Source organism: Anomaloglossus baeobatrachus, chromosome 7, assembly GCF_048569485.1.
Source record: "Anomaloglossus baeobatrachus isolate aAnoBae1 chromosome 7, aAnoBae1.hap1, whole genome shotgun sequence".
NCBI classification, from domain to species: Eukaryota; Metazoa; Chordata; class Amphibia; order Anura; family Aromobatidae; genus Anomaloglossus; species Anomaloglossus baeobatrachus.
Window position 1 is genome coordinate 289,192,549 of NC_134359.1, and position 71,696 is coordinate 289,264,244.

At 47.7% G+C, this 71,696-nt stretch overlaps 4 protein-coding genes across 4 annotated transcripts in view; 1 reads left to right on the forward strand and 3 right to left on the reverse strand.

Moving 5' to 3' along the window:
• MYO15A (myosin XVA) overlaps window positions 1–437 on the reverse strand; it is a 123,215-nt gene extending 122,778 nt beyond the window's left edge. Inside the window, exon 1 of the mRNA XM_075319461.1 lies at window positions 400–437. Coding sequence (XP_075175576.1) covers window positions 400–411 — 12 coding nt within the window. The 5' untranslated portion in view covers window positions 412–437. The remainder of the gene's footprint in view (window positions 1–399) is intronic.
• A 22,211-nt stretch (window positions 438–22,648) lies between these two features.
• Window positions 22,649–49,617, reverse strand: DRG2 (developmentally regulated GTP binding protein 2). Its single transcript, XM_075318369.1, has 13 exons — window positions 49,503–49,617; window positions 46,654–46,814; window positions 46,023–46,112; window positions 45,653–45,713; window positions 45,444–45,534; window positions 45,271–45,343; window positions 32,029–32,119; window positions 31,608–31,705; window positions 31,014–31,090; window positions 29,789–29,877; window positions 29,498–29,556; window positions 27,544–27,597; window positions 22,649–22,955 (listed from the first exon to the last, which is right to left on the reverse strand). The coding sequence occupies exons 1-13, from the start codon at window positions 49,564–49,566 to the stop codon at window positions 22,869–22,871; spliced, it is 1,095 nt and encodes a 364-aa protein (XP_075174484.1). The 5' UTR covers window positions 49,567–49,617; the 3' UTR covers window positions 22,649–22,868.
• A 10,885-nt stretch (window positions 49,618–60,502) lies between these two features.
• Window positions 60,503–67,926, reverse strand: GID4 (GID complex subunit 4 homolog). Its single transcript, XM_075319462.1, has 6 exons — window positions 67,636–67,926; window positions 65,060–65,119; window positions 64,577–64,684; window positions 64,392–64,493; window positions 64,175–64,305; window positions 60,503–61,930 (listed from the first exon to the last, which is right to left on the reverse strand). Exons 1-6 carry the CDS (start codon window positions 67,810–67,812, stop codon window positions 61,867–61,869), a joined length of 642 nt encoding a protein of 213 aa, XP_075175577.1. The 5' UTR covers window positions 67,813–67,926; the 3' UTR covers window positions 60,503–61,866.
• Window positions 67,927–68,036: 110 nt separating this feature from the next.
• The window catches only part of ATPAF2 (ATP synthase mitochondrial F1 complex assembly factor 2), an 8,034-nt gene continuing 4,374 nt past the window's right edge, over window positions 68,037–71,696 (forward strand). The window contains exons 1-4 of the mRNA XM_075319463.1: window positions 68,037–68,157; window positions 68,612–68,772; window positions 69,036–69,080; window positions 69,579–69,724. Of these exons, the coding sequence (XP_075175578.1) occupies window positions 68,646–68,772; window positions 69,036–69,080; window positions 69,579–69,724 (318 nt within the window). The 5' untranslated portion in view covers window positions 68,037–68,157; window positions 68,612–68,645. The remainder of the gene's footprint in view (window positions 68,158–68,611; window positions 68,773–69,035; window positions 69,081–69,578; window positions 69,725–71,696) is intronic.

Here is a 71,696-nt window from a genome sequence, read left to right on the forward strand (position 1 = left end):
CTATCCTTCTATCTATCTATCCCTCTATCTATCTATCCCTCTATCTATCCCTCTATCTATTCATCTATCTATCCATCCATCCATCTATCCATCTATCTAGCTATCTATCTATCCCTCTATTCCTCTATCCCTCTATTCCTCTATCCCTCTATTCCTCTATCCCTCTATCCCTCTATTTCTCTATCCATCTATCCCTCTATTCCTCTATCCCTCTATTCCTCTATCCCTCTATTCCTCTATTCCTCTATCCGTCTATCCCTCTATTCCTCTATCTATCCCTCTATCCCTCTATCTATCTATCTATCTATCTATCTATCCCTCTATCTATCTATCCCTCTATCCATCTATCTCTATATGCCTCTATAAAATAACATAAAATAAGATGAATAATTACCGCACCTTGCTATTCATCTGAGATCTTCCTCTTGTGCCGACCATTTGTTGCCAGTTTTTGGGAGATCGGGTGCTGCCATGTGTCAGATAATTGGCAACTTTTTCTCTGGCCCTTTGTGAACCTCTTTTAAGGGTTTCAGTCCAAGGTCTACGCATGGATTTTTCAGATTCCCACATTCCTGGCATCTCGCGAAAGTTCCTACCATGGTGCCTGGGCCAAGGCCGATTTCGTAGACTACCACGACCCCTAAAGTTTTCCATCTGATGAACCTGGGGCATTACCACAGCATATCTTCCATTGCCATCTTCAAAGTCACCATCATAGTACTCTGCTGGATGTTTTGGAGGGCCTTGCCACATATATGGATCCCTTGGTGCCGGGTGACGTGGGAATGAGTGGTTGGCACCAGCCAAAGTTGGAGATCCCCGAAATTTTAAATGAATACTAGATCTTCCATTCAGGGATCCTTGGCTTGCTTGGTTCAAGGACTCAGACATAAACCCACCTAACGACTTCAACCCGGGTTGAGGAGATGGAGGTATTGATTGGCTCATGCTTCCTGAATAGGACATAGGATTACGATTTGGAGGCTGGTTTGGTATGCTTCTCATGTCCTCATAAGGATGTCTAACATTTTGAGGGGAGGGAGGAATAAAACTTCCTGCTCCATAATTTTCCTTCATAGAAAAAGTTGGAGACTTTGGCCTTTGAATTGGGTTACCTGCCATCTGGCCAAATTTTTTTCCAAATGTGTTTGAATGTTTTTCTGGAAGACGTTTGGTTACTGGGGGTTCTTCTCTCCGTAACATCTGTTGTGATGGAGGGGGACCCTGAGACATTCCCACAAGTGGCTGCCCAAATCGTTTCCAGAATGGACTTTTAGAATTCGAAGTTGAGTCAGACGGTGGCATCATTGAACCCTCACTCATGTCTCTATTCATCACTGGGCTGCTTCCTTGCCTATTTGCTAGGTGAGAAACTGGACTTTGGGGTGAGCGATTTAATGTTCCTCTCATGCTACCAGGTCTTCCGATCATTGGTGACCTTGTGGGATCAGAAAATGGGCCAAAATGTGCGGAAGGTTCAGAGGATCCTCTTGGTGAGTAAAAGCCATCTTCTTGTCCCTGTGCTGGGCTAGGTAGTATTGGCCTGGTAATTCCTCTCATACTATTATGTCTTCCCATCGGTTGGGGAACTTGGTTTTGGGATGAGCGACTTAAAGTTCCTCTCATACTACTAGGTCTTCCCTGCATCGGTGACCGTGTGGGATCAGAAAATGCGACAGAATGGGGGGAAGGCTCAGCAGATTCCCTTGGTGTGTAGAAACCAGGTTCTGGTGGTGCTTGGCTAGGTGGCATTGAATTTGTAACTCCTCTCATACTATTTTGTCTTCCCAGAAATGGGGACCTTGGAGGATCAAAGAAAGGAGGAGATTGTGAAGAACTTTCTTGAAAGTTTTGAGCCATGGGATGGTCACTTCCTTGCCTTGAAGGATTTGATAAAGTGCTAGGTGGACACAGACTGGAAGAACTTCTAATACTATCATATCTGTTCAATACCGGTGACTTTCTTAGGTCAGATGGTGAACTAGGCAATCCATACATGTTTTGCGGCCGTAAAGTCTTTGGATGAGATGGGCTTAGGTTATCTTCTCTATAGGGTGACATCTGTGACACTGATTGTCGTGCTGGGGATGGACTTCTTGGTTTCATATCAGCAGTGCGTCGTAGATGTTTCATAAATGGATTCATCGTTAGTGGTTTGATTTCTTCCCTTGATTCAGTTTCCATCCTTCGTCTTTGCATAGAACCTCCTTGATAATCATTTCCATCTATTCTTCTTGTTATTTGTGCAGATTTCTGATGATCAGGATAAAAATTGGGATTTTCAAAAGCTTTTCTGGATAAGGGTGGTGATGATGACATTTGGATGTCCTTTTTTGCAAAACTACCAATTCTTTGGGGCATTGGGCTTGCTGAGGGTGATGGAGAGACACTTCTTGAATTCATTGATGGTTGAAGAGGATTATTTCTAAAGCTGTTTCCTCTCTTCATGGTAGGTAGTGGTGATGAGGGTACAGCACCCATAGTACTGGGAACTCCAACAGATGGAGTATTTATATTGCTAGAGTTGGATGACCAATGTGTCAATCTTGTAGGTGAAGGTGACCTCGGAAAATTTGGTTTATACAAATGGGCTGAGGGAAGATTGCTAGAGTTGGAATTCCAGTGAGTTACCCTTGTAGGTGACGGTGACCTTGGATAATTTTGTTTACCTAACGGAGGTGAGGATGACATTCCTCTCTGTCTTAAAGAGGAATGAAACTCTGCTTGATTTTGAGAGACAGAAGTAGATCTGTTTAAGCCAAATGCATTCATAGTAGGCTTTGGGGAAAGTGGTCTCTGCCTTGTGGAAAGGTTAGGAGATGGGGGCATAGATATTTCTTTTCCTTGGTTACTAAATCTTGGAACAGTAGTAGGAGATGGAGGAAATCTTTGCTTCGACTGCTGTAAAGTAGGGTTTATTTCAGTATTCGTGTTGGGAGATGAAATATTGGTTCTTCTTAAAACATTTGATGACTCCATACCAGCCAGTTTATGGCCAAATCGTTTGTGGTAAGGTAAAGTAGAATTTTGCTCTTCTGCCAGATCTTTCTGTAAGGCCTCCAATCGTTGTGCTGAAGGGCTTTTTCCAGACTGATAGTCAGTAGAAGGCTGTGGTATTTGAACACGTTTCAGGGAAGGAAGTGGAGAACGTGGTCTTTCAAATGTTGGCTCGGCAAAAGGATTCCTTGGTGGTGGAGATAGAGGTCTCCTTTGGAACTGATGCTCATTACGTTTTAAGATTGGCTTAGGGGAAAGTGACTTCTTCATAAATTGTCCCAAAGGACTACCGAATGCTCTTGGGGAGAAGTCTTGCAAATCCGGCTCTTGATAATTGTCTTGATAATGGGGTGTATTGAATTTTTTTCCTATTGGTTTTGTAGATAGTAACTTTTGCACTCCTCTTGTATGTGGCTGGCTAAAATTTCTGTGAACTGATTTTGCGAAAAGGGATTTAGCGCCAATATTTCTTAGATTTATAGGCTGCTTCGAATGAAGCAATGGTTCATCTTCACCATCTTCTTCTTCTTCATCATCATCAAAATCTGTAAATGATATATGTGGAGATGGGGGTAGTGGAACATCTAACCTCTCTCGGCCAAATAATTTTACTTGTGGTCTTGGAAAAAGCTTATATTTCCTATTTCGGGATAATGAGGAAGATTCTTCTTCTAATTGGTCTTCAGATTTGTAATATTGATGATTATTTTCTTCCATTGTTTCTGGATCATCATAATCTGTGATATCATCTGAAGGTTGGGCGTATGGATTTAATGGTTCTGCATATGGGGATACCATGTAACCGTCATTGTTCATTCCATGGGGGTAGTTGTTATAGTCATCTGTTTCATCCATATCAGAATAAGGAGATTGGCCATCAAAATAACCAAATGACTCGTTCTCATTTTCCCGTGGATCATATGGATTCATTGGATCTTGAGAATAATCCATTTGATTCCCGTCATAACCGTATGATGAATACGCATTGTGTGGATTGTGAACATCTACCTCATATTGAAAATAAGAGTTTTGACTTTTAAGGAGATGGTTGCCTTCATCATAATACTCCATGTTATCTTGATATGAAGTGTAGCCATCTTCCATGGGGTACCCAGGATAATTATCATACTCTTCCTCGGCTTCATCATACGCTGAAAATTGACCGTTATGTGCAAATGGAAATTCTTCATCCTCATTGTAAAATCCATTCTGATCAAAATTGTATTCTTCTTGGTCGTAGTTGTAATACTGTGTTGATGCATCATCGTGTCTTCCTGGCCCATGTTGCAAGTATCTTTGTGTTGGGAATCTTTGGTGTCGATAGGCTTCAAAGTTCTTCGGATGTCCGTAGACATCTTCATATTGGCCGTAGAATCTGTGAGCACCTGGAAACCTTTTCATATTAGATCTATATCTATCAAGTTCCTCATGTGAAGGGAATGGCAACTTTTGTGCTCCCATCCTAGTAAGCCAAGCATCCTGTATGGCTCTTTCATTCTGAATGTATTTACTTTTCTTTGACAAAAATCTTCTGGTCAACCAGTTGGCAGCAGCTGATACTTTGGAAAGCATTTTAGCTTTTGGTTTAAACTTATCTTTTGCCTTTTTTCGGCCAAATAACCCCCCAAACAGTTTCCCTGGTCCTTTTTTTTCTTGAGGATCTTGTTTTGGAGCATTACCGCCTAATCTTATCAGTAAAAATGAAGGCTTTGGTTTTGACCCATCACTCGCTGCACTAGCTTTTGGCAATTGTTTCTCTGAGCTTTTCCGTAAGCCCACCATAAGCTTGGATGTTTTTTTCAACATGGCAGCTGACTTCTTTTTCTTATCAAGTAGTGATGAAGCTGCAAACTTTCTTCTTAAGCCCATAAACAGTTTGGATGCTGTCTTGAAGTGACCTTTTTTCGATCTCCTTGGTCTTAGCTGCCCGAATTTCATGAAAAGTTTAGATGTTGCCTTCAAACTTCTTTTTTTCTTAGGAGGAGCTGCTGCTTTTTTGGCTAGTCCAGCCATCGCCTTTGTTGCCCCTTTTAGTTGGGCTCTTGCTAAATCCTTTTTTTGATCCTTTGCTTTGGAAACTTCTGGTTCCTCTACTGGATCTTTTCTTCCTTTACCTTTATTCATTCCGGCCACTGCTTTAGATGCGCCTTTCAGGGCTGCCACACCTTTTTCTCTTCCTCTCCTTCCTCTAGCCGCTGGGACTTCATCTTCATCGTCTTCACTTTTACCACGTTCTATCTCCGACACTTCCTCCTCCTCTTCTTCCTCGCTTACTATTTCCTTTTTTGTTTTCTTGGCATCCTTTCCTTTCTTTTTATCATCTTTTTCTTTACCTTTACCGCCTTTCTTTTCATCTTTGCCCTTGGGTTCAGGCTTGGAGGGTGATTCCTTTCCACCACCTCGCTTGGCTGGTTTCGCATCACCTTTTTTGCCGCCCATAATGGTAACTTTCCAAGTTCATTCTAGTGTTCCTCTCTGGATACTAAACGGTGCAACGTCTCTGTCGTCTCTGAGATGATATAGGGCAGCAACGTTCTGTAAGCGCTCAGGTTGAGAACACAAAAAGCAAATTGCAGATCTAAAACTCTACGAAATGGAACGCTCATGCTGTTAGGTGATATGGAGAATGGAATTAAATAGTAACGCAAGTGCAACCAAAGTCTTTGCATTAATTAAGAAAAAATACTCTGTGCTTCCAGGCGGCTCTGAGACAGATGCAAAATGCTCATGAATACCAAGCTCATTGCAATCAATATCTTCAGTTACCTTGCTCTGGTTGTGGCATGATGACCAAATCACCCATCCTTTGGCTCACAAGAAAAGTCACTTTGTAAACTGTCTCTTCTTTGCAGGAATCCACAAGGTTCATTTTCCAGGGAAACAGGTAGATCCATGTAAGTATATCGCTCTTAACGGAGACTTGAGAAATCTAGAGACTCCCAGTATAAGTCCGGAGGGATTCCTGTTACATCAAACCGTAGCGACGCTTCTGCAGAGCACCGAGAAGTAGGAAGCCAAGATATAGTGGCCGTCCTCTTGTGCTGTAACACTATATTCTTGGCTCAGTTTAATATGAATAATGCAAGTAGCCTGTACCATTCCTACTTTACCGCCCTGAGACTTTTCCAACAAAACAAAAAAGACTTAAGTGCCGAGATGCAAGAACCCGAATGTGGGTGAAAGAAGACTGAGAGTTGCAAATTAACTCTTTAATTGGCGCAAAATGCAGAATACACAGTTTTACACAACACAGAAATGGTAAACATGCATCAATGTGAACGCAGGTTGCAAGAATTGTGGACAGTTTAATAAAAAAAAATACAAGTATAATCCAAATGTACTGGATTAGTTTTACAGCAGGTTTTTACTTTTTTTTATAAGAGGACTGAAAAAAAAAGTTTTACTTTTTTTGTGTTTTTACAGTTGATCTATGGAAAATGCTTTGTTTAAAAAATTTAATTTTGTAAACACAAAGTACATGATAAGAGTAAGATTTAAACAGGGCTGTCCTGGACTTTAACATTGATCACCTATCCCAGGTTGTCCTTGACTTTAACATTGATGGCCTATCCTGGGTTGTCCTGGACTTTAACATTGTTCACCTATCCTGGGTTGTGCTAGACGTTAACATTGATGGCCTAACCTTGGTTGTCCTGGACTTTAACATTGATGACCTATCCTGGTTTGTCCTGGACTTTTACATTGATGGCCTATCCTGGGTTGTCCTGGACTTTAACATTGATGGCCTATCCTTGGTTGTCCTGGACTTTAACATTGATGACCTATCCTGGTTTGTCCTGGACTTTTACATTGATGGCCTAACCTGGGTTGTCCTGGACTTTAACATTGATGGTCTATCCTGGGTTGTCCTGGACTTTAACATTGATGGCCTATCCTGGTTTGTCCTGGAGTTTTACTTTGATGGCCTATCCTGGGTTGTCCTGGACTTTAACATTGATGGCGTATCCTTGGTTGTCCTGGACTTTAACATTGATGGCCTATCCTGGGTTGTCCTAGACTTTAACATTGATGATCTATCCTGGATTGTCCTGGACTTTAACATTGATGGCCTATCCTGGGTTGTCCTGGACTTTAACATTGATGATCTATCGTGGTTTGTCCTGGACTTTAACATTGTTCACCTATCCTGGGTTGTCCTAGACGTTAACATTGATGGCCTAACCTGGGTTGTCCTGGACTTTAACATAGGGGGCCTATCCTGGGTTGTCCTGGACTTTAACATTGATGGCCTGTCCTGGGTTGTCCTAGACGTTAACATTGATGGCCTATCCTTCCATATCATCAGGCTATAAATACTGGGGCCCCTAAGAGAGTGAGGGCCCTGTGAAATTGCACAGTTTCCAACTCCCTTCTCCCTAATACCAGTCCTGCATGCCAGTCCATCTTCTGTTGCTTTCTTTTAGACATCTGCCATTAAGAGACCTTTGGTCACATGCCTGTGAAGTCATCAAAGCTCTTTAAACAATCTTATCCTCAGAATACAAACATTGGAGTTCCTAAGAAAGTGGGTGTCCAGAGAAAATACGCAGCTTGACTCCCCCTAACACCAGCCCTGACTGTAAATAGGGCTTATTTTTTTAAATAGGGCTTACCGTATTTTTCGGATTATAAGATGCACTTTTCGGCCCAAAAATTTGGGAGGAAAATGAGGGGTGCGTCTTGTAATCCGAATGTAGCTTACCGGGGGATGTGGAGAGGGGTCACAGGGGATGCTATGGGCTGTGGGTGCTGTCCTGCGGCCTTACTGTGGGCGGTGCACTGTGGGCTGTGCTGAGGGGGCCCTCATTCTGAAAATGTCGGCTGTGCGGGCTTCAAATAATTGCACCCAGAGTCGGCGCTTGCACAGATGGAACTCTCAGCTCAAGATCTCATTTGCGCACACGCTGCCTCCGGCCCATTGATCTCCCTGCAGCGGACTTAAGGAAAATGGCACTTGGAGGTGGCGCATGCGCAGGTGAGATTTCGGCTTCTCATTGAGCAAAAGTTCCATCTATGCACGTGCTGACTCTGGGCGCCATTTCTTTGAAGCCTGGACGGTTTCTGGATGTTCCTGCCTCACAGCACCCGCAGTGAGCATCTAGGACACCCGCCGCACCACCCACAGCATTGACCTATTCCAGCACTGCCCCTGCCTCCTGTGACCCCGCTCCATCACTGCTTCCGCCCCCCTCTCCAGTAAGACACCGCCGAATTAAAAGACGGGCGTGATATTTTTTTTTCCTCTACATTTGTGGTGCGTCTTATAATCCGGTGTTTCAAATAACACGAAAAGTACGGTATATTTCATACATACTCCAAAATTCCTCTAAAATCATGCTAGGGCTTTTTTTCAGGGTAGGTCTTATTTTCAGGAAAACAGGGTACGGTATATGTCTTTGTGCTATCCATTAACAAAAATAGGCAGCACGTACGGGAACGTATATGTAAATGAACATGTTCTTATGCAATAAAGCTCCTGGCTCATATAATAAAAGTATCTATAGGCTCCTATTTACTCAAAGTAGGGCAAAAATATGTACTTTTGATCTCCTACGGGTGGTAAATGCCAGTATACTACCTTTCGTTTCATACTACAAAGTAAATAACAGTGGACCACCACAAAAATGTATAATGTGGTATGCTGGTTTCTACTACATTTTGGCTAATGGGCAACATCGGTCACTATATGGCCATCTTAGCTAATTGCTTAACATAGAGTTCTTAATTTGGGCGGTACTGTGGCTCAGTGGTTAGCACTGCAGCCTAGCAGCACTGGGGTCCTGGGTTCAAAACCCACCAAGGACACCATCTGCAAGGAGTTTGTATGTTCTCCCCGTGTTTGCGTGTGTTTCCTCCAGGTTCTCCGGTTTCCTCCCACACTCCAAAGACATACAGATAGGGACTCTAGATTGTGAGCCCCAATGGGGACAGTGTTGCCAATGTATGTAAAGCGCTGTGGAATTAATAGCGCTATATAAATGAATAAAATTAATTATTATTATTATTAATTTCATGAAAATTGGGCTAATTTGACTGCAGTCATGTACTAATAGATATTTCATCACAAAAGGTATCACTGCTACAAAATGATGTCAGCTATGTAAATTTGGCACAAAATAGGGCACTCGCTCCTGACAATGGTCGCATAGTTATGCATACCAAAGAAAATTGACAGCCAAGTATCTGCCATCGTGGTCCTAAAACACATAAAATCTCATTTTTCTAATACCGTCTTAATATTTTTCTGCCACCAGAGAGCTGTGAAAAATTCATGAAAGCTTTGGATTCAGGTCTCTTTCAATTCATACAACTTTAATCAGAGATGTTTCCAAATTTGTCTCTTGTTTTGTTTGAACAGATCAATTTCTCATCTCCGTGAAAGACGTCTGGAAGAGCGTCTTCAGCAACCGGTGCGCCTACTCAGCCGTGAAGGAAAGCTGCCACTCACCTCCGCATAGTAGACTGCACAAAACTCCCAAAAGGTCCCCTACACGTGGCCATAGACCGGGACAACCCAACTGGCCTTTGGTGGGTCCATCCAAACCTGGACAAACATAGTCCCCCCAAACATACCCAACAGGTAGCCCTACCATAGAGTCCAGATTATTTTAGAGGGATGTTTATGATCCAGTAATCCTGAATGGATCTGCCAAAAATGTGTGTATGGCCACCTAAAAATAGTTATTGAACACTTTTTGCTAGACAGATACCATGAAAATATACCGATCTCACAGCTGGTACTGCTGTAATCTGTGCGGGATCTTGGTACCAAGTGTTCAATCTCCCTATACTGCCTCCGCAGGAGAATTTATGCATTACAATGAAATAAATAGTTTACTATGGACATGCTGAGTCCTCCAGAGGGCAAGATAATCACTTTTTGGTCTGGGCAACCCTAAATTAGGGTAAACGAGACCATTATCTAAAGGCTCAAACCATATCACATTATGCCAAGTTTAAAATCATTAAATTAAAAGATATTTAGTTAAAGGGGAGATCCAACATTTTCTGATGTCTCACCATTGTTGACCACCTCCTAAGACATTGTACCACCTCTAGTAAAAGAATAGGAAGACCCCCGGACTCCTAATACGTTTTCTATGCTGCGGATTTGATATTTAGAAGTTCGGGAAATAGGGTTGAGAATATTGCTGCCATTACTGTCATGTATATTATAAGGAGACACAAATGGAGTCCTTTTAGAGTAAGACGCTAAAACCTGCTGTACCTGTTTAAAGTTCTCAGAATCACCAGGTCATTAAATAGTTAACACCAGTTCCTATCTCTCATGTTACTCAATAAATCTACATTTTGACCCGTACAATATTCTTTGTGCCTGCGCTGCCCTCACTTCCTCATCAAATATACAGAGGGGTGATGTCAGGGGCTCCTTAAGTTGCACAAGGAGCTGTGTGTCTCATCCTCATGTGAACAGACGGAGAAGATCCAGACCCGGTGACGTCAAATAACGGAGCAAGCATAGACTACCACTTTGAGGAATCCCCTCTTATTACGATGGTTTATGAATGATCAACTTGGGCAAGGATCGGGGCCTAGTATGGTACCAGAGCATGGATAAGTAAGGCCACATGCACACATTGAGTATTTGGGAAGTTTTAAGTCCATTAAAGTAGGGGTTAAGTCCTAAACATTTCATCTATGTGCATAAAACCCCCTAAAAGTTGTCCTGTCGTCTTGATTGCTGTCTATAAACCGTAAATGCCCAGTCACACACAACGACTTACCAGCGATCCCTAAACGATACAACCTGATAAGGATCGCTGGTAAGTCGCTGGTGAGATGTCACACAGTCAGACCTTACCAACGACGCCGTAATGATCAGCGATCTGTATAACGATCTCGGCGGGCGTTGGGACCGTGTTAGGAGGTCGTTGGTAGGTGATGCTGTCGCGGGCGGAGGAGGGGACGATGCGCTCTCCCACTGCTCGGGTCCAGCTGCCGCTGCTGCTGCAGCCTCTGCTGCTCGGTGGCTCGAGCGATGGGCCGGATCCCGGGGACTCGAGCGGCGCTCCTCGCCCGTGAGTGAAAAGGGGGATTGGTTTTGGGGATTTATTGTCCGTGACGCCACCCACGGTTGTGGTGATTGTGTGGACACCACCGCTGCTCTGTATGGGGATCCCGGGAGCGGTGACAGGGAGCAGCTTTGTTGTTATTTCTCCCCTCCGTGGGTAGGGGGTTGGTTGTCCCGGTGATGGGGTAGGGGTGGAGGGGCCTGGTGAGGTGCAGGGTCGCAGGGGCAGCACTGTGCCGCACAGCACGGTGGTACTCACTCAGCCTGAGACGTTGACACAGTTCTCGGTAAAACACACGGCTGGAAAGACGGTTCCCACGGACGGCTGCTGTTGCTTTTCCCCGGTAGTTAACGGTGACTGTTTCTTTCCCTGCACCTAGTACTTCTGTTGGTTGCGATGGGTTCCCACCGGTAACCCGCTCCCTGACTTGGATATGGGCCAGAGGAGCCCCTCTTTGCCCGCAGGCGCTGGCCCTGAGAAACTGGTGACTTGGCGGTGGCAGTGTCTCTCTCATACGGTTGGACTGTTGCCTTCAATCGGAACTTAGTTGTTTGGAGAGCCCGGGGTCCCTTTCACTGACGGATTTGGCAAATTCACGGCGACTCCAAGCCTTGCCGGGATCCGAAAGGCCCCTGCCAATGGTGCTGGCTTCTCCTTGTGTACCGGTCCGGTACCGCCGGGCCACCACCCATCCACGGTCCTTACGGCACCTCCGATAGGCCACTCCTGCAGACGGTCACCGCCGTCTGCTAACCTTGCTGTCTCTGTCCGGGGCACACACCCGGACGCTCTCAGGCTCTTTAGCTGTCTCTTTTTCTCCTCTCACTTGCTCCTCTACCACTCAACTCTCACTTCATCTGCCTGGTTTTCCCGCCTCCAGGACTGTGAACTCCTCGGTGGGCGGAGCCAACCGCCTGGCCCACCCCCTGGTGTGGACATCAGCCCCTGGAGGAAGGCAACAAGGGTTTCTGGTCTAGCTTAGGTGTACCTAACCAGGGTGTAGGGTGTGGTGATGTCATTACCTGTGACCCCTGGCTTGCCCAGGGCGTCACAATGCCCAGCAGGACATCACCTTTGAAGAAAATGGTCTGGACCATTCGGCAACGACTAGCGATCTCACAGCAGGGGTCTGATCGCTGGTAGGTGTCATACATAACGAGATCGCTGGCGAGATCGTTTCTGCGTCACAGAAACGGTGACTCAGCAGCGATCCCGTTAGTGATCTCGTTGTGTGTGACAGGACCTTAAGACCCTTTTTAAATGGATCTGTCACTTTCCCTAAATACATTTTTTTTTTTAACCTGATGTAAATGCCGCTGTTCTGAATCCGGCGCTGTTTTTCTTTTCTCCCTACACTTCTCCGTTCCGGAGATATGGCCTCCTCTTCCCTGTACATCCATCGTCATTTTACCAATTGGGCGTAATCCTGAACTCTTTTCTGTGGGTGTGTTCTTAAGGACCACACCCCAGTGGCCAACAAAACTAGATTTATATTCCAGGAAGTGGAAGCCATATCTCAGGAACGGAGAGGCGCGGAAAGACAAGAAAAACAGCGCCGGTTTCGGGAAAACAGCGGCATTTACATCAGATATAAAATGACATATTTTTGACAAGTATGGGGGCCTCCTAAATTATTACTGTGCAGTAAGGGGGGTGATCAGGGCTTATATATTACAGTACATGGGATATAAGGTTAAGCTCCTGACCGCTGGGTGATGTCCCGGTTAGGCCACGTGCTCACGTTGAGTATCTGGTTAGGTTTTATCTCAGTATTCATTAGCCAAATAAAAAATAAGGAAGTGGTGCACGCTTTTATTATACTTTTCCTCTGACTTTACCCCTCCTGGATCAATGTGTGCACGTGGCCTTATTTCACACTTACAGTCAGGGCCAGAAATATTTGGACAGTGACACAAGTTTTGTTATTTTAGCTGTTTACAAAAACATGTTCAGAAATACAATTATATATATATAATATGGTCTGAAAGTGCACACTCCCAGCTGCAATATGAGAGTTTTCACATCCAAATCGGAGAAAGGGATTAGGAATCATAGCTCTGCAATGCATAGCTTCCTCTTTTTCTAGGGACCAAAAGTAATTGGACAAGGGACTCTAAGGGCTGCAATTAACTCTGAAGGCGTCTCCCTCGTTAACCTGTAATCAATGAAGTAGTTAAAAGGTCTGGGGTTGATTACATGTGTGTGGTTTTGCATTTGGAAGCTGTTGCTGTGACCAGACAACATGCGGTCTAAGGAACACTCAATTGAGGTGAAGCAGAACATCCTGAGGCTGAAAAAAAAGAAAAAATCCATCAGAGAGATAGCAGACATGCTTGGAGTAGCAAAATCAACAGTCGGGTACATTATGAGAAAAAAGGAATTGACTGGTGAGCTTGGGAACTCAAAAAGGCCTGGGCGTCCACGGATGACAACAGTGGTGGATGATCGCCGCATACTTTCTTTGGTGAAGAAGAACCCGTTCACAACATCAACTGAAGTCCAGAACACTCTCAGTGAAGTAGGTGTATCTGTCTCTAAGTCAACAGTAAAGAGAAGACTCCATGAAAGTAAATACAAAGGGTTCACATCTAGATGCAAACCATTCATCAATTCCAAAAATAGACAGGCCAGAGTTACATTTGCTGAAAAACACCTCATGAAGCCAGCTCAGTTCTGGAAAAGTATTCTATGGACAGATGAGACGAAGATCAACCTGTACCAGAATGATGGGAAGAAAAAAGTTTGGAGAAGAAAGGGAACGGCACATGATCCAAGGCACACCACATCCTCTGTAAAACATGGTGGAGGCAACGTGATGGCATGGGCATGCATGGCTTTCAATGGCACTGGGTCACTTGTGTTTATTGATGACATAACAGCAGACAAGAGTAGCCGGATGAATTCTGAAGTGTACCGGGATATACTTTCAGCCCAGATTCAGCCAAATGCCGCAAAGTTGATCGGACGGCGCTTCATAGTACAGATGGACAATGACCCCAAGCATACAGCCAAAGCTACCCAGGAGTTCATGAGTGCAAAAAAGTGGAACATTCTGCAATGGCCAAGTCAATCACCAGATCTTAACCCAATTGAGCATGCATTTCACTTGCTCAAATCCAGACTTAAGACGGAAAGACCCACAAACAAGCAAGACCTGAAGGCTGCGGCTGTAAAGGCCTGGCAAAGCATTAAGAAGGAGGAAACCCAGCGTTTGGTGATGTCCATGGATTCCAGACTTAAGGCAGTGATTGCCTCCAAAGGATTCGCAACAAAATATTGAAAATAAAAATATTTTGTTTGGGTTTGGTTTATTTGTCCAATTACTTTTGACCTCCTAAAATGTGGAGTGTTTGTAAAGAAATGTGACAATTCCTACAATTTCTATCAGATATTTTTGTTCAAACCTTCAAATTAAACGTTACAATCTGCACTTGAATTCTGTTGTAGAGGTTTCATTTCAAATCCAATGTGGTGGCATGCAGAGCCCAACTCGCCAAAATTGTGTCACTGTCCAAAGATTTCTGGACCTAACTGTAACTACATAGACCACAATATATCCATCCCTACATGCTAACCTGCAGGTCATGTACCACAGACCCTAAACACCTATGACCTTCCTTTACCCCAATTATTGCCAAAAACAAACTTAATTCTGTAAATGAAGCTTAAGTACTAAATTAAGAAAGTTTTATCATTTAATATTTTATTTCAATTCCTCCCATTTTTCAAGATTTCTACTTGCTGTCTGCATAATGGAATATTTTTCCATTTTTTTTCCGCACATTTAGCACGTACACTGAGAAAGGCCCTTGTGTGACTAATCAATGTATCCCAAAAAAGCCTCTTTTTCCCATATACTGGGCAGATATGCATCTATATATATTTTTTACATGTAAACACTGTAGAAGTAGTTCTCACTTTAATTAAAAGTTTCTGGGATTCATTGAATGGCGCCGGTGAGAATTAAAGAAATACACAGGCACGTGATCTCCAAAGCTCTCCTGAGAATCATCTTTTATAGTCCTCAGAAATATAGACATACCGTGCATAAATGTAGGCATTTTTTTTAACATGATAGCAAATAGTAGAATACATAACTGCATAGTAAATTCAGACACTCCCAGCAGCCTCCCAGCTTAGCCAACCCCTCCTCAAGCAGTTCTTTGTCTAAAGAGTGTACTTGCACCCCCTATAAACAGGTTTGATGATTTTTAACTTTTCTTACTTTAACAATATTAACAACAAAATTCTCAGCTGACGACAGCAAGCAGAGATGTGGAAAATGGTGAGGAATCAAAAGACTGAGCATATTAGAAAGTAGAATGCAATGACACCAGCACGTCACTTCTTCTTCAGACAATGTTCTGAACTGGGTTGCCAACCGTCCAGAAATTCTAGGACACTCCATAAAAATAGGGCACTTTTTAACCATGTCCGTAATAAAAAAACATAAGACATCAGTGAAATTTTGAAGCTGAAGAAACTTATCCAGATTATTTTATCTGTAACTATCATTTTACACATTACAATGGATGCAGCTGATGTCTTTATATCAGAATTATGGGCTGTAGACATGGATCACTTATAATAATAATGATTTTAGAATGTGTTTGTAAAAAATATTGTCTGTCTGAGATTTTTTTTTTTAGAAAAATAAAAGGTAAAGTTGGCAACCCTGAATGTGGGGTGATATGAACCCTAAAAATCATTACATCATTACCTGCTGGTGGGCCTTAGCCCCGATGGTGGACGTCAGAAGAGATGGTGCCTTCCTCAGACATTGTACATAGATGGCGATTGCTGACCCTCCTGTCCGCTCGCTCTCAGTGATGGTGTCAGGCGTACGTCACCAGCACAAGTAAATAACAATCACAATGGTCTGACAATCCAGCAACCTGATTTACATTAAAAAAGGAGAATGTACCGAGCCAACATCAGTCATCCGGGCTGTGCCGCCCTCCCTGCTGTCACCTGGTGCTCTGCCAGGACAATGCTGCAGGTGACACAATATCAGCACCAGAGTATTGATGATCTGCACCCTAGGCCTCCATATCCACCACCATGTAATAGGATCATCAGCAGCTGCTGTATCTAAGTCTATCAAATGTGATACCGTCTCCGATATTCCCTTTGGAGTTGATGTATCACATGTAACCATATCCCATGAGCGACTGGTTCAGCTACACAGAGGCCCACTCACACTGCATGCATCTCAGACCACTTTTTGGGTAGAGTCTCCTCCTCAGGACATAGAGGAGTGGCATGTGAGAAGATATTCCCTTCATCTCTATACTCCATAAGTGCTTTATTAAATTATATATATATATAAAATATTTAGTATTCAGTCAACCCCCAATTATGCAAGTTCTCCCCTGAGGTTGGCCTGTAAGTGACATCATAGGTGACAACAACTATGAGAGACAAAATGAGAAAACAAATCCAGAAAATCACCGCGTCTGATTTGAAAGATATTTTTTTGTAAAATTATGGTGGAAAATAAGTATTTAGTCAATAACTAAAGTTCATCTCAATATTTTGTTCTCTATCCTTTGTTGGCAATGACAGAGGTCAGACGTTTTCTGTCTTCACGAGGTTGGCACACACTGTTGGTGGTATGTTGGCCATTCCACCATGCAGATCTCCTCTAGAGCAGTGATATTTTGGGCCTGTCGCTGGGTAACACGGACTTTACACTCCCTCCAAAGGTTTTCTATGGGGTTGAGATCTGGGGACTGGCTAGGCCACTCCAGGACCTTCATATGATTCTTAGGAAGCCACTCCTTCGTTGCCCTGGTGGTGTGCTTGGGATCATTATCATGCTGAAAGACCCAGCCATGTTTCATCTTCAATGCCCTTGCAGATGAAAGGAGGTTTGCACTCAAAACCTCAGATACGTGGCCCCATTCATTCTTTCATGTACACGGATCAGTCATCCTGGTCCCTTTGCAGAGAAACAGCCCCAAAGCATGATGTTGCCACCACCATGCTTCACAGTAGGTATGGTGTTCTTTGGATGCAACTTAGCAATCTGTCTGCTCCAAACACGACGAATTGTGTTTCTACCAAACAGTGCTATTTTGGTTTCATCAGAACATATGACATTCTCCCAATACTCTTCTGGATAATCCAAATGCTTTCTAGCAAACTTCAGACAGTTCCGGACATGTACTGGCTTAAGCAGGGGAACACGTCTGGCACTGTAGGATCTGAGTCCCTGGTGGGATAGTGTATTACTGATGGTAGCCTTTGTTACGGTGGTCCCAGCTCTATGCAGGTCATTCACTATGTGGTTCTGGGATTTTTGCTCACTGTTCTCCTGATTATTTTGACCCCATTGGGTGAGATCTTGCATGGAGCCCCAGATCGAGGGAGATTATCAGTGGTCTTGTATGTCTTCCATTTTCTTATTATTGCTCCCACAATTGATTTCATCATACCAAGCTGCTTGCCTATTTCAGATTCAGTCTTCCCAGCGTGGTGCAGGGCTACAATTTTGTTTCTGGTGTCCTTCGACAGCTCTTTGGTCTTCACCATAGTGGAGTTTGGAGTGTGACTGTTTGAGGTTGTGGCCAAGTGTCTTTTATATTAACAAGTTCAAGCAGGTGCCAATACTACAGGTAATGAGTGGAGGACAGAGGAGCCTCTTAAAGAGGTTACACGTCTGTGAGAGCCAGAAATCTTGCATCTTTTTATATGACTAAATACTTATTTTCCACCATCATTTGCAAAAAACCTTGCCAAATCAGACGCGGTGATTTTCTGGATTTGTTTTCTCATAGTTGTGGTCTACTTATGATGGCAATTACAGGCCTCTCTCATCTTAAGTGGCAGACCTTGCACAATTGGTGACTGACTAAAATATATACAGGGGGGAAAAAAAGTATTTAATCATTGTGTTCCAGGATTCAAACTCTAAACCTGTAGCATGGCAGGCTGCACCGCTAAGGCCACGTGCACATGTTGAGTATTTGGTGAGGATTTTTTTACCTTAGCTTTTTACCTTATGGGATATAGGGTTAAGCTCCCACCTCTCCTGACTGCTAGGTGAGGTCCCTGTTAGGCTATGTGCCCACGGGACTCTGTATCTGCGGATTTTTCTGCATCAAAATCCGCAGCTTTCCCCCGGAATCCACACCTTTTCATAAGTGCGGATTTGACGCGGATTTTGTTGCGGATTTTGATTTTTTTTTATATTCAATTGAGTAGGCAAAATCCGCACGAAAATCCGCAACAATAATTGACATGCTGCAGATTTTTCCGCACAAAAATCCGCACGATTTCCGCTGCGGAAAAATCCGCAGCATGGGCACAGCATTTCCCTAATGCCATAGAAATGGCTGGGGAGTAGCTGTGCTGCAGATTTCTGGAAAATCCGCGGCTTTTCCGTGAGAAATCCGCGGCAAAATCCGCGCATTTTCCGCAGCGTGGGCACATAGCCTTAGGCCACGTGCACCTATTGAGTTTTCTTTACCTCCGTATTTTATAAGCCAAACCCAGAAATGGGTTTAAAAAAAAAATATGCAGAAGTGACGCACGTTTCTATTATACCTTTCCTTTTATATCCATCCTGGTTTTTGGCTACAAATACGGAACGTGGCATAAGTATTGAGGGGAAAAACTGCCTAAAAAGCTAAATGGTATTCTTTTGTTTATAGAAACATACATTTTTAACTACATACCAGTACATGTGTATAGCAGGGCTAAAACAAAAGTAAAAAGATTTTTTTCATCCACCGCATTACTAAACAATGATGACATATAATAAATCACAATTTTTTTTAGTATACTAATTAAAAAAAAAAATAAAATAAAAAACCAGTAAATAAAATGGACATTTTTGGGATCCCTCTAACCGTAACAACCCATGCAGTAACTGTGGAGTATTAATAAAATAAAAATAAAAAAAAACAACCCCAAAAACTAAATATAAAAAAACAAAACAGTAAATAAAACGGACATCTTTGGCATCCCTCTAATCGTAACAACCAATGCAACAACTCAGTAACTGTGGAGTATTAAAAAAAATAAAAATAAATAATAATTTTCTCCAAAAAAAACAGTTTTATTTTATTTCGTCCTGCGTTATATTTATACAAAAAAAAAAAAAAAAAATCAGGTGTAAATCTTATATATACCGGTTTAGCAAATTAGTCTCCGAAACCCCCCCTACCCAATAAAAAAAAACAAAAACAAAAAAAACCTTTAATATAGACATAAAAAAAAAAAAAAAAAGGTACAAAAAGAAAAAAAAAAGTCTAATCATATAAACAAGGGCAAAAATGTGTATGTTTTATGTTTGTAGAATTTGTGTATTTTATTATATTGTGCCTAATGTAAATGTGCTTGTATTTACAAAGGTGGGGTCTGATGGATGGGGGGGTCCATCAAGGTCAGTGCTGCCCCGTGTATAATACTTATTGTATCTAAGCCTACAGCCCCCATCATATACAGTATAACCTGTCCCCACAAAGCACTACTTTCCTCATTATTCTCCGTACATATACCACACGTAATACATATATTATTAATATATATATATATATAAAAAACAGGATTTGAATACGTCCGGCGCCAACTTCAATAAACTTTATTTATACACACATGTAAGTAGTCTTTAACCCCAGCAGCGCCACAGTCCTACGCAGCCCGGTGTCCTATAGAGAGCTGCAGACAGGTGGTGACACCATTATATATTGTGTACATTTGCCGGGAAGTAGCCGTCTGGAAACACAAGCTTCCCGTAACCTAGAACCCATCGCAACAAACAAAAGCCATTAATGCGGACGGATCATATATCCGCAGGACAGCGCTTACCTTCACTACAGCCGCCACATGTCCACAAGGGCTGCGGTCCTATAGCCAAGCACCTCCCCCGCCGCAGGTGTCCTGCAGGTCTGATTATAGGGTTAGGAGACCCCCAGAGCCATGGCTTCGGCCCCGCACACACCGCACACTGGCCTTAACTCCTTCCCAATGCATATTTCATGACAGCTATTATTCTCAAATCAGTCATGGATGGAGAGGGGACCGAGGCGCTGCGCTTAACCCCTCAGCTGCTGCAGCCCTCAGGACGATCGAGTCATCACGGTATATTACAAGTCACGTCTGTACGTAATAACTGTACAAGCATCTCCTGCTCGGGTCAGAACAATATGGAGATAAGCGGCGCTACATGGGCACTGCTGATCTCTCCTTCACTACTGCTTAACCTCATACTACACACCTGTGCTGCTGCAGAACATCAGAATACATACCTGAGCTGCTGCAGAACTTCATACTACACACCTGAGCTGCTGCAGCACATCATAATACAATCCCCAGTTGCTGCAGAACATCATACTACACACCTGAGCGGCTGGAGAACATCAGAATACACACCTGAGCTGCTGCAGAACATTATACTACACACCTGAGCTGCTGCAGCACATCATAATACAATCCCCAGTTGCTGCAGAGCATCATACTACACACCTGAGCGGCTAGAGAACATCAGAATACACACCTGAGCTGCTGCAGAACATTATACTACACACCTGAGCGGCTGCAGCACATCAGAATACACACCTGAGCTGCTGGAGAACATCAGAATACACACCTGAGCTGCTGGAGAACATTATACTACACACCTGAGCTGCTGCAGATTCTCATAATGCTTACCTCGACTGCTGATTTTCATAATACACACCTCAGCTGCTGCAGAATCCTATAGTACACATCTCAACTGCTGTACAATATCATACTACACACCTCAGCTGCTGCAGAACCTCACAATACACACCTCTGCTTTTGGGGAACTTCATACTACACACCTGAGCTGCTGCAGAACCTTATAATACGCTCCTCAGCTGTTGCAGAACCTCAGAATATACACACCTCAGCTGCTGCAGAATCCTATATAACACATCTCATCTGCTGTGTAATATCATACTACACACCTCAGATGCTGCAGAACCTCACAATACACCCCTCAGGTTTTGAGGGACTTTACACTACACTTCTGAGCTGCTGCAGAACCTTATAATATGCTCCTCAGCTGTTGCAGAAAATCACAATACACACCACAGCTGCTGCAAAACCTCATACCAGCCACAGCTGCTGTAGAACATCATACTGTACACTTCAGCTGCTGTAAAACCTTACAGTACACCTCAGCTGCTGCAGAATCTCATATGGTATTATGTTCCTCAGCTACTGATCATCATAATACTCACCTCAGCTGCTGCAGAACTACACACCTCAGCTGCTGCAGAATCTCATATGGTATTATGTTCCTCAGCTACTGAACATCATAATACTCACCTCAGCTGCTGCAGAATCTCATATGGTATTATGTTCCTCAGCTACTGAACTTCATACTACACACTTCAGCTGCTGCAGAATCTCATATGGTATTATGTTCCCCAGCTACTGATCATCATAATACTCACCTCAGCTGCTGCAGAATTGCATAATACGTTCCTCAGCTGCTGCAGAACTTCATACTACACACTTCAGCTGCTGCACAATTTCATATGGTATTATGTTCCCCAGCTACTGATCTTCATAATACTCACCTCAGCTACTGCAGAACCTCAAAATACGTTCCTCAGCTACTGCAGAACCTCATAATACGTTCCTCAGCTGCTGCAGAACCTCATAATACACACCTCAGCTGCTGCAGAACCTTATCACACACACCTGAGCTGCTGAAAAACAATATATACCCAAGTTCCTGCAGAACGTCATACTATGCACCTCAGGAACCTCATACTACACACCTGAGCTGCTGCAGAACCTCATTATACACACTTCAGTTGCTGCAGCAAAGCTATCGCACTGGAATGTAATAATCTATATTACATTACGATCACATTATGTACAGCTATGGGGGAATAGGTGCAAGCCCGGCCGCACAGAGGCTGGAGGTGACTGACGCCCAGCAAGTGCCATGCTCAGGCCCTATTGTAATTAACGAGACCCCCGTACAGTATTCTCTGAGGTAAAATGGCTCCTTTACTGCTGGTTTCACACTAGTATAACATATAGGCACATTGCCATTAACTCGAGATATTTCATTCAGTTTGGATGTTGTTGCTGTAATACAGGAGCAAAATGGTGCCCAAAGCCCCATTAATTTAGGTATGTGACCTTTTTATTGACTTATCACCCATGTTTTTATTTTATGTCACGGTTCTTCCTCTTCCCCCTTTGTAGTATCCATTTCTCCTCACGGACCTTTCATTTTCCAGTCAGACGCGCTGCACTGCAGATTCAGCCACTTTCCCTCCAAAACTCTGCCTTCCCATTGGCCAAATCTCCTGTCACTCAGGGCCTCCAGCTTTGCAGGCCTTTAGTTGCCACGGCACCCAGACCTTCTGTGGAGTATAAAAGCCGACACTACGGCCTTGTAGTGCTTGAGAGCAAACCGGAGCGGGAGGCGCGCAGCCATTTTGAATAAATAAAAAAAACGCCAAAGATATTCTCTAACAGATTATCAGCCAGTACCACCCGGTCTGCTAATGTGACCCCAGTTTTGGACACAATTAATACTTAAAATAAATACAATTACCCTCCCCCCCCCCTGATTTAATAAATGAGGCCCCAAAAACTCGACAATAAACACACATTAGTCCAGGTGCCAGGGTACCAGCATTGTGTATTTGCTATATACCAGTATATATCTGCAGCTCCGGGGTGTGGTGCACAGCTCCGATATCAACAATGTCCACTCCGAAAAACAGAGCTCACAATTTGCGGCGGTATCGTCAAATGTTTTATGTCAGATGTGTTTTATGGGATTTATTCAGAGGGTGTAAGGCAGCAGTAAATGGCTTCTATGTGTCAGTGTGGTCAGCCATTTTATTTCTTGACTATTTGGATGACGTCTTCGTGGTCCATGTTGTGCGTCAGTCCGACTCTTTGTGGGCTGTATTTGGTGCTGGTTCCCTAAAAATACGATGGGGGGAAAAAAAAAAGTCAGAAAAAGCCACAAAAATTCCATCGAAGGTTACTATATGTATCTATAGGCTTCCATTTTGAGGGTTGAATAATCATCCAGTGTACTACATTTTCTAGGAACTTCTAACATCAGAGCAACCAGCCCCCTATAGTCAAGAACACGGTGTACAAACATTACACATACAATACTATAAGCTCCAGAGCTGCACTCACTATTCTGCTGGTGCAGTCACTGTGTACATACATTACATTACTGATCCTGAGTTACCTCCTGTATTATATTCCAGAGCTGCACTCACTATTCTGCTGGTGCAGTCACGGTGTACATACATTACATTACTGATCCTGAGTTACCTCCTGTATTATTATACTCCAGAGCTGCACTCACTATTCTGCTGGTGCAGTCACTGTGTCTGGACAGTTAATGCTTTATATCAGACACTGTACTGTAATTTGACATGGGAAGAACTCGCTGTCCCTTTGCACTACTGAAGCTTTAGGGATCTGCCCTGATCCTTCCAAAAAACAGCCAGCAGTATTATGACTGCAGCTCTGGAGTATAACGCAGACTTTATTGTATCTCAGGAGATAGAATAACTAAGATAACGATTACAAAGCAGCTAATTGTTTTGATCCAGATGGAGGGGGGGAGGGGTGCAGCCGTCATGCTTTATCCTGTCATCATAAAGGGGTCAATCAATGGAGCGGAGCAGTAATACCACCAGCAGCCTGAGGATGGTGTGGCACTATTTTGGGAAGGCAGCAGCAATGTTTTTTCGAACCTTGGACAACCCCTTTAACCCCTTAAGGACGAAGCCAGTTTTGTACTTAATGCCCAGGCCATTTTTTGCAATTTTGACCAGTGTCACTTTATAAGGTTATAACTCTGGAACGCTTCAATGGATCTCGGTGATTCTGAGATTGTTTTTTCGTGACATATTGGGCTTCATGTTAGAGGTAAATTTAGGATGATATTTTTTTATTTTATTTGTGAAAAAATCTGAAATTTGACAAAAAAATTAAAAATTTTGCAAGTTTCAAACTTTTAATTTTTATGCCCATAAACCGGAGAGTTATGTCACACAAAATAGTTAATAAATAACATTTCCCACTTGTCTACTTTACATCAGCGCAATTTTTGAAACAAAATTTTTTGGGGTTAGGAAGTTAGAAGGGTTCAAAGTTCATCAGCAATTTCCCATTTTTTCAACAAAATATACAAAACCATTTTTTTAGGGACCACATCACATTTGAAGTGACTTTGAGAGGCCTTGGTGACAGAAAATACCCAAAAGTGACACCATTCTAAAACCTGCACCCCTCAAGGTACTCAAAACCACATTCAAGAAGTTTATTAACCCTTCAGGTGCTTCACAGGAACTAAAGTAATGTGGAATGAAAAAAAATAAAAATTAACATTTTACCTAAAAATGTTACTTTAGCACTAATTTTCTTACTTTTTCAAGAGGTAACACCAAAAATTGGACCTCACACTTTGTTACCCACTTTCTTATGAGCGCGCCAATACCCTACATGTGGTCAGAAACCTTTGTTTGGGTACATGGGAGAGCTCGGAATGAAAGGAGCAATATTTGAATTTTGGAAAGGAAATTTGGCTGAAAAAGATTGCGGGCACCATGTTGCATTTGGAGGACCCCTAAGGTACGTAAACAGCAAAAAACCACCACAAGTGACCCCATATTTGAAACTAGGCCTCTCAAGGAATTTATCTAGAGGTTTGGTGAGTACCCTGAACCCCCAGGTGCTTCACAGAAGTTTATAACGTTGAGCCATGAAAATAAAAAAAATAAAATTTTACCACAAAATTGTTACTTCAACCAGGTAGCTTTTTTTTTCACAAGGGTAACAGGAAAAAAATCACCATGAAATGTATTCTGCAATTTCTCCTGAGTTTGGTGATATCTTATATGTGGTGGAAATCAACTGTTTGGGTGCACAGCAGGGCTCGGAAGGGAAGGAGTGCAATTTAACTGAACATTTGGCTGGAATAATTAGTGGACGCTATGTCGCATTTGGAAAGCCCCTAAAGTGCCTAAACAGTGCAGGCCCCCCACAAGTGACCCCATTCTGGAATCAAGAAACCTCAAGGCTTTTATCTAGGTGTATATTGAGCATTTTGAATCCACGAATACTTCACAGAATTTGATAAGCTTAGGTTGCCATATTGAAAATTTTCATTTTTTTCACAAAAATGTTTCTTTAGCATCACATTTCTCACTTTTTCAAGAGGCAACAACAAAACGTGGACCCCACAGGTTGTTATCCAATTTCTTGTGCGCGCAGGGATACCCCATATGTGGCCAAAAACCTCTGTTTGGATAAATGGGAGGGCTTGGAATGGAAGGAGCACCATTTGAATTCTGGAAAAGTTGAAATAAATTGCGCGCACCATGTCACATTAGCAGGGCCTCTTGGGTACCTATACATTAGAAACCCCCCACAAGTGACTCCATTTTGGAAACTGGACCCCTCAAGGATTTTATTCAGGAGTATAGTAAGCATTTTGAATCCACAGGTACTTCACAAAAATGTTGCTGTAGCAACAAATTTCTCACTTTTAGGCTATGTGGCCATGATCCAGCGACACGGCGTCCAGTACACAGTGTCAGCCTTCCTGCAGAGATGCGAGTGTTGTCCACGTGAGAACGCAGCTGCCCATGCCCACGATTTGGGTTCAGGCTGCTGTGGACTTTAGCTCTATTCTACCTGCAGAAAACACTCATCTCCGCAGCATAAATTGACATGCTGAGGCTCGGGAAGCTGCGCCACAGGTCGGTTTATGCTGCGGAGAAAAGAAGCACAACGGGCATGGGATTTCTAAAAATCCTTCCACTGTGCTTCTACTGCACAACGCAGCGTTATGGACGCAGGGAAAACACTCTGCGCCCAAAACGCTGCAAACCCTGATTGTGGGCACACAGCCTAAAATGCTACAATGGATGAATGGATAGATGTCAAACATATATAACGTCCCACCCCCCTGCATATTCTAAGCTGGCGCCCTTTAGTGCCTTTCATGTGGCACTAAAGGGTGCCTAGCCTTGTATTTAGCCCAAAAAGAAAAAAAAATAATTAAAATAAATGACGTGGGGTCCCCCCTATTTTTGATAGCCAGCTAGGGTAAAGCAGACAGCTGTAGCCTGCAAACCACAGCTGACAGCTTCACCTTGGCTGGTGATCAATTTGGAGGGCTCCCCAAGCTGTTTTTTTTTTTTTTAATTATTTATAAATAAATAATTAAAAAAAAAAAAAACGTAGGGTCCCCCCAAATTAGATCACCAGTCAAGGTGAAGCTGACAGCTGTGGTCTGGTATTCTCAGGGTGGGAAGAGCCATGGTTATTGGACTCTTCCCAGCCTAAAAATAGCAGGCCGCAGCCGCCCCAGAAGTGGCGCATCCATCAGATGCGCCAATCCTGGCGCTTCGCCCCAACTCATCCCGCGCCCTGGTGCGGTGGCTAACGGGGTAATAAATGGGGTTGATACCAGATGTGTAATGTCACCTGGCATCAAGCCCAGCAATTAGTTATGTCACAGCGTCTATTTGATACCAGACATAACTAATTGACAGTAATAATAAAAAAAAATTGACAACAAAAAAAAAATTTATTTGAAAAAACACTCCCCAAAAACATTCCCTCTTTGGCCAATTTATTGAAAAAAAAAAAAAAATCAAGTCCCTGCTGTAATCCATTGGGAAAGTCCCGCGGCGATTCTGGACCTTCTAGAATATGGGGGGCACGTTCAGGGAACGTATCCCCCATTTTCTAGGAGTGCAGACCCTCCATTTGGGGAGAGTGGGTGCAAAGAATTTGCACCCACCCTCCCCGGGTCACAGCTGCAGACTCTGTGCAGCAGCAGCCAGCGTCTGAGTCACAGACACAGGAAGCTGACAGCCGTGCTCTGCAGTGTGACCGGCGTGCACTGTGAAGGAGGAGGGGGCCGCGGGGGATCAGAGCTGGTAGGTACGGGGGACACCGGGGAACACCGGGGTGGGGATAGGGGGTGACTTGGCAGGGCCTGGGGAGCAGGTTTCTGTCGTATGTGTCATAGCACATGCGACAGAAACCAGAGGAAAGGGGGAAAAGCGGCCGGCGCGCTGCTGTGCGCGCCGGTATGTGCAGCGCCATGTTGGATTCTCGGGAGGAAGGGGGGGTGGGGGGACACTTTAGTGACACCGGGGGACCGGAGAGGACCGGGGGAGGGGATTTATCTCCCATCTGACATGTTTGTTTATGCCAGATGGGAGATAAATGATTTTTTACCGGCGCGGTCATTTACTGTAACGTGATCATCGGTATACGGTGTATACCGGTCATCAGGTGAGCGGGGACCGGAAAAAACGGCCAGAATCATGATCTCCAGGGTCTCAGCTACCCCCGGCAGCTGAGACCCCGGAAATTTTCTGACTCTGGGGGGCGCTAGACCCTTTTTTCCGACCGCCGTTAAAAAGCGGCGGATCGGAAAAAGTACCCTAATTTGCCGCCGTTAAAAGGCGTATCGGCGGTCGTAAAGGGGTTAATTAAGCAGAAAGACCGTCACTATATAAATACTCACCCAAACTAAGGCGTATTTAAACTGGCTGGTGAGCGTCCTGTGAATCCGGTGACACTGAAAAAAAAAAACGAAAAAAAACCCAAAACAATTAATATCCAAGAAGACAAAAAATGCATTTATGTGAAAGGTAAGAGCCTCTGTATAGTGTGATATAATATAGGCCGCATGGAGCCATAATATAGTCACAGGGTCACCCAGGCTCCGCAGACATGCACAGCCCCAGCTATACCCTCCTCCTAAGATTGAACATGGATTACAAACGCTGGGAATGGAGGAGAAGGGGGGAGAAAAAAAAAAAATAAATAAATAAAAACTAAGGCTATGTGCCCACGCTGCGGAAAATGCGCGGATTTTGCCGCGGATTTCCCAGAAATCTGCAGCACAGCTACTCCCCAGCCATTTCTATGGCATTTGGGAAATGCTGTGCCCACGCTGCGGATTTTTCCACAGCGGAAATCGTGCGGAAAAATCTGCAGCATGTCAATTATTGTTGCGGATTTTGCCTATTCAATTGAATAAAAAATAAAAAAAAATTGCAAAATCCGCAACAAAATCCGCACCTATGAAAAGGTGCGGAATCCGGGAGAAAGCTGAGGATTTTGATGCAGAAAAATCCGCAGATACAGAGTCTCGTGGGCACATAGCCTTACTGTGCCAACTGCATACGTTATTAACTACATCTCTAACACCTGATCAGACTGGTGTGCTTACTTTGAAAATCTGGCTCTATAAGACTGATCATAAAATGAGCATCTAACAATATCCAGTCTCCACTCAGCCAGGATGACTGTGAGCTGCAGCTTGTACTAAGTAGTGTGAGATTTCAGCAGCGGCCGAGAGAGTCAGTCAGGATAGGAGGGAGGATATTCTGCATCAGTAGCAGGGAGGGGGAACACTGAGGAGCTGTAAAACCAGTCAAGACGGGAACAGGTTCAGCAGCGGGGAGGAGGAACACTGAGGAACTGTAAACCAGTCAAGACGGGAACAGGTTCAGCAGCGGGGAGGAGGGACACTGAGGAACTGTAAACCAGTCAAGACGGGAACAGGTTCAGCAGCGGGGAGGAGGGACACTGAGGAACTGTAAACCAGTCTAGGTGGGTACAGAATCGGCAACAGAGAGGAGGAAAAGTGAGGAATCGTAAACCTAAACCAGGCCAGGTAGGCACAGGTTCAGCAGCAGTTACTGAGGAACTGTAAACCAAGCTAAGTGGGCACAAGTTCAACAGGAGGGACACTGAGAAACTATAAACCAGCTTAGGTGGGCACAGGTTCAGCAGCAGGGAGGAGGGACACTGAGGAGCTGTAAACCAGGCTAGGTGGGCACAAATTCAGAAACAGGGAGGAGGGACACTGAGAAACTAAACAAGACTAGGTGGGCACAGGTTCAGCAACAGGTAAGAGGGACACTGAGAACTGTAATCCAGGCCTGATGGGCACAGGTTCAGGAGAATGGTGGTGGGGGAAACTGAGAAGTGGACAAGGTGTAAGCTATAAGAAAAATATGTATTATACATCCATTAAGATATTAAGTAGGTAAGTACATCAGCCTCATCAGGTCTAACATCTGTTTATTAATGTATGCAGTTTGCAGTGTGTATTCTGGTGATCAGTTCACTTTAAAGTGGCACAAAGATGGGATTTGCTGTAATATAAATTTGGATACCTCACATTATTGTTCGGTGTTATCAGCCATTTTTTGGATTGACTGCAGTTTTCTTGGCATTACTAGATGCCAGTCTGTCTTGTACTGTTAATGATTGTTGTACGTATACCCTCTTTCACTTGTAAAGCGCCATGGAATAAATGGCGCTATAATAATAAATAATAATAATAATAATAATAATAATCTGCTCAGGTAGAATGATTCTGCGGTAAATTCTTGTGAAGAGTGAACTGGAAAAATGACTCCAAAATGGAAAATGAATCACACAGAATCAAAGTCCGGACTCCTCACCACGTGTTCCACAGAAGCGCCTTTCCGGAGGATAATGGCATCTGCAAAATCCGGCCTCTCTGTGGATGAAGAAATCACAGGTCACTGACTGCTGGGGCGGCAGCAATCTCCCCACAGCGCCACCACAGGGGAAATGAAGCATTACACCGTGCTCATTGAAATTAATAATCTGCTCTGGTCATACATGAAAGGGCTTCAAATTCAGTTATCAGAGAAAGGAACTCACTAAACCAGTGTTAGAAAGTTCAGATGAACAATACATCAAACTGGGTGGAGAGAAAACATCATTACCTCCTCGCTTCTTCGTGTAGATACAGGTAAGGGCCAAATATTCCCATAACATTTCCAGTAAATAGTCCAGGTTCAGCTTCATTCCACAACTGAAAGAGGAAAAGCCGGAGGACTCATGAGAAAAAAAAGGAAGGCGAAGGAGTTGAGAGAGAACAAAAAAAGTTTGAGAAGTTGTGTAAAAATAAAAGTCGGAGGAGTTTTGAGATAAAAAGTTGGAGGTGTCGTCAGAAAAGTAGAGACGTGAGAAAAAAAAAAAAGTCAGAGTCGCGAAAACAAAACGAATAGCCGGAGGAGTCGCGAGAAAGAATAGCCAAAGGAGTCGCGCCAAAGAATAGCCAGAGGAGTCGCGCCAAAGAATAGCCAGAGGAGTCGCGCCAAAGAATAGCCAGAGGAGTCGCGCCAAAGAATAGCCAGAGGAGTCGCGCCAAAGAATAGCCAGAGGAGTCGCGCCAAAGAATAGCCAGAGGAGTCGCGCCAAAGAATAGCCAGAGGAGTCGCGAGAAAAGAAGAAGAAGTCGGAGGAGTCGCGAGAAAAGAAGAAGTCGGAGGAGTCGCGAGAAAAGAAGAAGAAGTCGGAGGAGTCGCGAGAAAAGAAGAAGAAGTCGGAGGAGTCGCGAGAAAAGAAGAACAAGTCGGAGGAGTCGCGAGAAAAGAAGAAGTCGGAGGAGTCGCGAGAAAAGAAGAAGAAGTCGGAGGAGTCGCGAGAAAAGAAGAAGAAGTCGGAGGAGTCGCGAGAAAAGAAGAAGAAGTCGGAGGAGTCGCGAGAAAAGAAGAAGTCGGAGGAGTCGCGAGAAAAGAAGAAGTCGGAGGAGTCGCGAGAAAAGAAGAAGTCGGAGGAGTCGCGAGAAAAGAAGTCGGAGGAGTCGCGAGAAAAGAAAAAGTCGGAGGAGTCGCGAGAAAAGAAAAAGTCGGAGGAGTCGCGAGAAAAGAAGTCAGAGGAGTTGTTAGAAAAATGGAGGAATGCAATCAAAATTCCCCCTAGGAACCAGTAAGTCAGCATAGCTGAGGAGTCTCACTATGCAACATGTGATAAGTCATCATGGAAGTTAATGTAACAGAGTCACGCTCCACCCGATCACTCACAGAGAATCCCCCCCGACATACACAGGACTACACCCCACCGATCATACATATCTCCATAGAAAGGACTACAACCCCCTCCATCCAGATCACTCTCCATCTTCCTATGGATGTAATCAATGGTAATGAAGACTGCGCCTCTCACCTGATGACCACGCTGTGCGGCTGCCGGGCCAGCCTGTCCACCTCCTCCATGGAGATCTGATCGATCTTGTTATACACCTGTAGAGGTGACAAACGGGGAGAAAAAATAGGGGGAGGATTATTGATCAAGGCTTCCCCAAAATATTCCATAATCATGTCACCCTCTCATCCTAAAAACCTGCAATATCCAATATTAAAGGGGTCCTCGGTGCAGACACGGCCTGATCAGTGGGAGAGGAGGCGTTCTGAAGATTTCTAATTACTTTGCGTTTCAGTTCCAGGATTAAGATCTCTGCTTGCAGTCAGTGAATAGGAACATTCTCAATTACATTTCTAGGCTCAAAGTCTGTGGAGACCGAATACTTCTCGGGGCTGAGGGTCTCCAGAGTCCGGGCGGGCTCATTACTGAAATATCTAACGTCAGTCCTATTGTGGTTTGTTGCAATGTGTCAGCGCAGATTTGCTTGAAGGGAACCCGTCAGCTGATTAATGGTGATCGGACCACTCTCCTCAAAATAATGACTATATGCCGTAATTTACTAGAAAGAGTATGGAGACCTCTATGTCGTGGGCAGACCCCCCGCCCTGGACTTACATACAGACACGGCATGTACACTCTGTTCCCCACAATGACATCTATGAAGTCGTCCGGGCTGCAGTCCTCCCGGAACAGAACCTCGGCATTGAACATTTCTGGTAAAAAGTAATCATTAAGGACCAATCTGTAGGTTACAGCGAGTGTCGCTGCCCCATAAACCAAAATGCAGCCCCACCCCCCGAAATAATGTTACAAGAAGAACGCAAGGATGGGAATGAAGAGACCGATCACAGATCATAGCAATGCTCAACTTCCCATCATCAGTATTGTGCAAACATGGCCGCCGACACGTACAACGCTCCATGAGCCGCAAGTGCTGTGAATCCCTGATGATCGCGGCCAGTTACTGTTACAAGCACATTACTATTCCGTTACAAGGGCAGACGGAACGAAACGTTGCGACGAGCAGGAAGGATACTGTATTCATGCAGAATGAGCTGCACCAGCTTCTCCGAGCACTGGGTCAGGGGGAGCGTGGAGTTGAACGAGATGCCGCCTCCTTTCTTGGGCTAGAAGAAAAAAAAAAAAAAAAAACCCAAAATAGTATACCCATGTGAATGTGTTTAAAGGGAAAATTTTCTTTTTAAATAGTAAATGCAGATTTAAAATTAATATTATATTATATTATTATATATATAAAAAAATATTATATAAATATATATAAAAAAATATTATATTATATAAATATATATAAATAAAAATATTATAGAAATATATATAAAAATATTATAGAAATATACATATATATATAAAAATAATATATTATATAAATATATAAATAGAAATATATATATATATAAATAAATATAATATAAATCTATATCTATCTATATCTATATATATATATATATATATATATATATATATATATATATATATATTTTAGTATTAACTTAAAGGGGATGAATGATATTGCACGACCCAATTTTCTGTTATTTTTTATGAAAGGTTAAAATAAGCAATAAATATTGTTCGACTTCACAATTGTGTCCACTTGTTGATTCTTCACCTGAACATTAACATTTTTATCTTTATGTTTGAAGCCTGAAATGTGCATATAAAGCATAGTGCATATAAACATAGGGTACTTAGTAAACACTGTTTTTGATCAAAACATAAAGCTAAGTACCCTATGTTTATATGCACTATGCTTTTATTTAGTTACAGCAGGGTATGTTTTCACCATTTTTTTCCTTGGTTTCTCTTTGTCTCATGGCCAGTGTGAACATGGTCTCACAAGTTCCATGTATACCATCTCATACTCCGGCTCACTTTTTTGTTTTTATGTAGTTTTTTTGTATTCAGTACAAACAGGGAGTGGCCCCCTTCTCAGCGAGCTGGACATTTCATTCTGTGAATCCCCCTGACTGTGTGTGTCCTGTTGGGACCCGGTCGCTCTCAGCCCTTAGCCACATTGAGGCCTATTTTAGACCCATGGTAAGGTTTTAATATTAGAGAGTGTAGGTACTATCCCAACTGGGTACACCTTGACGTTTGGTGGGATAGCTTTATGCTTTTTTTGATCAAAAACAGTGTTTACTAAGTACCCTATGTTTATATGCACTATGCTTTTATTTAGTTACAGCAGGGTATGTTTTCACAATTTTTTTCCTTGGTTTCTCTTAGTCTCATGGCCAGTGTGAACATGGTCTCACAAGTTCCATGTATACCATCTCATACTCCGGCTCACTTTTTTGTTTTTTTGTTTTTATGTAGACCAAGTGGCAGCCTGACAGACCTGCTGAGCCGTAGCCTGGTGCCTGAAAGTCCAAGAGGCACCGACAGCTCTGGTCGAGTGCGCCTTAATCCCCGGCGGGGGGGGCACCTGAGAACATTGGTAGGCATCGGATATGGCCGACCTAATCCAACGAGCTAGAGTCGGCTTAGAAGCCGAGAGACCCTTGCGCTGACCTGTGGTCAGCACAAAAAGAGAGGTGAACCGCCTAAGGGCAGCGGTGCGTGACACATAGATCCGGAGCGCCCGCACCAAATCTAAAGTATGCAACGCTTTCTCAAAGCGATGTACAGGGGCCGGACAAAGGGAAGGCAATGAAATGTCCTGGTTAAGGTGGAAAGGAGACACCACCTTAGGGAGAAAGTCCGGAGTCGGACGGAGAACCACCTTGTCTTGGTGAAAAACCAAAAAGGGTGACTCCGAAGAGAGTGCAGCCAAATCAGAGACTCTCCTGAGAGAAGTTATGGCCACCAGAAAGACCACTTTCTGTGAAAGACGAAACAAAGAAACCTCCCCAAGAGGCTCAAAGGGGGGTTTCTGTAAGGCCGTGAGGACCAGATTGAGGTCCCAGGTATCCAGAGGCCGCCGGTAAGGCGGAATGATGTGAGATGCGCCCTGCATGAAGGTGCGCACCTGGGCCAGTCGGGCGATACGCCGCTGGAACAACACTGACAGAGCCGAGACCTGTCCCTTGAGGGAATTGAGGGATAGTCCTAGCTGCAGACCGGACTGTAGAAAGGACAGGATGGTCGGCAAGGAAAACGGCCAAGGAGCATGGCCGGAAGAGCGACACCAGGACAGGAAAATTCTCCAAGTCCTGTGGTAAATCCTGGCCGAGGAAGACTTCCGAGCCCGAGTCATAGTGGAGATGACCTCGGAAGGAATGCCTGAAGCCGTCAGGATCCAGGACTCAAGAGCCACGCCGTCAATCTGAGAGCTGCAGAATTCTGGCGGAAAAACGGACCTTGTGAGAGAAGGTCTGGGCGGTCCGGGAGATGCCACGGCACCTCTACGGACAGACGGAGCAGGTCTGGGTACCAAGCTCGCCTGGGCCAGTCTGGAGCAATGATTATGACCCGACGGCCCTCCATTCTGATCTTGCGCAGGACTCTGGCCAAGAGAGCTAGAGGGGGAAACACGTAGGCCAGACGGAACTGGGACCAATCCTGAACCAGCGCGTCCGCCGCCAAGGCCTGAGGATCGTGGGAGCGAGCCACGTAAACCGGGACCTTGTTGTTGTGCCGGGATGCCATTAGATCCACTTCCGGAGTGCCCCACTTGCGGCAGATTGACCGGAACACTGCCGGATACAGGGCCCACTCGCCGCTGTCCACGGTTTGACGGCTGAGATAATCTGCCTCCCAGTTTTCTACGCCTGGGATGTGGACTGCGGATATGGTGGACTTGGAGTCCTCCGTCCACTGAAGGATACGTTGAACTTCCAACATTGCTAGGCGGCTGCGAGTCCCGCCTTGGTGATTGATGTAGGAAACTGCTGTCGCGTTGTCTGACTGGACTCGAATGTGCTTGCCCGCCAACAGGTGGTGAAAGGCTACGAGAGCTAGGAGCACAGCTCTGATTTCCAGCACATTGATCGAGAGGGCTGATTCGGACGGAGTCCAAGTGCCCTGTGCTCGGTGGTGGAGAAACACTGCTCCCCAGCCGGATAGACTGGCATCCGTGGTGAGAATCACCCAGGACGGGGCCAGAAAGGAGCGTCCCTGGGACAGAGAGAGGGGCCGAAGCCATCACTGAAGAGAGCTCCTGGTCTGTGGCGATAGAGCCACCAGCCTGTGCAAGGAAGAGGTCCGCTTGTCCCAACAGCGGAGAATGTCCAGCTGCAGGGGACGCAGATGGAACTGGGCAAAGGGAACCGCTTCCATTGACGCCACCATCTGACCCAGCACCTGCATGAGGTGCCTGATGGAATGACGGCGGAGCCTCAGCAGAGAGCGAACCGCCAGATGAAAGGACTGCTGTTTGACTAAGGGCAACTTCACAAGTGCCGGCAGAGTCTCGAATTGCATCCCTAGGTATGTAAGTTCCTGGGTCAGGGTCAGAGTGGACTTGGGCAGATTGACAAGCCACCCGAATTGAACAAGCGTGGCGAGAGTGAGCGAGACACTCCGCTGACAGTCTGCACTGGATGAAGCCTTGACTAGAAGGTCGTCCAGGTAAGGAATCACTGCCAACCCCTGGAGGTGCAGAACCGCAACCACTGCTGCCATGACCTTGGTGAATACACGAGGGGCCGTGGCTAACCCGAAGGGGAGAGCCACGAATTGGAAATGTTCCTCTCCGATTGCAAAACGTAGCCAACGCTGGTGTGAAACTGCAATTGGCACATGCAGATAGGCATCTCTGATGTCGATGGATGCTAGAAAATCTCCTTGGGTCATTGAGGCAATGACCGATCGCACAGATTCCATGCGAAAGTGCCGCACCTGAACATGCTTGTTGAGAAGCTTGAGATCCAGGATGGGCCGGAAGGAACCGTCCTTCTTGGGGACTAGGAAGAAGTTTGAGTAGAAACCTCTGAACCGTTCCCGGGCGGGAACCGGTACAATTACTCCGTTGGCCTGCAAGGAAGCCACGGCCTGAGAGAAGACAACGGCTTTGGAGCAGGGGGGAGTGGACAGAAAAAATCTGTTTGGCGGGCTGGAAGAAAATTCTATCCTGTAGCCGTGGGAGATGATATCCCGCACCCACTGATCGGAGACGTGTTGGAACCACACGTCGCCAAAGTGGGAGAGCCTGCCACCGACCAAGGACGTTGCTGGCGCAGCCAGATAGTCAAGAGGAGGCTGCCTTAGTGGCAGCGGCTCCTCCGCTCTTCTGAGGACGCGGCTTCGTGCGCCAGCTGGGTTTTCGATCCTTGGCTGAGTTAGTGGACGAGGCTGAGGGCTTAGAGGATGACCAGTTAGAGGAACGAAAGGAGCGAAGAAGGGAATTTTGTTACTTACCGTAAATTCCTTTTCTTCTAGCTCTTATTGGGAGACCCAGACGATTGGGGTATAGCTACTGCCCTCCGGAGGCCACACAAAGCACTACACTAAAAAGTGCAAGGCCCCTCCCCTTCTGGCTATACCCCCCCGTGGTATCACGGGTACTCCAGTTTTAGTGCCAAAGCAAGAAGGAGGAAGCCAATAACTGGTTTAAACAAATTAACTCCGAGAAACATCGGAGAACCGAAAAAACCGTTCAACATGAACAACATGTGTACCCGCAAACCACAAAAAAATCCCGAAGGACAACAGGGCGGGTGCTGGGTCTCCCAATAAGAGCTAGAAGAAAAGGAATTTACGGTAAGTAACAAAATTCCCTTCTTCAGCGCTCTATTGGGAGACCCAGACGATTGGGACGTCCAAAAGCTGTCCCTGGGTGGGTAAAGAAATACCTCATGTTAGAGCTGCAAAAAAACAGCCCTCCCCTACGGGGATGTCACTGCCGCCTGCAGGACTCTTCTACCTAAGCTGGCATCCGCCGAAGCATAGGTATGCACCTGATAATGCTTGGTGAAAGTGTGCAGACTGGACCAGGTTGCTGCCTGGCACACCTGTTGAGCCGAAGCCTGGTGTCGTAATGCCCAGGACGCACCCACGGCTCTGGTTGAGTGGGCTTTTAGCCCTGAAGGAACCGGAAGCCCCGCAGAGCGGTAGGCCTCTAGAATTGGTTCTTTGATCCATCGAGCCAGGGTGGCTTTAGAAGCCTGCAATCCCTTGCGCGGACCAGCGACAAGGACAAAAAGAGCATCGGAACGGCGCATGGGCGCCGTTCGGGAAATGTAGATTCTGAGTGCTCTCACCAGATCTAGCAAACGTAAGTCCTTTTCATACCGGTGAACCGGATGAGGGTAAAAGGAAGGCAAGGATATATCCTGATTAAGATGAAACGAGGATACGACCTTAGGGAGAAACTCCGGAATGGGGCGCAGCACTACCTTGTCCTGGTGGAACACCAGGAAAGGAGCCTTGGATGACAAAGCTGCCAGCTCAGACACTCGCCGAAGCGATGTGATCGCGACAAGAAACGCCACTTTCTGTGACAGGCGAGAAAAGGAAACGTCCTTTAGAGGCTCGAAGGGCGGCTTTTGCAGAGCAACAAGTACTCTGTTCAGATCCCATGGATCTAACGGCCGCTTGTACGGGGGCACAATATGACAGACCCCCTGTAGGAACGTGCGCACCTTAGGAAGACGTGCTAGACGCTTCTGAAAAAACACCGACAGTGCCGAGACTTGCCCTTTAAGGGAGCTGAGCGACAAGCCCTTTTCCAACCCCGATTGCAGGAAGGAAAGAAAGGTGGGCAATGCAAATGGCCAAGGGGATACTCTCTGTGCAGAGCACCAAGATAAGAAAATCTTCCACGTTCTGTGGTAGATCTTAGCAGACGTTGACTTCCTAGCTTGTCTCATTGTGGCTACGACTCCTTGAGATAATCCTGCAGACGCTAGGATCCAGGACTCAATGGCCACACAGTCAGGTTCAGGGCCGCAGAATTCTGATGGAAAAACGGCCCTTGGGACAGTAAGTCTGGTCGGTCTGGCAGTGACCACGGTCGACCGACCGTGAGATGCCACAGATCCGGATACCACGATCTCCTCGGCCAGTCTGGGGCGACGAGTATGACGCGGCTGCAATCGGATCTGATCTTGCGTAACACTCTGGGCAAGAGTGCCAGAGGTGGAAAGACGTATGGGAGCCGGAACTGCGACCAATCTTGAACCAATGCGTCTGCCGCCAGAGCTCTTTGATCGCGCGACCTCGCCATGAATGCCGGGACCTTGTTGTTGTGCCGGGACGCCATTAGGTCGACGTCCGGCACTCCCCATCGGCGACAGATTTCCTGAAACACGTCCGGGTGAAGGGACCATTCCCCTGCGTCCATGCCCTGGCGACTGAGGAAGTCTGCTTCCCAGTTTTCTACGCCGGGGATGTGAACTGCGGATATGGTGGAGGCCGTGGCTTCCACCCACATCAGAATCCGCCGGACTTCCTGGAAGGCTTGCCGACTGCGTGTCCCCCCTTGGTGGTTGATGTATGCCACCGCTGTGGAGTTGTCCGACTGAATTCGGATCTGCCTTCCTTCCAGCCACTGCTGGAAGGCTAGTAGGGCAAGATACCCTGCTCTGATTTCCAGAACATTGATCTGAAGGGTGGACTCCTGCGGAGTCCACGTCCCCTGAGCCCTGTGGTGGAGAAACACTGCTCCCCACCCTGACAGACTCGCATCTGTCGTGACCACTGCCCAGGATGGGGGCAGGAAGGATCTTCCCTGAGACAATGAGGTGGGAAGGAGCCACCATTGTAGAGAGTCCTTGGCCGTCTGGGAAAGAGAGACTTTCCTGTCCAGGGACGTTGACTTCCCGTCCCATTGGCGGAGAATGTCCCATTGAAGTGGACGCAGATGAAACTGCGCAAAGGGAACTGCTTCCATGGCTGCCACCATCTTCCCGAGGAAGTGCATGAGGCGCCGTAAGGGGTGCGACTGGCCCTGAAGGAGGGATTGCACCCCTGTCTGTAGTGACCGCTGCTTGTTCAGCGGAAGCTTCACTCTCGCTGCTCGAGTATGGAACTCCATGCCAAGATACGTTAGTGACTGTGTCGGAGACAGATTCGACTTTGGAAAGTTGATGATCCATCCGAACGTCTGTAGAGTCTCCAGTGTAGCATGTAGACTGAGTTGGCATGCCTCTTGAGAGGGTGCCTTGACAAGTAGATCGTCTAGGTAAGGGATCACCGAGTGTCCCTGAGAGTGCAAGACCGCTACCACTGCCGCCATGACCTTGGTGAAAACCCGTGGGGCTGTCGCCAGACCGAATGGCAGAGCTACGAACTGAAGATGTTCGTTTCCTATCACAAAACGTAGAAAACGTTGATGTTCTGTAGCAATTGGCACGTGGGGATAAGCATCTTTGATGTCTATTGAGGCAAGGAAGTCTCCTTGAGACATTGAGGCCACGACAGAGCGGAGGGTTTCCATCCGGAACCGCCTGGCGTGCACATGTTTGTTGAGCAGCTTTAGATCCAGAACAGGACGGAACGAGCCGTCCTTTTTTGGAACCACAAAGAGATTGGAGTAAAACCCTCTCCCTTGTTCCTGAGGCGGTACAGGAACCACTACTCCTTCCGCTCTTAGGGAGTCCACCGCCTGCAGCAGGGCATCTGCTCGGTCTGGATGTGGGGAGGTTCTGAAGAACCGAGCTGGAGGACGAGAACTGAACTCGATTCTGTACCCGCGAGACAAAATGTCTGTCACCCACCGGTCTTTGACCTGTGACATCCAAATGTCGGAAAAGCGGGAGAGCCTTCCCCCGACCGGAGATGCGGAGGGGGGGAGCTGGAAGTCATGAGGTAGCCGCTTTGGAAGCGGTTCCTCCATTTGCTTTCTTGGGGCGCGCGTGAGCCCGCCAGGAATCTGAGCTTCTTTGCGTCCTCTGAGTCCCTTTGGACGAGGAGAATTGTGTCTTGCCCGAACCTCGAAAGGACTGAAACCTCTGCTGCCATTTTTTCTGCTGAGGTTTGCTTGATCTGGGCTGGGGCAAAGAAGAGTCTTTACCCTTGGACTGTTTAATGATGTCAGCCAATGGCTCGCCAAACAGTCTATCTCTAGATAAAGGCAGGCTGGTTAAACATTTTTTGGAACCAGCATCTGCTTTCCAGTCCTTTAACCACAAGGCTCTGCGCAAAACTACCGAATTGGCGGACGCCATTGAGGTGCGGCTGGTAGATTCTAGGACCGCATTGATAGCGTAAGACGCAAACGCGGACATCTGCGAGGTAAGGGACGCCACTTGCGGCACCGCTGGATGTAAGATAGCATCCACTTTTGCTAACCCTGCTGAAATAGCTTGGAGTGCCCATACGGCTGCGAATGCTGGAGCAAACGACGCGCCGATAGCTTCATAGACAGATTTTAACCAGAGGTCCATCTGTCTGTCATTGGCATCCTTAAGTGAAGCGCCATCCTCCACTGCAACTATGGATCTAGCTGCAAGTTTGGAAATCGGGGGGTCAACTTTTGGACACTGGGTCCAGCGCTTGACCACATCAGGGGGGAAAGGAAAACGTGTATCCTTAGAACGTTTAGAGAAACGCCTTTCTGGATGAGCGTCGTGTTTCTGGATTGATTCTCTGAAGTCAGAGTGATCCAAGAAAGCACTTAATTTACGCTTGGGATAGAGAAAACGAAACTTCTCCTGCTCTGCAGCTGCCTCCTCTGCAGAAGGGGCTGGGGGAGAAATATCCAACAGTCTATTGATGGCTGAGATAAGCTCGTTTACCATGGCGTCCCCATCCGGGGTATCCAGATTGAGAGGGGTTCCAGGATAAGACTCCTGATCACTCTCATCAGACGCATCACAGAGCGACTGATTGCGCTGAGACCCTGAGCAGTGTGATGACGTTGAGGGTCTTTCCCAGCGAGCCCGCTTAGGGTGGCTGGGGCTATCATCTGAGTCATAATACTCAGCCTGTGAAGCCGGGGACCCCCTTGCAGTCTGGATTAAATCCAACTGAGGGGGATTAGAGGACAGAGACCTCGCCGTGTCCATAGACTGAGCCCCAGGCATGGATTGCAAAGTTTCAAGGATTTTTGCCATAGTCACAGACATATTATCAGCAAAAACTGCAAAGTCTGTCCCTGACACCGGGGCAGGACTTACAGGCGTCTCAGCCTGGGTCACTATCTCTCCTGACTCCGGCTGGCGAAGCAGCACCGGATCTGAGCATTGCACACAATGGGGGTCCTTGGAGCCTGCTGGTAGAGCAGCCCCACATGCAGCACACGCAGTGTACACAGCCCTAGCCTTGGCAGCCTTGCGTTTTGTGGATGACATGTTGCTGCCTCCTCAGAGCGATCTGGGTATACAGCCAGGAAGCGACCTCACAGTGCAAGCAATAAGGAAATATATATATGTCCAGTGACACAGTACACTAAAACACACTGAGGCACTAGAGGGGCCAGCTGAAAAGCCGCTTACCGCCCGCTTAAGAGCGGGTGTGTGATCTCCAAAGCCCCCTAGTCCAGGTCTCCCAGAGCCTTGCGTCCTTCCTCCAGCCAGACATGCATGTAATGGCTGCCGGCGTCCTGAGAGAGGAGGGGGGGCGGGCCTTGGGCGTTCCTGACTAAGAGCGGGAAGCCTGCTTCCCTCTGTGCCTAGTGAGAGGGCTGGAGCATGTAAATCAGGCTCCAGCCCTCGTCGCTGCCGTGAAACAGCGTCTCTCCCCTACCCTGATTGACAGGGTGGGGGCGGGAACGAATCGGAGCTGCCGGCGTCCTAGGCCGCAAAAGCCGGGGACTAGATTTATAAACGCCACCGCCGTAAAAGCACGGTCGGCGTGTCCCCGGCGAACTAAAAGTCACAGCAGCGCCGCCGGTCCAGTGGGGGTCGGCGCTGCGTTCCCACAACACAGAAAAAAGTCCCCCAGTTAAACTGTAGGAACACTAGCTCTAGCGTTACGGTCCCCGGCGCACTACAACACCCAGCCAGCCCGGAGTGTGTCTGTGCCTGCCGGGGACACAGAGTACCTGTATGATGCAGGGCCTTGTCCCTGATGGTACTCCTGCTCGGCATCCACCAGGTGCTATGGGTCTGTGGATGGAGCCCGGCGTCAGAGCTTTGAGGCCGGCAGGATCCCACTTCCACAGAGCCCTACAAGGGGATGTGGAAGGAAAACAGCATGTGGGGCTCCAGCCCCTGTACCAGCAATAGGTACCTCAACCTTACAACACCATCTACGGGTGAGAAGGGAGCATGCTGGGGGCCCTATATGGGCCCTCTTTTCTTCCATCCGAAATAGTCAGCAGCTACTGCTGACTAAAATCTGTGGAGCTATGCATGGAATGTCTGACCTCCTTCGCACAAAGCTTGAAAACTGGAGTACCCGTGATACCACGGGGGGGTATAGCCAGAAGGGGAGGGGCCTTGCACTTTTTAGTGTAGTGCTTTGTGTGGCCTCCGGAGGGCAGTAGCTATACCCCAATCGTCTGGGTCTCCCAATAGAGCGCTGAAGAAACCTCGACTGGTTCCTGCCCTGGACAGGTTTCCTGGTTTTAGTTTGTGGCAAGGAAGTACTCTTCCCGCCAGTAGCTTCCTTAATAATTTCATCCAGTTGTTCACCGAACAGCCGGGACCCAGCAAAGGGGAGCCCAGCAAGGTACTTCTTAGAAGAAGCGTCTGCTTTCCACTCTCGAAGCCACAAGATCCTGCGGATCGCGAGGGAATTAGCGGAAGCCACCGCCGTGCGGTGAGAAGCCTCCAGAATGGCAGACATGGCATAGGATGAAAAAGCCGAAGCCTGGGAAGTTAAGGCAACCATTTCGGGCATAGAGTCCCTGGTGAGGGAATGCATCTCCTCCAGAGAAGCAGAGACGGCCTTAAGAGCCCACACCGCTGCAAAGGACGGGGAGAACGAGGCCCCTGCCGCCTCATATACAGATTTGGCCAGAAGGTCAACCTGGCGGTCAGTGGGATCCTTAAGTGAGGTGCCATCGGCCACAGCTACGACTGTCCGGGCTGAGAGTCTAGACACCGGAGGATCTACCTTTGGTCAATGAGCCCACTCCTTGACCACCTCTGGTGGAAGGGGAAAACGGTCATCAGAACCACGCTTTGGGAAGCGTTTGTCAGGGCAGGCCCTGGGCTTGGTCACAGTGTCCTGAAAACTGGAGTGGTTAAAAAACACACTCCTTGCTCTCTTAGGAGAGGTTAACTGGTGTTTTTCTACCAGAGAGGCATGCTCCTCTGATACTGGCGGATTGAGGTCCAGTACGGAATTAATGGACGCAATCAAGTCACTAACATCCGCATCCCCTTCAGATAAATCAATGGGGTACATAGAGGTAGCGTCCGAGCCCACAGTAAAGGCATCCTCCTCGCCCTGCAATTCAGCTCGTGAATCAGAGCCGTGGGACGAGGAAGGAGAAGAGTCCCTGCGTCTCCGTTTAAGAGGACGGGGTCCGGGAACAGATGAAGAATCCTCTGTGAGCTCTGCAGAGCGAGTCGGAGCAGCAGAGGCGCCCTGAGAAGGGGGCTGATGCATGGTCAGCAGAGTCCGGGACAATTCTCCCATGGAGTCGGCAAAGGACTGGGAGATAGCTTTAGAAAACGATGCTACCCAAGCCGGGGGTTCAGCCACCGGGGCCGGAGCAGCCGGAGGGACCCCTGAGGAGGCTCCAGGCTGAGGCACCACCATGTTAGAGCAGGCATCATAATGAGGATCTGTGCTCGGTTCAGGCAGTACGAGCTTACATGTAGTGCATATAGAGTAAAGCCTTGCAGCCTTGCTCCTAGTGTGAGACATGCTGCTGAGGTGGAGGCTCTGCAGTAAAGAACACACTCCTTCAGAATGACCCCCAGAGAGTGTATAAGGAAGTCCACAACCAGAGGTTGTGGCTTACCAGGCCGTTTTGTGTGCCCTCCGGATTCCACAGCTTGGACCCCCAGACCGATTGCAGAGCTGCAGCAGCCAGCGCCGATCAGTGTAAGAACGCTGATAAAATGGCGCCGGAGTGAGGAGGGGGGGGCAGGGTTTAGTCCAAGAGCGGGAACCGGAGGGCCAAGGAGAAATACAGGGGAGGGAAACATCTCCTCAGAGAGGAGTGTCCTCCCCTGTGCTGAACGGCCGGTGGGCGGCGCCGCCCTGTCCCTCTGCATGACTGACATGCAGGGGCAGTGAAAACGAAAAGTAGGCCGCAGCCGAAGCCGGGGCCTAAATTTTACCATGCGGCCGACGAGCAGGCACCCTCGGCGCGGTTCTCAGGAGAAAACCAGAGAACCGGCCGGAAATCACAGCACAGTGACATAACACACTCTCCCCACAATAAATGCACAAGGGACCCTTCAATAACGTCTCAATACTTAGCTTATGAGACGCAGGGCCAGGTCCCTGAGGGGTGAGCGCTCCGTCCGGCAGGGTCCTGAAAGGGCTGCGGATGGAGACCGGTCTCCTGCAAAGCAGAGAGAACCGTGATGGCTCCCACTTCAAGCCAGAGCCCGAGGGATGGTGAAGGAGCGTGGCATGTAAGGCTCCAGCCTTGTAAAATCAACCTTAACAGCACCGCCGACACAGTGGGGTGAGAAGGGACATGCCGGGGGTCCAGCTTGGACCCGCTTTTCTTCCAACTCTTTGAAATCAAAAATCAGATGAGAATGCATGTGTGGATGTATGCCTCCTGAACACAAAGCATTGAACTGGCTAGATGTGGTCATCCAGGGGGTGTATATGCTCGGAGGGAGGAGCTACACTTTTTAGTGTAGTACTTTGTGTGTCCTCCGGAGGCAGAAGCTATACACCCATGGTCTGGGTCTCCCATAAGGAACGATGAAGAAAACCCAAATATTTCACCAATCACTAGTAACAAACGCTCCCATCTATAGGAATGATTTAGCTTTTAACGCTATTTTGACAGAGTTTTAGGAAAGCACGTGTACTGAACTGCCTGTACATTGGTAAGTTCCACTGACAAAGTAATTGGGGCAATGGCCGGGGTCATTTTTTTCCCCCAGTTGTATGATCTCTTTAAGAGGAATCTGTCACCAGGTTTTTGCTCCCTCATCTGAGAGCAGCATAATGTAGAGCCAGAGACCCCGATTCCAGCGATGTGTCACTTACTGAGCTGTTTGCTGTCTTCTCTGCTGCAGATCTAGCTGTTATACAGAGCTCATGAATATCCTGAGCTATCTTGCAGCGCACCAAGTAGTCCTGTAATGATAATCTCCTGCTGATTAAACAGTGATTTTATCAATACTACACTAAGCAGCCCAGTAAGTGACATCGCTGGAATCAGGATCTCTGCCCCTACATTATGCTGCTGTCAGATTAGGTGGCAAAAAACCTGGTGACAGATTCCCTTTAAAGGATAAGTGACAGCAGTGGCATCTAGAGCTGGAGATCCGTGACAATGTATTTTCCAGCCACTTACCTTAAAGTATATATTGGGCTTATTTTTGTTCAGCCGTATCCCCACAGACTCCAGCTCTTTCTCCAGTAAGGATCTGGTGAAAAGAAGGAAATCAATCAGTCAGGATGGCGAGGGTATGAGAGTATGGCCCACCACGTGGCGGCATTACTCCAGCCTGACCATGGACCGCTCACCTCTGGACTTCACCTTTCGTGGCGTCCAGCATCATAATGACCACGTCTGACGTCCGAGCGACAGCAATGACCTGGCGACCTCTGCCCTTTCCTGTAAGGGGGGGGAGGGATAGAGTATATAGTGCATTATGGAGGATACTTTATGCCTCATTTACGCGCCTTGCCGGAGAGTTGGGTCCTGGTCCGTGACCACAAGAGCTCACACTCACCCTGTGCGGCACCTTCGATAATTCCCGGCAGATCCAACAGCTGGATGTTCGCTCCTTTGTACTGAAACACAGAAACGTACCAAACCATAGCAATGAATGCAAAACCCCAGATTATACGTATAGAACGCTAAATCAGAGCTCTGTTTGCTGTCAGTGAATGGACATTCAGAACTTCACTCATTGGCTTTGATCTAATATTAAAATTGTGTATGAGGTCTGTAACAGCCAAGGAATGAATTTCGGAATGTCCTCATTCACTGACAGCAAGCAGAGATCCTGGGAACGGTCAGAAAATGGAATACAAAGCACAGTAGAAAGTTGGAGACCACTGTGAAAGCTCCATCGCCTGGACACGTAGCGTCAGCCTCACCTCGATCACCCCCGGGATGCAGGTCAGCGTGGTGAACTCATAGGACGCGGCCTCGCTGGCGGTGGAGGTCATCAGACTTAAAAACGTGGACTGGAAAACATAAAAATTCCAAAAAACACTCAGTATCAAAGGCAAAAGGTTCCAGAACATTATATGTAATCTGTAATGTGATCATATGCAGTCACATCCAGAGCTGCATTCATAATTCTGCGCGGTGCTCGGCTGTCTGTAACACTTCTATATGCGGATGGCACAGAGCGACTAAGAATCTGCTCAACCTCTTCACCGTGGATGGCGATTCTACCCCAACTGACAGCACTGATCACATATACAGTGGATAGTTGATATGTGGGTGGAATGCCCCTTTAAGCTGCAGGATCTCACCGCTGCCCCCCACAGGCCATATGCAGAATATACCAGTATTAGAAGACAACAAGCCCTGCAAAGTACCAGAGCGCAATGTAAAATTATCCTCTATGGCGAGTGTATGAAGAAGTGTAAGGGGCAGCGAGCAGAATTTGGGATGCAGCTCTGGATGTGACTGGAGTATAAGGTTTAATACATGACATATTAATTCTGCTTAACAGCATCAAAATACAGGTAGTCACAAGTGATCAGGCTGTTTACCGACCTTACCCACAGAGGGGAACCCGATCAGCGCCACCCGGGCATCTCCGGATTTCATCACATCGAAGCCCTCCCCTTTGGCGGCAGCAGATTTGGAGGGTTCCAGGAGCTGCGCTCTGTACTTGGCGAGCTTGGCCTTCAGCAATCCCAAGTGGTACTCAGTGGCTGGAAGACAATGAGGAAGCAATCACAGGCGGCCCGACACTAACCGGGGCAGCGCGCCGCACTACTATACTATCCGGGGCAGCGCGCCCCCCACCACTATACTAACCGGGCAGCGCGCCCCCCACCAATACTATCCGGGGCAGCGCGCCCCCCACCAATACTATCCGGGGCAGCGCGCCCCACTACTATACTATCCGGGGCAGCGTGCCCCACTACTATACTAACCAGGGCAGCGCGCCCCCCCACCAATACTAGCCGGGGCAGCGCGCCGCACTACTATACTAACCAGGGCAGCGCGCACCACTACTATACTAACCGGGGCAGCGCGCCCCACTACTATACTAACCGGGGCAGCACGCCGCACTACTATACTAACCGGGGCAGCACGCCCCACTACTATACTAACCGGGACAGCGCGCCCCACTACTACACTAACCAGGGCAGCGTGCCCCACTACTATACTAACCAGGGCAGCGCGCCCCACTACTATACTAACCAGGGCAGCGTGCCCCACTACTATACTAACCGGGGCAGCGCCCCACTACTATACTAACCGGGGCAGCGTGCCCCACTACTATACTAACCGGAGCAGCGCGCCCCACTACTATACTAACCGGGGCAGCGCGCCCCACTACTATACTAACCGGGGCAGCGCGCCCCACTACTATACTAACCGGGGCAGCGCGCCCCACTACTATACTAACCGGGGCAGCGTGCCCCACTACTATACTAACCGGGGCAGCGTGCCCCACTACTATACTAACCGGGGCAGCGTGCCCCACTACTATACTAACCGGGGCAGCGTGCCCCACTACTATACTAACCGGGGCAGCGTGCCCCACTACTATACTAACCGGGGCAGCGTGCCCCACTACTATACTAACCGGGGCAGCGTGCCCCACTACTATACTAACCGGGGCAGCGTGCCCCACTACTATACTAACCGGGGCAGCGTGCCCCACTACTATACTAACCGGGGCAGCGCGCCCCACTACTATACTAACCGGGGCAGCGTGCCCCACTACTATACTAACCGGGGCAGCGTGCCCCACTACTATACTAACCGGGGCAGCGCGCCCCACTACTATACTAACCGGGGCAGCATGCTCCACTACTATACTAACCGGGGCAGCATGCTCCACTACTATACTAACCGGGGCAGCGTGCCCCACTACTATACTAACCGGGGCAGCGTGCCCCACTACTATACTAACCGGGGCAGCGTGCCCCACTACTATACTAACCGGGGCAGCGTGCCCCACTACTATACTAACCAGGGCAGCGTGCCCCACTACTATACTAACCAGGGCAGCGTGCCCCACTACTATACTAACCGTGGCAGCGTGCCCCACTACTATACTAACCGTGGCAGCGTGCCCCACTACTATACTAACCGGGGCAGCGTGCCCCACTACTATACTAACCAGGGCAGCGTGCCCCACTACTATACTAACCAGGGCAGCGTGCTCTACTACTATACTAACCAGGGCATCACGCCCCACTACTATACTAACCGGGGCAGCGTGCTCCACTACTATACTAACCGGGGCAGCGTGCCCCACTACTATACTAACCGGGGCAGCGTGCTCCACTACTATACTAACCGGGGCAGCGTGCCCCACTACTATACTAACCGGGGCAGCGTGCCCCACTACTATACTAACCGGGGCAGCGTGCCCCACTACTATACTAACCGGGGCAGCGTGCCCCACTACTATACTAACCGGGGCAGCGTGCCCCACTACTATACTAACCGGGGCAGCGTGCCCCACTACTATACTAACCGGGGCAGCGTGCCCCACTACTATACTAACCGGGGCAGCGTGCCCCACTACTATACTAACCGGGGCAGCGCGCCCCACTACTATACTAACCGGGGCAGCGTGCTCCCTACTATATCCCCCCCCCCATACTGACCAGTGCAGGGTCCTCCCCACTATATCCTCCCCCCCATACTAATCAGTGTGGGCTCCTCTCCACTATATCCCCCCATACTAATCAGTGCGAGATGCACACCACTATATCCCCCCATCCTAATCAGTGTGGGTTCCTCTCCTCTATATCCCCCCATACTAATCAGGGCGGGGTCCTAGTCACTATATCCCCCCATACTAATCAGGGCGGGGTCCTAGTCACTATATCCCCCCATACTAATCAGGGCGGGGTCCTAGTCACTATATCCCCCCATACTAATCAGTACAGGGTCCTCCCCACTATATCCCCCCATACTAATCAGTAGAGGGTCCTCCCCACTATATCCCCCCATACTAATCAGTAGAGGGTCCTCCCCACTATATCCCCCCATACTAATCAGTAGAGGGTCCTCCCCACTATATCCCCCCAATAATAATCATCGCAGGGTCCTCCCCACTATATCCCCCCATACTAATCAGTAGAGGGTCCTCCCCACTATATTCCCCCCATACTAATCAGTACAGGGTCCTCCCCACTATATCCCCCCATACTAATCAGTACAGGGTCCTCCCCACTATATTCCCCCCATACTAATCAGTGCAGGGTCCTCCCCACTATATCCCCCCATACTAATCAGTGCAGGGTCCGCCCCACTATATCCCCCCAATAATAATCATTGCAGGGTCCTCCCCACTATATCCCCCCATACTAATCAGTGCAGGGTCCTTCCCCCACGTGTCGCCGTGTATCCCGCACATGGTCCCGGCCTCTCACCCTTATTCTTCTGGGTCCTGGCGATCTCCTTCTCGATCTCGGAGATTTTCTCCAGGATCCCCATGTCTGCGGCCTCCTGACTGCTGCCAGCACAGAGAGAAAGGAAGCACAGCAGACTGGAGCCGGGGAAGGGCGGAGCTTCCCGCTGACGCCATTAACCGGCGCCCGTCATTCCGTGGCCATCTTTACTAAGGGCATTTTGCCCTCACTCCCTTTGCTGTCGTGTCTATTTTGCCAGATTATACAAGACTTGGTTCATTTTCACTTTGAATGCCACCCCCCTCCCCCCAAAACCACACACTTAGTTACTGTTAACCCCAAAATTGATTCTCCCAATTTAACCATTGAGCATGTATCCTCATGGCCATACTTTGTAACCTGTCTAAAGTGTTTCAGGGAGCCTAAAGAAGGTTTTCTGCTTCAGTTTGGCCCTAAACTGTGTGGGCATTTAAAGGGGTCAAGTCTCACCCTTTATGTGATTCCTGACAGCTTTGTTGCTAGGAATACACTCCATAGCAACCAATAATTTGAGGGTTGTCAGGCTTTAAGCACGTACTAATGTCTAGAATACATTATTTAGGTTAAAATTTGCGATAATCTGAGTACAAGGAGGCAATGGCGGCTCTTTGTCACCAGGTTGATGCCCATTTGACTTCAGAAATCTGAAAGACAGTTGTTACTAAGGATCAACTGCTTAGCAACCTCATGGAAAAGATTTATTGTTAGCCAGAATATCCATAGCAACCAGAGTATCATGGCTCTGCTAAGCCTCAAGGCCGTAAGTGGGCCTAAGGGTGCGCTCACACGAGCGTATGACTCGTACAATTATCGGATCGCATCACCCGGCACGGCCTCACACTCACCTGACAAGAGAGCGTCGGCTGCATGTACTTCTATGCAGCCAACCTGCTCCTATCCGAAGAGTGTGTGGTCGTGCCGGGTGGTGTGATCCGATAATCATGCGAGTCATACGCTCGTGGAGCGTACGCTAAATCTTAAACTATTTGCTGGTTGCTAGGGAATTGCTCCTTGGCAACCCTATGGAAAAATGATTGTTAGGCAATATGACCATAGCAACCAGATTAAGGTGTTTTTTCACCCAACTCAATAGAAAATAACGTAAAAGACTAAAAATGGATGAGAACAGGTCGTCACTTTAATTTTGATATCATGCACAAATATATATTTCATTGCTGGTGTCATCAGGTGGTATGAAGGGCAGCCATGTTGACTTTATTGGGCCATTAATGGGGCTGCAATACCCGGCGTGGCCCAGTGACAAGGAGGGCAGCAGAGGTTCACGATGTGAAGTGACGGACGCCATCTAGAAAAACGCTAAATGTTTAATAGTGACCGGACTGTTCCTCTAGTGTTTTCCACCATGACATCACTTCATAATTCACAATAGAGGTCAATAAGAAGGCTGGAAAAAAAAAAGCTACAAAAACACAAGCGCTTTTAATGTAAAAAATGCAAGCGTTTTAGTCATTGCTTAATAGGTTTCGAAAAAATCATCAAAAACAAGAAAAAAAAGTCTCAAAAAATGTAAATTAAAACATTTCAAGGGCAAAAATAACCACAGAAAAAAAGTTTCCTGAAGCGGTTCCCACATATAAAATTCCTGAAAAAAATATTTTATGCACACATAACTTAGGCCACGTACAGACATTGAGAATTTGGGGAGGTTTTTTACCTCAGTATTTAGCAAAAAACAGAATTGGAACAATTAAAGTGAAAAAATATTAGAAACTCGGGCCCCATGTCTGTATTTCTCACCCACTCCTGGTTTTGGATACAAATACTGAGGTAAAAAAACCCTCACCAAATACTGACTGTGTGAACGTGGCCTTAGAGTATTTTTTTTATATATATAAGAATTTAAAAAGTTTTCAAGAGGTTTTTTTCCCTTGGAGTGTTCTTGTGCAGTCGTTTGATTAGACCATTTCGGGTTTGGAGAGGTTTCTTTCAGGATCCTACAAAAAAAAGTGACTCCAACTTTCTGTATTTTTCCACCAAGTGTTTTTCCAAAAACTTTTAGGAAAAAAAAATATTTAATAAAACTCATGAACAGCAAGTTGGCTCTGCCATATAATTTCGATGAGTTTTGAGTTTTTTTTCATCATTTTTTGAGGATTGAGTGTTTTTGCTAAAAAACTAATGAAATAACACAGCATGACTTTATAGTATGTACACGAGATTTTTTTGCAGCAAATCCTCTTCAAAATGCTCCAAAAAAACACTTAAATTCATTTATATGGCAAATCCTGAATTGTAAAGCGCTGTGGAATATGTTGGCGCTATAGAAATAAAAATTATTATTATTATTATTAATAAATCCACATTTATATCAGAAGTTTTTTGAGCTTTTTATTGATCTTCAAGAGAATTTGAAAAAAAAATAAATAAAAAACCTTGTAGATAAATAGCAAGTACATGTCTTTGTAGCAGAACCTGAAGGAAACCTCCCCAAACTACGCACTGTCCATTCAAAACTCTTCTAAAATCTCTTCAAGAAATACGTAATTACTTACCGGTAATGTGTTTTTCTGAACCCATGACGGCACCACGATATAAGGGTGCCATCATAGGGTGAGGAAAAAATATGTAATTACTTACCGGTAATGTGTTTTTTCTGAACCCATGACGGCACCACGATATAAGGATGCCATCATAGGGTGAGGGAAAAATACGTAATTACTTATCGGTAATGTGTTTTTCTGAAGCCATGATGGCACCACGATATAAGGATGCCATCATAGGGTGAGGGAAAAATACGTAATTACTTACCGGTAATGTGTTTTTTTCTGAACCCATGACGGCACCACAATATAAGGATCCCATCATAGGGTGAGGGAAAAATGTTCCTTGCAAAGAGATAAAAACTTTGCCAAAAACTCCCCAAAGAGCCTTTTCTAAAGGTGTTTCTCCTAGAGAAAGACTCATTTTTGACGGCCTCTAAAAGTGTGTTCATAGTCGAAAACAATGAGTTAGCAAATGAAAGCTGCTTAAACAAAATTGCACTTTTTTGGGGAGTTTTTAGTATCCTTAAGTTGTGTTGAGAAGTTTTAGAAGAGTTTTTTTTTCCCCTAAAGCATTTTTTTGCAGCCTTTGGATTGAACAGGACCAAATTTATAATGGATCCCATCAGAAGCCACTTCAGAGAGGCATGCACTTTATTTTTTTTAAAACTTGGAAGTGGAAGAAAAGTGCTCAAAACACTGAGCATATCAACAGAAAAAAAAAAAAAAGAACAGGTAGAATCGTTTTTTAAGCGCTTTTTCAGGTGGGTTTTTGAGCAGTTCCACTCTATAAAATAAAAAATAAATAAATTTTATATATAAAATCAATGGTCTTGTGCACACGTCTGTGTTTCCACACTGTCCGGTCTTGTGCACACGTCTGTGTTTCCACACTGACCATATGGAGCACATGCATGTCCGTGTGCTGCACAAGGTGACATGTCTGGTTTCTACCGGTAGCACAGGTGTTACACAGACCACACACTGATGTGATCTGTGGGACACATACCGTAAAAAACAGGTATACTTACCTGTCTCCGGTGCTGCTGTTACTTCCGGGTCCCGCTCCTTATGCTCATGAATATTCACTGCATTGATCGCGGACCTGGAAGCAACAGCAGAGCTGAAGACGGGTAAGTATTCAAGTTTATGCTGTCCGTGTGGTATCCGATGTCACATGGAGAACATACACACAGACAAACATAATGACCTGCCCCATGGACCGTCACACATGCCCTAAATGCACGGATGTGTGCGCTTCCACCACATGTCTGATTTGGGGAAAGTTAAGCCAGCGCTGATTACTCACAGGGATTACGTGACATATAAAGTGTCACACCATCCCCGGGACAGTCAGTACTGACACTGCTGGAACAGTGCCGCCACTGGAAGTGAATATACAGTGGGTACGGAAAGTATTCACACCCCTTTAAATTTTTCACTGTTTGTTTCATTGCAGCCATTTGGTAAATTCTAATTGATGGGCACTCTGCACCCCATCCGCCATCTTGACAGAAGAAAAAACAGAAATGTAGAGATTTTTGCAAATTTATTAAAGAAGATAAACTGAAATATCACATGGTCATAAGTATTCAGCCCCTGTGCTCAGTATTGAGTAGAAGCTTTCTGCCTTTTGAGCTAGTACAGCCATGACTCTTCTTGGGATCCTGGATTTGGGGATCCTCGGCCATTCTTCCTTACAGATCCTCTCCAGTTCCCTTGGGTTAGATGGTGAATGTTGGTGGACGCCATTTTCAGGTCTCTCCAGAGATGCTCAATTGGGTTAAGGTCAGGGCTCTGGCTGGGCCGGTCAAGAATGGTCACAGAGTTGTTCTGAAGCCGCTCCTTTGTTATTTTAGCTGTGTGCTTACGGTCATTGTTTTGTTGGAAGGTGAACCTTCAGCCAAGTCTGGGCTCCAGAGCACTGAGGAAGAGGTTTTCTTCCAGGATATCTCTGTACTTGGCCGCATTCATCTTTCCTTCAATTGCAACCAGTCGTCCTGTCTCTGCCCCCATAGCATGATGCTGCTACCACCATGTCACTATATATATATATACATATATATACATATATTATCTATATATATATATATATATAGTGACATGGTGGTAGCAGCATCATGCTATGGGGGCAGAGACAGGACGACTGGTTGCAATTGAAGGAAAGATGAATGCGGCCAAGTACAGAGATATCCTGGAAGAAAACCTATAAATATATATATATATATATATATATATATATATTTATTTATTTTTTTTAATTATTATTATTATATATATATAGTATTATTTTATTTTTTTTAATTCACAGATGTCATGAAAAAGCCAACAATAAACGATCTGTTAACTGGGACTCATATTTAGACCGGCTTTGGATGTCCAAATTTCGTGGTCCTTGTACAGACAGTGATTTACGATTCTACTGCCCAGAGCAGTCATCTATGTATACCGCAATCTTTCCCTGCCATAATCGCAGATGAAGGCCGAATAAAATACAGGGAAATTTTTTTTTTTTAAAAAAAAATCGCTACAGAAAAAGTTTAAAAATAATTGAACAAGTGCACAGAAAGTCATTTTAACTTTTTTTTCAGGTGGAAAAAGATATCATGTGCAGAATTAAGGGGCTTCTTTGCATTTGTGTACAGCCACGCACCACCGTGGATTTTGGTCATGAAAAGGCTGCAGCAGATAATCCACAGCGTAACTTCACAAATTGCATTTTTTATTTTTTTACGCATTGTGTGGATCAGGTTCTCAATCATTGTAATAGGCATCTGTAATTGTGGGCCACACCTTTATGCACCACCCCTGTATGTGCCACCCCTGTATGTGCCACCCCTGTATGCATCACCCCTGTGTGTGCCATCCCTGTGTGTGCCACCCCTGTGTGTGTCACCCCTGTGTGCATCACCCCTGTGTGCGCCATCCCTGTGTGCACCACCCCTGTGTGCGCCACCGGTGTGCATTCTCAATCCCCATAGTAATGTAACTTACAGTGGGTATGCCGAAAGTATTCAGACCCCTTTAAATTTTTCACTCTGTTTCATTGCAGCCATTTGGTAAATTCAAACAAAGTTCATTTTTTCTCATTAATGTACACTCTGCTCCCCATCCCCCATCTTGTCAGAACCCCCCCCCCAGAAATATAGAAAAATTTTGCAAATTTATTAAACAAGATAAGTGAAATATCACATGGTCATAAGTATTCAGCCCCTTTGCTCAGACACTCATATGTAAGTCACAGGCTGTCCATTTCCTTGTGATCCTCCTTGAGATGGTTCTCCTCCTTCATTGGAGTCCAGCTGTGTGTAATTACACTGATGGGACGTGATTTGGAAAGGTGCACACCTGTCTATATAAGACCTCACCGCTCACACTGCATGTCACACCAAATGATGATCATGAGGTCAAAGGAACTGGCCAAGGAGCTCAGAGACAGAATTGTGGCAAGGCACAGATCTGGCCAAGGTTACAGAAGAATTTCTGCAGTACTCAAGGTTCCTAAAAGCACAGTGGCCTCCATAATCCTTACATGGAAGACATTTGGGACCACCAGAACTCTTCCTAGACCTGGCTTTCCAGCCAAACTGAGCAATCGTGGGAGAAGAACCTTGGTGAGAGAAGGTAAAGAAGAACCCCAAGATCACTGTGGCTGAGCTCCAGCGATGCAGTAGGGAGATGGAAGAAAGTTCCACAGTGTCACCTATAACTGCAGCCTCTACCAGTCGGGCCTTTATGGCAGAGTGGCCCAACGGAAGCCTCTCCTCAGTGCAAGACATATGAAACCCACATAGAGTTTGCAAAAAAAAACAAATGAAGGACTCCCAGACTATGAGTAATAACATTCTCTGGTCTGAGGAGACGGATAGAACTTTTTGGTGATAATTCTAAGCGGTATGTGTGGAGAGAACCAGACACTGCTCATCTCTTGCCCAATACAATCCCCACAGTGAAGCATGGTGGCGGCAGCATCATGCTATGGGGGCAGGGACAGGACGACTGGTTGCAATTGAAGGAAAGATGAATACAGCCAAGTACAGAGATATCCTGGAAGAAAACCTTTTTCATAGTGCTCTGGCCCTCAGACTTGGCCGAAGGTTTCCCTTCCAACAAGACAATGACCCTAAGCACACAGCTAAAATAACAAAGGAGTGGCTTCAGAACAACTCTGTGACCATTCTTGACCGGCCCATCCAGAACCCTGAACTAAACCCAATTGAGCATCTCTGGAGAGACCTGAAAATGACGTCCACCAACGTTCACCATCCAACCTGACGGAACTGGAGAGGATCTGCAAGGAAGAATGGCCGAGGATCCCCAAATCCAGAATTACAAGAAGACTCATGGCTGTACTAGCTCAAAAGGAAGGGTGCCTCTACTCAATACTGAGCAAAGGGGCTGAATACTTATGACCATGTGATATTTCAGTTTTTCTTGTTTAATATATTTTCAAAAATTTCTACATTTCTGTTTCTTTCTGTTAAGATGGGGGATGGGGCAGAGAGTACATTAATGAGAAAAAGAACGAACGTTTTTGAATTTACCAAATGGCTGCAATGAAACAGTGAAAAATTTAAAAGGGTCTGAATACTTTCCGTACCCACTGTACTGAACTCCAATGCCGGCACTGTTCCAGTAGTGTCAGTACTGACTGTCCCGGGGATGGTGTGACACTTTATATGTTACGTGATCCCTGTGAGTAAGCAGCGCTGACTTCACTCTCCCCAAATCAGACATCCGGTGGAAGCGACAGCTGCAGCTTAGGCATCTTTCACATATCCGTGCATTTAGTGCGTGTGTGACGGTCAATGGGGCAGGTCAGTGTTTTTCATGAGACATCGGATACCACACAGACAGCATAAACTTGAATACTTACCCGTCTTCGGTGCTGCTGTTGCTTCCAGGTCCGCGGTCAGTGCAGTGAATATTCATGAGCATACTGAGCGGGACCCGGAAGTAACAGCAGCACCAGAGACAGGTAAGTATACCTGTTTTTTCCGGTATGTGTCACACTGATGTCACACAGATCACATCAGTGTGTGGTCTGTGTACCACCTGTGCTACCGGTAGAAACCAGACATGTCACCTTATGCAACATACGGACATGCTTGTGCTCCATATGGTCAGTGTGGAAACACAGACGTGTGCACAAGCCCATTGATTTTACCGGGTCTACATGTGTCCGAGTCTCTGGTACGTGTGGAAACAGACACTACGTGACCAGAAACACGGGTGTGTCAAGGAAGCCTTAATCTGATGTCAATTGTATCCAAAGGAGAGGAGAGTGAAGCTGGCGCTGATTATCCACAGGGATCACTTGACATTATGTCACGCAATCCCCGGGACAGTTAGTACGGACACTGATGGAAGAGTGCCAGCACTGGAGGTGAGTAGAAGTGTTACATTACTGTGGGGAAACAAGGATTGAGAAGGCAGTTGTCCTCTAAGACTTTGTGTGCACAGTTTTTTTAAAAGCAGAACCTTGTTTTTTGAGGATTGAAAGTTTTCACTCCGTCCGCTCCAAAACCTCCTGGATGAGGCTGTGTGCACACTGTGCTTATAGAAGCTGCTGCCGTCTATTCCTCTATATTGTGAAGCTGCCTGTAGAATCATCAAGTCACTTAATTTTAACCTCTGGAGGGTTTCCAAACCCGGAATTGATAAAAGACATCAAATGTGTCGTCCATGTGCACAGCGTTGTTGTTTTGACATTGCTGCGCATTATGCTCATTTTATGGGGAAGACATTATGTGCACAAAGCCCAACAACTAAAACCGTCACACAGAAATACACTTCACTTGACAAGTTGGGTAAAGGCGAGACACTCCAGGACCACAACCTCGTCCGTTTTCAGACTCCTCCATCCTCCTCCCATAGTACCCGTCCATATAGCAGCTCCTCCATCCTCCTCCCATAGTACCCGTCCATATAGAGATTCCTCCATCCTCCTCCCATAGTACCCGTCCATATAGCAGCTCCTCCATCCTCCTCCCATAGTACCCGTCCATATAGAGATTCCTCCATCATCCTCCCATATTACCCGTCCATTTAGCGGCTCCTCCATCCTCCTCCCATATTACCCATCCGTTTCCAGACTCCTCCATCCTCCTCCCATATTACCCATCCGTTTCCAGACTCCTCCATCCTCCTCCTCCCATATTACCCATCCATTTAGCGGCTCCTCCATCCTCCTCCCATATTACCCATCCGTTTCCAGACTCCTCCATCCTCCTCCCATATTACCCATCCGTTTCCAGACTCCTCCATCCTCCTCCTCCCATATTACCCATCCATTTAGCGGCTCCTCCATCCTCCTCCCATATTACCCGTTCGTTTACAGGTTTATGCATCCTTCTCCCATATTGCCTGTCCATTTCCAGACTCCTGAATCATCCCTCCTCCCATATTACCCATCCGTTTCCAGGCTCCCCCATTCTCCTCCTATATTACTCATCCGTTTCCAGAGTCCTCCAATATTACCCTTCTGTTTCCTGACTCCTCAATCCTCCTCCAACATTATCCGTCCATTTCCAGGCTCCTTCATCCTCCTCCCATATTACCCATCCGTTTTCAGTCTCATCCATTCTCCCAGATTACCAGTCCGTTTTGCAGCTCCTCAATCCTCCTCCCATATTACCCGTCCATTTCCAGACGCCTCCATCCTCCTCCCATATTACCCGTCCATTTCCATGCTCCTCCATCCTCCTCCCATATCATCCATCCGTTTCCAGACTCCTCCATCCTCCTCCCAATACCACCTGCCGGTTTCCAGGCTCATCCATCCTACTCCCATAGGACCCGTCCATTTCCAGACTCCTCCATCCTCCTCTTCCCATATTACCCGTCTGGTTCCAGACTCTTCCATCCTCCTCCTCCTCCTCCCCATACTGTCCATCCGTTTCCAGGCCCCTCCATTCTCCTCCCATATTACCCGCCCATTTCCAGATTCCTCCATCCTCCTCCCATATTACCCATCCGTTTCCAGACTCCTCCTTCTCCCATATTTCCATGCTGCTCCATCCTCCTCCCATATCATCCATCCGTTTCCAGACTCCTCCATCCTCCTCCCAATACCACCTGCCGGTTTCCAGGCTCATCCATCCTACTCCCATAGGACCCGTCCATTTCCAGACTCCTCCATCCTCCTCTTCCCATATTACCCGTCTGGTTCCAGACTCTTCCATCCTCCTCCTCCTCCTCCCCATACTGTCCATCCGTTTCCAGGCCCCTCCATTCTCCTCCCATATTACCCGCCCATTTCCAGATTCCTCCATCCTCCTCCCATATTACCCAACCGTTTCCAGACTCCTCCTTCTCCCATATTTCCCGTCCATTTCCATGCTGCTCCATCCTCCTCCCATATCATCCATCCATTTCCAGACTCCTCCATCCTCCTCTTCCCATATTACCCGTCTGGTTCCAGACTCTTCCATCCTCCTCCTCCTCCCCATTCTGTCCATCCGTTTCCAGGCCCCTCCATTCTCCTCCCATATTACCCGCCCATTTCCAGATTCCTCCATCCTCCTCCCATATTACCCATCCGTTTCCAGACTCCTCCTTCTCCCATATTACCCATCCGTTTCCAAACTCCTCCATCTTCCTCCCATATTACCCGTCTGTTTCCACGCTCCTCCATCCTCCTACCATATTACCCGTTCGTTTCCATGCTCCTCCATCCTCCTCCCAGATCACATGTCCATTTCCAGACTCCTCCATCCTCCTCCCATGTCACCCGTCCGTTTCCAGACTCCTCCATCCTCCTCCCATACCACCTGCCGGTTTCCAGGCTCATCCATCCTACTCCCATAGGACCCGTCCATTTCCAGACTCCTCCATTCTCCTCCCATATTACCCATCCATTTCCAGACTCCTCCATCCTCCTCCTCCCATATTACCCATCCATTTCCAGACTCCTCCTTCCTCCTCCAATATTACCCATCCGTTTCCAGACTCCTCCGTCCTCCTCCCATATTACCCATCCGTTTCCAGACTCCTCCGTCCTCCTCCCATATTACCCATCCGTTTCCAGACTCCTCCGTCCTCCTCCCATATTACCCATCCGTTTCCAGACTCCTCCGTCCTCCTCCCATATTACCCATCCGTTTCCAGACTCCTCCGTCCTCCTCCCATATTACCCATCCGTTTCCAGACTCCTCCGTCCTCCTCCCATATTACCCATCCGTTTCCAGACTCCTCCCACAGTACCCGTTCGTATCCAGACTCCTCCCATAGTACCCGTTCATATCCAGACTCCTCCCATAGTACCCGTTCATATCCAGACTCCTCCCATAGTACCCGTTCATATCCAGACTCCTCCCATAGTACCCGTTCATATCCAGACTCCTCCCATAGTACCCGTTCATATCCAGACTCCTCCCATAGTACCCGTCCATATCCAGACTCCTCCCATATTACCCATCCATTTCCAGACTCCTCCCATAGTACCCGTCCGTTCCCAGGCTCATCCATCCTCCTCCCATATGACATTTTATTACATTTTCTTTATTGTGCATTTGCTGCAATGAAATATCAAATCGGTTCTTGTGCTCCAGTTGCTGCCAGAACGTAATGCATTGCCGTGTGCCCTAGTGCAAGAGATGCTCTAGATTTAACCCTACATTTCCCTGGCAGCATTCTGCCTCACTCTATGGTATATATTATATATATAAAAAATAATCAATAATATTTGACATCTCCATCCATTCTATTCTGTGTAATGACACATTGAAGCAACAAGTCAGCAGTGTAACAGCAAAAGTTTTTCTTTGACGGGGGAAAAAAAAAAAAATTAAAAAAAAATTGTTAAAAAAATTAATTTTTCTCAATCAAGGTGGAATAGACGAGAAGTCTGAAGCTTTTTTTTGCGGAGAATCAAAGAGAAAAGCCAGCCAAGCTTTAATCCATGACACATAGCAAATACGACAATAACTCCACACGGGCTCCTCGCAAAAAAACCCCAAAAAATCCAAAACCGGTCACTTTGTGTCAACAGTCCGCCTCGCCGCTGGGCATTTTTTTTTTTTTAACCCATTCAGCTGTGGTGAGCGCAGTCTGCCAGCCGGTGGCGCTGTTCCCACACTTTGCACTTAGACCCTTGAGAAGCCCAGATATACAGAATTCATTAGAAAGAGACTGAACAAGCAGGGGGTGCAATGCGTTTCCGTCACCCGTTACGTATACCCTGGAAAAATAGGCCGCCGCAAAATACGGAACTGAATCTTCAGCAGCTCGGTCGGCTCTCAGGAGGCATCCATAGAATTTTTCTATACTTTGATTAAATATATGTGTATTTATAATATATATTTATAGAGATATATATAAAAAAAATTTCTGACATTTCCCATTTTCAATGTGAAAACGAGGGAAAATGTATTGCTGTCCGGAAAAACTTTCCTTATGACATTGGGACGGGGGAAGGGGGGAAAAAAAAAAAGTTTGCTAATTGAAAATTAGGAATGGGGGTGGGGAGGATCCCCCATAGATGGAGTGTGTCGCTTCAGCAGCACCCCACCTTCTGCATTTGTCCAGGGGTGCAGCAATCCACGTGCTGGTCCAATGGGATGGATTTAGGCAGCAAAAGGGTCCATGTTATTCTTGGGGGGGGTGGGGGGGTGGAATAAAGCTGTAGGAGCAGTAATGTCAAGCAGGAAAAAAAAAACCCCCAGCGGATTAAAATAAAAACTGCGCACAGAGAGTGGACGCCGCTGCACGCGTCATTGCTTTAACACTCATACATTCTTCTCAGAGTCTCTCTGACAGAAGAGCGGCAGGTTTCGGTGCGGATAGCTCCGCTCTGTCGGTGCGGCGGTGGTTGTGGTGGTAGCGGCGGCGAGGACGAGCTTCTGTCACCGGAATTCGTAGATAGGTGCACTGTGTTCTGGGACATGCGTCAGGTTTAAGGACTGATACCTGGAGGGGAAATTTAAAAAATATAAAAAAAAAAAGGGATTTTAAGAACTCTGCTTGCTCGCAGTGAATGCAGACAGCCATATATACAGCCACAGGTTGCACAGCAGAAGGGTTTGTTTCAGTTGCATCCAATCTACACAATGCTGTAAATACAGGACTGGTCTCTTTTCACCTAATGAGTTTGTAACAATGTATCAGCGCAGGAAGAATAAAGAAGAGTAAATCATATTGCACAGTAGTTAGTGAGTGCTGGTCCATCCCACGCCTGACAGCATCCGCGGCCCCTCGATGAAGTAGCCGGCCTGGGGCATCGACATCCCTGCGGAGTGATGCACACCACATTGCACCAGGCCGGCTACTCAAAAGACAATGCCGGCTGGTCGGGGACTAATCCGGGGTCCCATCCGGCGGACATGGACCACTTTCCTGGATTTATTCATTTATATGCAATTAGTGTCCTCCAGTTATAAATTTCCTAAAAGAATCTGGACTGATCCATTGTAGCAAAACCTACAGCCAGGAGAGACTTAATCCTCTGACCTAAGAAGTGTGCCAGTCCCCTCAGACCCAACTATAACAATCCCTCAGATCTGTGCATATGCACCTGTCTTTATTTTGGAGCATTTTCCCCCCCATACACTGGCAGGAAGCAGAGATCTTGAAAACTAACGAAGCAGCACTAAATTTTGTTTAAACCAAGATCTTGCAGAATGAAGGGCTCAGACCCCAATGTTCAAAGTGCTGACACATCATAACCATACACCAGCAGGACAGGAAGACTCCTTTAATAGTAACTAGTGATGAGCGGGCACTACCATGCTCGGGTGCTTAGTACTGGTAACTAGTGATGAGCGGACACTACCATGCTCGGGTGCTCAGTACTGGTAACTAGTGATGAGTGGGCACTACCATGCTCAGTACTGGTAACTAGTGATGAGCGGGCACTACCATGCTCGAGTCTGTAACTAGTGATGAGCGGGCACTACCATGCTCAGTACTCGTAACTAGTGATGAGCGGGCACTACCTTGCTCAGTACTCGTAACTAGTGATGAGCGGGCACTACCATGCTCGGGTGCTCAGTACTGGTAACTAGTGATGAGTGGGCACTACCATGCTCAGGTGCTCAGTAATGGTAACTAGTGATGAGCGGACACTACCATGCTCAGTACTGGTAACTAGTGATGAGCGGGCACTACCATGCTCAGTACTGGTAACTAGTGATGAGCGGGCACTACCATGCTCGAGTCTGTAACTAGTGATGAGCGGGCTCTACCATGCTCAGTACTCGTAACTAGTGATGAGCGGGCACTACCATGCTCGGGTGCTCAGTACTGGTAACTAGTGATGAGCGGGCACTACCATGCGCGGGTGCTCGATACTCGTAACTAGTGATGAGCGGGCACTACCATGCTCAGGTGCTCAGTACTCGTAACTAGTGATGAGCGGGCACTACCTTGCTCAGTACTCGTAACTAGTGATGAGCGGGCACTACCATGCTCGGGTGCTCAGTACTGGTAACTAGTGATGAGTGGGCACTACCATGCTCAGGTGCTCAGTAATGGTAACTAGTGATGAGCGGACACTACCATGCTCAGTACTGGTAACTAGTGATGAGCGGGCACTACCATGCTCGAGTCTGTAACTAGTGATGAGCGGGCACTACCATGCTCAGTACTCGTAACTAGTGATGAGCGGGCACTACCATGCTCGGGTGCTCAGTACTGGTAACTAGTGATGAGCGGGCACTACCATGCGCGGGTGCTCGATACTCGTAACTAGTGATGAGCGGGCACTACCATGCTCAGGTGCTCGGTACTGGTAACTAGTGATGAGTGGGCACTACCATGCTCGGTACTCGAAACGAGCAGGTCAGACGCTCGAATGGGAATGAACTCGAGTATGGAACATAATGGAAGTCAATGGAAAGCTCGAGCATTTTTCTGGCAGCTCTTCCAAAAAAATGCTCAAGTCCCCCAATGACTTCCATTCCACACAGTACTTGAGTTTCCCCATTGACATCTATTATACTCACGTTGCGCCCAACTGCTCGTTACGAGCACCCAAGCATGGTAGTGCTCACTCATCACTAAGGGTAACATACCACAGAGCAGATATTATGGTGCCAATGAAATCCTAGTAATAGATGGGTGCCCTCTGGTGTGGCTGTTTTTTTGCCCTTGACCATAACAGTCTTCCTGCAGAAAGGAGAGACGTGTCCCCCCCGAGATCTGCGCGGCGCTCACCATTCTGAGCTCCGGTGATAATAGTAACCCTCTATGGATGCCGCCGACTTCTGGAAGCAAATGTAGTAGAAGCCGGCGAAGGAAGCTCCGCTGATGTCTTTGATTGTGTGATCGGGCACCAGGAACTGCTCCTGCGAAGACAGAAAGAGAGGACACATTGTAAACCCTGTAATCTGGGCCCTTCTCCCCCATAAAGGGGGGGTCCCTGGGAACGCACCTTCCACCTCATGAACACGTAGTCGCCGGCTTTCAGTTCCTCATATCCAAAGTCATCGGAATTAAATGTTTTGGCGTATTGGTAGAAAGCCTGGAACTTCCCCTGTGTGGAGAGAAGAGGGGGTCAGTGCCCGGGGGAGGGGCAGAACACGGGGGACGGACCGGCCACACACAGCCCACGCTCACCCAGTGCTTCCTGTCCACGTCCTCATCCGCGTCCCACTTTCTCGTGAGGAAAGGATGCTTTCTACTGATTATCTCCCCTTCAAAGAAGGTGGTGAGGGTTGGGTATTCCTAAAAAAAGAAAGAGGATGGGGGGGGGGGGGGGCAGTAATATATTCTGTAGGTAAAATCTGCAATACCAGAAAATGGGGAACACACACCTGACTGTGCCGGGAACAGAGGTGACCGTACGCGTGACCCTCTCCCATCACATCTATGGGAGTTCTGATAACAAGAGGTGAAGCCGGAGAGCGGAGCATGGCGGCCCCCCTTATTCCTGACAGTGCAGGATGGGGCCCCGTGCTAGAGACGTGGGAATCTGACAACCCCCTCAATAATTGTGACCACCATTCATCTGGAGCATCCCCATGGCACGCAGAAAAAGGGGTTTCCCATGGCCACACGGCAGGGGTGTCAATAGTGTGTGTGGGGGGGGGGGGCACTCACCTCAGTAAGGCCTTTTATCTTCAAGTATCCACACAGATAAGCATTTTCCATGTCCACGTGCTGCGGAGCAGAAGGAGAGGATTAATAGCACCAGAGTACGAGAAATGCCCCTATGACAACACATCCTGTCCCCGTGTCCCTCAGAACATGGCATTATCATAGAATCCCTTCACTTTAAATATTATCATAGAATCCCTTCACTTTAAACTAAACAGCATCATAATAAAGCGGAGTGTCACCAATATCACACTTCTGCCAAGAAGTGTTGTCATAGGGACATTACAGGAAAAAAAGCAAGACATTCTCTGCATATTTCAGTAATCGGCCCTGCTGACACCACAGTGCTCCGAGTGTCACAGCCAGATGAAGCCACCGCACAGGGCAGGGACTGGAGGGGTCACGAGTTATCAGCAGAGTGCCAGCGCCATCGCAGGAGACTCACTGCAAACATCAGAGCCACCGTTCATGTTAAGGTTTCATGCAGTCGTCTGATCCAAGATCTCCGTTTGCTGTAAGTGAATGAGAACTTTTTTCCACACAGCTGCGGCTTTGTTACAGTTTTATCCAGCATAAACCATCCTGTGTAAGAAACACATCAGTATGGGAAGTCTTCTGCCCGTCCTCCAAGCTTGTAACAATGAAGGTCCAGATTGTGTACACTGGATACAACTGTAACAATCCCTCAGCTGTGAGACGTACTGGAGTAAAACAAAACTGTGCATTACTCCATGCTCCATAAGGGACCGCACGAGCAGTGATTGGCTGCAGCGGGACGTGATGACTTCCAGCACCAGTGGAGACAAGAGATGATTATGTAGTAAAGTCCCAAGTAATGGAAGTCTAGTTCCTGAGGGTTTCACCTTCCCCGGTGGCTTCTATTCATTTACAGCAAGAAGAAATGTGGAAAGGGCCACCATGTCAATAAGAATGAGGATGGCGGGGGTCACGGAGGAAAGAACCGCCATGTCAATATGAGGACGGCAGGGGCCATAAAGGACAGAGCCGCCACATCAATCCACAGGAGGATGGCAGGGGGCCGCGGAGGACAGAGCCGCCACGTCAATCCGTATGAGGATGGCAGGGGGCCGCGGAGGACAGAGCCGCCACGTCAATCTGTATGAGGATGGCAGGGGGCCGCGGAGGACAGAGCCGCCACGTCAATCCGTACGAGGATGGCAGGGGGCCGCGGAGGACAGAGCCGCCACGTCAATCCGTACAAGGATGGCGGGGGGGGGGGGGGGCCACGGAGGACAGAGCCGCCATGTCAATCCGTATGAGGATGGCGGGGGGGGCACGGAGGACAGAGCCTCCATATCAATCCGTATGAGGATGGCGGGGGGGGGGGCCACGGAGGACAGAGCCGCCATGTCAATCCGTATGAGGATGGCAGGGGGCCACGGAGGACAGAGCTGCCATGTCAACCCGTATGAGGATGGGGGGTTGGGGGCACGGAGGACAGAGCCGCCATGTCACTCTGTGATCCTGCACAGAGAAGACTCCTCATGCTGTAGTAATGATGGCAGGCGGGGGCAGTATATGTGTAAGTCCATGGAGACCAAGACACAAAGTAGAGAAAGGGGCGGCGGCCCACGGTGCAAGACATTAGAGGGGAGACCCAGGAGTGAAAATCCAGGACCCGACCCCTGGCCCACACACCGCTGCCACCCCAGCCTCACCCCACCAGGACCCCCACACCGCTGCCACCCCAGCCTCACCCCACCAGGACCCACACACCGCTGCCACCCCAGCCTCACCCCACCAGGACCCACACACCGCTGCCACCCCAGCCTCACCCCACCAGGACCCACACACCGCTGCCACCCCAGCCTCACCCCACCAGGACCCACACACCGCTGCCACCCCAGCCTCACCCCACCAGGACCCACACACCGCTGCCACCCCAGCCTCACCCCACCAGGACCCACACACCGCTGCCACCCCAGCCTCACCCCACCAGGACCCACACACCGCTGCCACCCCAGCCTCACCCCACCAGGACCCACACACCGCTGCCACCCCAGCCTCACCCCACCAGGACCCACACACCGCTGCCACCCCAGCCTCACCCCACCAGGACCCACACACCGCTGCCACCCCAGCCTCACCCCACCAGGACCCCCACACCGCTGCCACCCCAGCCTCACCCCACCAGGACCCCCACACCGCTGCCACCCCAGCCTCACCCCACCAGGACCCCCACACCGCTGCCACCCCAGCCTCACCCCACCAGGACCCCCACACCGCTGCCACCCCTGGACCAGACCCTCACACCGCTGCCACCCCAGCCTCACCCCACCAGGACCCCCACACCACTGCCACCCCAGCCTCACCCCACCAGGACCCCCACACCGCTGCCACCCCAGCCTCACCCCACCAGGACCCCCACACCGCTGCCACCCCTGGACCAGACCCTCACCCCACCAGGACCCACACACCGCTGCCACCCCAGAACCCGACCCTCGGTCCACCAAGATCCACACGCCGCTGCCACCCCAGGACACGACCCCCGGCCCACCAGGACCGGTACATGCCATCCAGCTGGTATCCCGCCCCAGCACAGCGCGCCCCCCGCTCACCTGCAGCACCACCTCCACATCGTACGAGTTGCCTTTACTCTTCTGGTGCCCCCGGAACTTGGAGCCGCTGTACAGCAGGGTGGTGGCCACCCCGGGCTGCTGCGTGTTAATGGGAGGTGGAGGGATGAGGGACGAGGAGCCGGAGGCCGTGCTGCTAGCCTCGGTTCGGACCGGCATATCCAGGGCCGGCCCCCCTGCCTCTGGGCACAGCTCGTCCCGCAGGGCTCGGCCGTTTCTCCGCTCCCGGCCTGAGCGCCTGGGCCTCTTCACCACCGAGCGCGGCGATTGGCCGACTGACGCTCCGCCCATACACTCACCTGCGCTACGATTGGTTGAGCAGCCGAGTGTTGAACGACGGGAGATGTAGTCCTCGTGTGCGGAAGCGGAGGCTGTGATTGGTGGGAAGAGGGACGTGACGTATGAGGACACCCCAGGGTCACCAGCATGGCTGCGCCCCGAGGATGAGGAGCCGGGAGGATCAGCAGGCGTCCTCACCTGTGCCCGGATGTGGTCTGTGAGCAGGTACCGCCCGCCCTCCCCCCTGTGTGATCAGTGTCCTGCTCCCCTTATATTCTTACAGCTGGGTGCCATCACACATATTGCATTGTCTTCTTCAGCCTCTATTGCCGGCTGCAGAATGAGTTAACTGAGGATCTATCAGTGAGCTCACTCTGACCGTCCAATGGGGGAGTTCTTCACTTATTTTTTACCTTTCTCAGCTGATTTATGACCACATCAAAGTTGAATGTGCGGGAAACAAAGAGCCTGTAAAAGCCAAACAGTGCAAAATGTCTCATGACACCCAACTGCAAAATAGATTGTTAACCCTAAATAAATGCATTTAAATAAAGGTCTCTAAAGGTGGACACCCCCTTTAAATGTAACATTTCTGATTCCAGATAGCCCCTTTAAGAACTAGTTTATTGTCATTTTATTTTCATACCAAGTGTTGTATTTTCTGCTCTTTTTATTTTAGTTTTTGATAGTAATTACCAAAAAGACGCCCGGTAATGATGCTGCCGAGCCTTCATCGCATGTTGTGGGCGCGGACCACGGTGCTGACCGGCGGCCTGTGCCGGAGGCTGCGCTCGCCGGACGGCGTCTGCACACAGAAGAGGTTCTATGCGCCCCCTACTGGTGAGTACTGAGCAGTGCGTGACGCCCAGAATTGTGGGGGGTACTGCATACATTTGTTGGGGTCATTGTGACTTTAAATAAAAAAGATAATGGAGCTGAGCTGTAATACCATGTACAACCTGTGAACAGGGGTGGCGCTGTTTATGTGACCTATGACTCTGATCCTGCACTATCCCTTTAATAAGTCTAATAGGAGCGTCTCTTGTTTTCAAATGTGAATTATTAATTGTATCTGATCCACTTAATTTTTTTTTTAATTCCAGAAAGAAAGAAGTTTTATGAGAGCGTCAGCGTCTCCCAAGGTGAAGGTGAGCGGCTCGCTCTTGGATTCTGGCTCCTAGGAAGATTCAGATGTTTCTACAGACTGGGGCTCTTTATTTCTGATACAGATCTCCCTGGCTGCCTTCAGTCACCACTAGGGGGAGCTCACTGCAGAGTTATCATTGGGATCAATGTAGAACCAGTAAGCACTGAGCGCCCTCTAGTGGTGGCTGCAGGCAGAGCTCAACAGTGCAATTCTATGTACAGATATCAGAGAAACAAAGCTCAACCCTTTAATGGGGGTTCAGTTATTGATTTAGACGAGTAAAGATAATTCACAGAAAACTCAGTGAAACTAAAATCAATGGTACAAGTTCCATAATAACTTAAGGATCAGCGATCAATATCAAGGGAAAGGAGTTCCCCTTTAAGTGCTCTCTGATTGGTGGAGATTTGATTCTGCATGACTTTGGACTCTGATATCCCCCATTCTCTCCCACCTTTCTAAATATGTGGAATAATTTGTTGTTTGCTGTAATTATTAGGTGGATTTGAGGTTAACCTGGACAGGAGGAAGTTACGGACCCCACAGGGAAAGATCTTCACTGTCCCAAGTGAACCCCTAGCGATGGCCGTGGCCACTGAGTGGGAATACCAGCGAGACACCATCAAGTTCTTCACAATGCACCTGGTAATGATGATCCTGTCTATCCATCCCTCTTTCTATCCCTCTATCTCTCCATCCCTCCCTCTACCTCTCCATCCCTCCCTCTATCTCTCCATCCCTCCCTCTACCTCTCCATCCCTCCCTCTATCTCTCCATCCCTCCCTCTAGCTCTCCATCCCTCCCTCTATCTCTCCATCCCTCTAGCTCTCATCCCTCCCTATAGCTCTCCATCCCTCCCTCTAGCTCTCCATCCCTCCCTCTAGCTCTCCATCCCTCCCTCTATCTCTCCATCCCTCCCTCTATCTCTCCATCCCTCCCTCTAGCTCTCCATCCCTCCCTCTAGCTCTCCATCCCTCCCTCTAGCTCCCCATCCCTCCCTCTAGCTCTCCATCCCTCCCTCTAGCTCTCCATCCCTCCCTCTAGCTCCCCATCCCTCCCTCTAGCTCCCCATCCCTCCCTCTATCTCTCCATCCCTCCCTCTAGCTCTCCATCCCTCCCTCTAGCTCTCCATCCCTCCCTCTAGCTCTCCATCCCTCCCTCTAGCTCTCCATCCCTCCCTCTAGCTCTCCATCCCTCCCTCTAGCTCTCCATCCCTCCCTCCATCTCTCCATCTCTCCATCCCTCCATCTCTCCATCCCTCCATCTCTCCATCCCTCCATCCCTCCATCTCCCCATCCCTCCCTCTATCTCTCCATCCCTCCCTCTATCTCTCCATCCCTCCCTCTATCTCTCCATCCCTCTAGCTCTCATCCCTCCCTCCCTCTCTCCTTCCATCCTACCCTCTATCTCTCCCTCTATCTCTCCATCGCTCCTTCTATCCATCACTCCTTCTATCCATTGCTCCCCCAAATCATCCCTCCCTCCCTCTCTCCATCCATCCCTCCCTCTCTCCATCCATCCCTCCCTCTCTCCATCCATCCCTCCCTCTCTCCATCCATCCCTCCCTCTCTCCATCCATCCCTCCCTCTCTCCATCCCTCCCTCCCTCTCTCCATCCCTCCCTCCCTCCCCACCCTCTCTCCATCCCTCCCTCTCTCCATCCCTCCCTCCCTCTCTCCATCCCTCCCTCCCTCTCTCCATCCATCCCTCCCTCTCTCCATCCATCCCTCCCTCTCTCCATCCATTCCTCCCTCTCTCCATCCATTCCTCCCTCTCTCCATCCCTCCCTCCCTCTGTCCATCCCTCCCTCCCTCTCTCCATCCATCCCTCCCTCTCTCCATCCATCCCACCCTCTCTCCATCCATCCCACCCTCTCTCCATCCACCCTCCCCACACCATCCACCCACCCTCTCTCCATCCATCCCACCCTCTCTCCATCCATCCCTCCCTCTCTCCATCCATCCCTCCCTCTCTCCATCCATCCCTCCCTCTCTCCATCCATCCCTCCCTCTCTCCATCCATCCCTCCCTCTCTCCATCCATCCCTCCCTCTCTCCATCCATCCCTCCCTCTCTCCATCCATCCCTCCCTCTCTCCATCCATCCCTCCCTCTCCTCCATCCATCCCTCCCTCTCACCATCCCAACCCACCCTCACCCAACCACCCACCCACACACCATCCATCCCTCCCACTCACCATCCAACCCTCCCACCCTCCACCACCCTCCCACCCACCAACCATCCCACCCACTCTCCATCCACCACACCCTCACTCCATCCATCCCCCCTCACTCCACCACCCTCCCTCTCACCATCCATCCCACCCTCACCCACCCATCCCACCCTCACACCATCCATCCCTCCCACACACCACCCACCACCCCTCACTCCATCCATCCCACCCTCCACCATCCATCCCTCCCTCTCTCCATCCATCCCTCCCTCTCTCCATCCATCCCACCCTCTCTCCATCCATCCCACCCTCTCTCCATCCATCCCACCCTCTCTCCATCCATCCCACCCTCTCTCCATCCATCCCACCCTGTCTCCATCCATCCCTCCCTCTCTCCATCCATCCCTCCCTCTCTCCATCCATCCCTCCCTCTCTCCATCCATCCCT

Excerpts from the sequence above, each read along its gene's own strand:
- DRG2 (XM_075318369.1), bottom strand. The coding sequence starts at position 49,566 with ATGGGGATCCTGGAGAAAATCTCCGAGATCGAGAAGGAGATCGCCAGG. Across the intron at positions 46,113-46,653 it reads GGTTCCCCTCTGTGGGTAAG|TCCACGTTTTTAAGTCTGAT; the intron begins GTCGGTAAACAG and ends TATGTTTTCCAG. Across the intron at positions 45,535-45,652 it reads TATCGAAGGTGCCGCACAGG|GAAAGGGCAGAGGTCGCCAG; the intron begins GTGAGTGTGAGC and ends CCCCCCTTACAG.
- GID4 (XM_075319462.1), bottom strand. The coding sequence starts at position 67,812 with ATGCCGGTCCGAACCGAGGCTAGCAGCACGGCCTCCGGCTCCTCGTCC. Across the intron at positions 64,685-65,059 it reads AGATAAAAGGCCTTACTGAG|GAATACCCAACCCTCACCAC; the intron begins GTGAGTGCCCCC and ends TTCTTTTTTTAG. Across the intron at positions 64,306-64,391 it reads ACGTGTTCATGAGGTGGAAG|GAGCAGTTCCTGGTGCCCGA; the intron begins GTGCGTTCCCAG and ends CTGTCTTCGCAG.